Raw genomic sequence first — 72089 nt, forward strand, 5'->3', positions numbered from 1 at the left:
AAGTAAAGATGGCATTAAAGCACCGTCATTTCTTCATTAATTGTTCAAGTTAAAGAAACGCCACATAACCATCACTTTTCCCCTATAGGTTATAAGTAGTGATGAGAAAATGTGCTCTGATCACGTGTTATCGGAATGTCTTGGCCGTGCTCGGATAATACGTTTTATTCACCGTGGCTGTTAGACAGTTGCAACACATGCAGGGATTGTCCAACAAACAGGCAGTCCCCGCATGTGCTGCTGTCCAACAAACAGGCAGTACCAGCATGTGCTGCTGTCCAACAAGCAGGCAGTCCCCGCATGTGCTGCTGTGCAACAAGCAGGCAGTCCCCGCATGTGCTGCTGTCCAACAAACAGGCAGTCCCCGCATGTGCTGCTGTCCAACAAACAGGCAGTACCAGCATGTGCTGCTGTCCAACAAGCAGGCAGTACCAGCATGTGCTGCTGTCCAACAAGCAGGCAGTCCCCGCATGTGCTGCTGTCCAACAAGCAGGCAGTCCCCGCATGTGCTGCTGTCCAACAAACAGGCAGTCCCCGCATGTGCTGCTGTCCAACAAGCAGGCAGTCCCCGCATGTGCTGCTGTCCAACAAACAGGCAGTCCCCGCATGTGCTGCTGTCCAACAAACAGGCAGTCCCCGCATGTGCTGCTGTCCAACAAGCAGGCAGTCCCCGCATGTGCTGCTGTCCAACAAACAGGCAGTCCCCGCATGTGCTGCTGTCCAACAAACAGGCAGTCCCCGCATGTGCTGCTGTCCAACAAACAGGCAGTCCCCGCATGTGCTGCTGTCCAACAAACAGGCAGTCCCCGCATGTGCTGCTGTCCAACAAACAGGCAGTCCCCGCATGTGCTGCTGTCCAACAAACAGGCAGTCCCCGCATGTGCTGCTGTCCAACAAACAGGCAGTCCCCGCATGTGCTGCTGTCCAACAAACAGGCAGTCCCCGCATGTGCTGCTGTCCAACAAACAGGCAGTCCCCGCATGTGCTGCTGTCCAACAAACAGGCAGTCCCCGCATGTGCTGCTGTCCAACAAACAGGCAGTCCCCGCATGTGCTGCTGTCCAACAAACAGGCAGTCCCCACATGTGCTGCTGTCCAACAAACAGGCAGTCTTCGCATGTGCTGCTGTCCAACAAACAGGCAGTACCAGCATGTGCTGCTGTCCAACAGGCAGTCCCCACATGTGCTGCTGTCCAACAAACAGGCAGTCCCCGAATGTGCTGCTGTCCATCAAACAGGCAGTCCCCGCATGTGCTGCTGTCCAACAAGCAGGCAGTCCCCGCAAGTGCTGCTGTCCAACAAATAGGCAGTACCAGCATGTGCTGCTGTCCAACAAACAGGCAGTCCCCGCATGTGCTGCTGTCCAACAAACAGGCAGTCCCCGCATGTGCTGCTGTCTAACAAACAGGCAGTACCAGCATGTGCTGCTGTCCAACAAACAGGCAGTCCCCGCATGTGCTGCTGTCTAACAAACAGGCAGTCCCCGCATGTTCTGCTGTCTAACTAACAGGTAGTACCAGCATGTGCTACTGTCTAAGACAGGAACATATTATCTGAGCACGCCGAAGACTCTTGGACAACACGTTATCAGAGCATGTTCACTCATCACTAATTATAAGCCTAAGGACACATTAGTTTTTAGCTTTCCGCATGTTTTCATCTTTTGGAGGATACACTCTCTGCTGCCATTTTGCTTTCATTGCTGTTAGGTTGGAGAAGCCTGTAAGGAGCAGCTCTGCATGTAATGCTGCACATATAACGTCAGACCACTAGTGATCACTGGTGGTAGAGGTCAATGGGTGACAACTGAAGACACAAAGCAAGTGGATGAATAGGTTTTGTTTTTGAAGAACTGAACAAGAGAACTAAACTTATGTGGTTACTTATGGTGTCAGAAAGAACAGATGTACCGACATTTAGAAGTGGTAACCTGTACTTACCAGTCTGGGAATGGACAGCGCAATGACAAAGGCTGGCACAGACCACATAAAATATGGGAGCAATATTGAGCGGAGACAGAAAAATGTACAAACTTAAATACGCCCAATTTGACATGCAAGTGATAATGGAGAATACATGAAAGCTTTCCCATATTTAACCCAACAAATACAGAAAGGGAATGCAACAGTACAGCGCAAACAGCTATTGGCCCACTTGGCACACAGTCATCTCTTCAGAGATCCTGACCGTGAAAGGAAAGATCGGCTTGATCATTTTTTGGAGCATTACACATCAATGTGTGTAACCTTGTCTTTAAGGAAACAAGGACTACCGTTCTAGATCAGTACTTCCCATGTTAGTCCTGAGAAGTGTTTTTTTTTTTTTTTTTAGAAGGACTTTGATAACTTTGCCAGGGTCAGTCCACCATATAATGCAGGTTTGTCCAAAGTTCAACTAATGTACATAGTCGACTTTAGTCTAAACCACGACGCGGTCATCAGTGGAGAGCAAGCAGATAGACATTGCCTTTTCGGCCAAGCTCATTACTCAATGAGACGCTGCCTACTCTATTTCAGTCGGCAGAGTTTTCCTGCTCCGTAATCAGCCATAAGGAAATGAACAAATAGATTTTTGGACATACGGTACTTTTCGTTTTAGACCTCTTAGTGGTCATTAATCAAGATACTGTGAAAACAGTAACTATAACCAAAGTAAGACAAAATTATTTGGTGAGAAGTAAAATCCTTTCACTGTCAGGGGATCCTGCGATGAGTTAATGATTGTGAAAGACTCAACAGCCATTGTATAGGATACACGGCAAAAGAACAATGTCTACGTATAAAACTGTAAAATCAGTACTCAAAATATTCTGCCAGCCGACATACCTTCAGAGGCAATTGCAGTGTTAGTGCTTGATGCTTAATAAACTCTTAATATATTTTATCTATATATAAAAAGAAATCTTTTGAGCAGTTGTTCTTTGGCATTAACCTCATAGCTTGTAAACTAAAAAAATATGCCATTGCCAGATGTTATTCCTATACCTTTGTATACTAAAGAAGCCAAACGGGATTGCAGTGCATTTAGGTTCTTAAGGGCTACGTCTGTAGAAAGTTAAAATCAGATGATGGGTGATGTCATGATAGAGATTGTATGACTAAGTATCTGATGGTCAACATCAATAAAGTGCTCTTCTTTGTAACCTCTGCCGCTTGTGCTAGATACGGACAGAGGAGCTTGGGATCAGGTAGGTCAATCCCAAAATGTCCCATGAGGGCAGTTTGCTCCGCAGTCAGTGTGGATGATGTGTCCATCGAGCAGTGAAGCTTAAGGATTTTGTGGATCAGTAGCAGCCTTCTTTCCAACTATCATCTTTCATGGTGCCATATGTTTTAGGAGCTGGCAACGATCTGCATAGAAAACAAAAAAAAAAAAGAAGTGATTGTATGTAGCAGGTTGTATAATGTTGAAGGACAGGTAAATGTGTTTCATCACATACCCAGCTAGAAAAACCAAACAATAACTAGCAGATGATCCGCCAGTCTACACGTTTCCACTTCCAGTAGACAAGGTCACGTGCCTGCTGCAGTGAAGTTTCATCTGTGCCAAAAGAGAACTAAGAGACTGTCTCTTTCAGCTCAGACATTGGTTGCAGTCATGTGATGTCCTACCAGAAAACAAATGAGGAGACCGGCAGGGGTCACAGGAAGTGGTGTGGAGGAATGGTGGGGTCACGTTGACAAGAACCTTTTTTTGTCCTTTAAAGTCCTAAAGGTAAGCTCCGCTTTTAGTCATTTTCTTCTGAAGTGAGGAAAGTAATAACTACGATTAAAAGCAATGAAGTATATTAGATAGAACAACATTGGTATTTTCTCGGCTTTACAAGTACAGGTGTCATTCCAAGTGCTGGGAATGATGGAGGCCACATGAGCGCACCTCACATCCATGTCAGAAGCAGGGACAGCACATCAATGAGATCGGACACCAAAGCTTAATCTTACTGTCGTACTGATGGCCATCTTGGAGAAAGCCTGTCAGGCTCTTTGTAAGTCAATGTGCATGTTGGATCTGGCACAGGGTAGTGTCCATTATCAATGGGAAGCCACAACGTAGATGTAAAGAGTCTAAAGCAGGGGTGTCAATCTGCATTCCTCGAGGGCTGCAAACAGGTCATGTTTTCAGGATTTCCTTAGCATTGCACAAGGTGCTGGAATCATTCTCTGCAGGTGATTAAATTATCACTTGTGCAACGCAAGGAAATCCTGAAAACATGACCTGTTTGCAGCCCTCGAGGAATGCAGTTTGACACCCCTGGTCTAAAGGCTGTATACACAGACCAATTTAGTCCGAACCAGCAGATATCATTGGGATGATCCCATCTCCCACAACAGAGGTGGTCAGGAACTCCCCTTTCACATTAGATTGTGAAATGGTTTGACAAACTACTCTGATGTGTATGAGGTCCTTAAGAAAAAAAAAACAAACAAAACATCGCCTCTACAGTCGTCGCCAAAAGTTTAAGACTAAACGTAAATTTTTGGTTTCACGAAGATTGTTGTTTCAGTATTTTTTTTAGATCTCTGTTAGTCAGAGGTTTCTATGGTTGCTAAAGTACAATGATCAGCATTTAATACACTTCTAAACTTATACTGACAAATGCACCAAGTTCATGCAAAAACTTAATATTTACAGTGTTGACCCTTATTCAGCATGCCAGGTCAAGTCTTGAGAAATATCAGCTTCTGGGCCAAATCCTGTCTGATGACAACCCAGTCTTGTCCAATTCATGTTTGGCGTTTATCATGTTTTTTTTGCGTTTTTATTTGTCCACAGGTTCTCAATGGGATTGTGATCTAGGAAGTTTCCTGGCGATTTACCTAAAATGTCAATGTTCTGTCCACCAAGCTACTTGTTTATTGATTTTGCCTTGTGACGTAATGCTCTACCATGCTGGAGACCATATTGTTCATCATCAAATTGCTCCGTGGTAATGGAGAGAAGTTGCTCTTGGAGGATGTTTAGATATTCTTTATTCATGGCAGTGTTCTTAGTCAAAATTGTGAGTGAGTCCACTACCTTGGGTGGAAAAACCATCATACATGACTGGTTTAAGATTGCTTTATTGTTGGCATGACACAAATGGTAGCACTCACCTTTTCTTCTCTGGAAAATTATTCTTGCAGATGTGCCAAACAGTCTGAAGGTGGCTTCATCAGAGATAGGAACTTTACCCCAGCCCAATCCCTGTAATTCCTGCAGAAGGTCAGTCTGCCCTTGATGTTTTTCTTGGATAGAAGTGGCTTCTTTCCTGCCCTTCAAACCAGGACAGCCTCCAAAAGTCTTTGCCTCTCTGTGTACAGATGTATGGACAATTGCCTGCTGCGATTCCTGAGAAATCTCTGCACTGGTGTTGAAATGATCCCGTGGTTGAATCCTATTTAAAAAAACAAAAATAGCCCTGGCACATGCTGGACTTTCTATAAGGAAGTCTTCAGGATGCTCAAGAAATGGAACTTCTCTCTATTACGTTCTTGATCATCCGATAAATGGAAGATTCCAGGGCAATCTTACAACTTGCAATGTCCTTGCTTGTAAAGCCCCTCTGATGCAAAGCAATGATGGCTGCTTGTGTTTCCTTGGAGAGAAGCATGGTTAACAGAAGTAGACAACGATTTCAAGCATAAGCCTTGTTTTCATAAAACCTTTCTGCTCTTATAATTACATGAGCATCACACAGTGATATCCTTGTCCTTGTTAACACTTTCTCCTGAGCTAACAAGATCACAGAAATGATGTCAGCAGGTAATTTTGAGGCAGAATTGAATTGACTTGTCACTTTTTCCCAAACATCTGCAATTCGTCTCATCACTTATAATCTAGAGTAAATGCAAAATTGCCACTATAAAAACTAAAATGAGCAAACTTCATGAAAAATAAAATTTGTGCCCGTCTCAAAACTTTTAGCCACGACTGTAGATTTAACAAAAAGTGTCATTATTTTATTTAATCAATAATGTAACAGAGTATATTTACAATAGAATAAGAAGCAGTATGACCATAAAATGTCTTTTTCCTTTACATCACTCCAGACAGCACCATGGAGGTCGTCCTTCCTTGACCTATAGCGGGACAGGATCAGGGAGCGGGTAAAAGGTCCCTCCACCTCCAGTGTTTTTCCTGTCCCTACAGGGGACGGTTGTATGAGAGGTTGCTCCTAGAGTGAAGATAGCCTGTGGAGTAGATAATCTCCCTCTGTGATGGGAAGAAACCTACTTTCCTCTAGCTATAAAGTATGGTTCCTCCCACCATGGCAGTCTGGGTGTTTAAATATCACTGAGAAGATTGCCTTTTAAGATATATATAGATAAATAAGTTGACACATATATAATGTCTGGACTAATGACTGTATAGAGGCAGAAGGATGGATGGAAATGGTCTAAGCGTGCTCTTACAAATGCGTATGCAAGACCCTTAATGGCTCCATCTCTTGATACTTTATACTTTACTAGATGGCAGCCCGATTCTAAAGAATCGGGAGTCTAGAATCCATATATACTTTATTTATTCAAATGTAAGAATAATACAATTAATAAATAATAGTAAGAAAGAACAAAAATAATAGGCAGTATATGGAGAAAACACCAAACAAAAGTTCAAAATTGGTGTGAAAATGTCACTGAACCACTTCACAACTAAATATATATAGTTTTGGTAAATGGTATTATCATTTTTTTGACGAAATTCGGCAGGAGCTTGAAGAGCAACGTCACTGGGCCCGCCTCCACGCAGTAGAAACTTGCTGTGAGGTAAAAATTCAAAAATCACACCAAAATGGCGGGCGGAGTGTGTCACAGTACGGCACGTTTCTGATTGGTCGCTCGCAGCAGGCGGCAACCAATCAGACACTGGACACTGTTGACGTCACTTATCTCCGGACATTAGCTCCGGACATTAGCTCCGGACATTAGCTCCGGACATTAGCTCCGGACATTAGCTCCGGACATTAGCTCCGGACATTAGCTCCGGACAAAGCCACGGAAGCTGGCACAAATTGCAGGAAGTAGTATTCTAGGCAATTAATCTCCGGACATTAGCTCCGGACATTAGCTCCGGACATTAGCTCCGGACAAAGCCACGGAAGTTGGCACAAATTGCAGGAAGTAGTATTCTAGGCAATTATATATTAGATGTCACTGCCAGTACCCAGCATTCCTAGCACATGTATATCACTACCTGGCCTGATAGTTGATCTTTCCCCTGAGCATGAGCTCGCTGCTTAGAGGGGCGAGAAAACTGAGTGCAGCGTACTCCAATGTCTGCGCAGCTGTGGGAGACATCGTTTTCTTTCTCTAGAAGTCTTTATTCTACCTGCTCGACGCGCTCCTCCAAGTATGAGAACACGATATTTAGAGCGGGGAGACACTAAGGCAGAGGGAAGCGCTGTGGAGAGGTCTGCGAGACACACACTGATAAAGTAAAGGTCTCCCCCATCCGTGCTGATATTAGTCATTACACACTATGTCTGCCGGAAACAGTGAGCTCTTCAGCAGAATCATAGCAGGAAGCATGGTGCAGTAAGGCCTCAGCGCACGTCCTGTGCCTGTGCATGCGCCATAGCGGTGTGTAGTGCAGAGTAATGATCAATTAGAAGCCCTGCCATCCACAACATGGCAGCTACTTTTAGTAAATTTTAGCCATATAATATATAAGGTTTAGATATATACATATAAGGTTTTGTATAGTACTTACTTAGATAAAAAAAATAACTTATGTGCGTTTATCTATAGTATGTAATTTTCGGGGATAAGACCTCTATAAGGAGAAGAAAACAATAATACTAAAGCAGAACACATAGTACCACTAATCATCAAATTGGGAACAACACTTAGACAAACAGTCTTGACCTGCCCAATATATTAGGGACACTGCATAGTGCAATAAGAACCCACAAAAGAAAACTGGAGCAGTAAACCGATAAAAGTATCACAATTTATTACTTCAAAATACATAAAATATTGAAAGAAAATGATGTACAATACAAAATAATATTGTGGTACTGTATTAGCCAGAAAAATCGATGTAAATACTTATGTCTCAAAAAAATGAGAAAAGTATTCAACCTTTATTGGCTATCCAGAGAAATGATATTTGCAAGCTTTCAGGGCTCAGAAGGCCCCTTCATCAGGCTGATATTACACAAGTGAATTACTGAGAAGAGATGGCAACATTTAAATCGGAATTACACAAGGAAATGAGGCGATGCTGGCTAGAGATAGGTCAAGGAAATCAAATTAAATGGTTATATATGCAGATGAGGTGGAAGTGCTCTATTAGAGATCTGGAGACCTTCTTGTGGAGGTGTCAACGGTGTCCATGTAATGAGTCATGAATCCAGGTGTCAAATTGAGTCCTATTCTTATATTTATAGATTTGAGCTCCCAGATTTTTCTCTGTCACTATTAGGCTGTGTTCACACGTTGCGGTTTTTTCGCGGTTTTTCCCGATAAAAGCGCTATAAAACCGCAAAAAAAACGCATACAATAAGCATCCCATCATTTAGAATGAATTCCGCATGTTTTGTGCACATGATGCGTTTTTTTCCGCAAAAAAAACGCATACCGCACAAAATCCGGACATGCTCTATCTTTTTGCGTTTTTTTTTTGCGGATTCCCAACCCAAAATGCATTGGGAAGTGTCCGGAAAAAACCGCGGCAAAAACGCGTCAAAACCGCGTCAAAACCGCGTCAAAAAAGCATGCGGTTTTCTTGCGGATTTCATGCAGAAAATGTCCGGAATTCTCAGGAATTTTCTGCATGAATTCCTGAACGTGTGCACATAGCCTTAAAATGACCTTTCAATATTAGGACTTTTAGATCTGCCACACTGTGTCCAGGTCTAGAGAAGCGTATTCCTACAGGCGTGTCCAGCTCATTATTTTATCGTATGTCTATGCAGATTCATCCTTGTTTGTAGTTTTTGTTTTGTTTCCCCGATGTATGTCCCTGCATTGCACCTTGTGCATTGTATCATATTATGGACTCTTTTTCATGGATATCCTCCAATGTGGTATACATGATACAATGTACAAGGTGCAATGCAGGGACATACTGTACATCGGGGAAACAAAACAAAAACTACAAACAAGGATGAATCTGCATAGACACACGATAAAATAATGAGCTGGACACGCCTGTAGGAATACACCAAATTGTGATACTTTTATCGGACTATTGCTCCAGTTTTCTTTTGCTGGTTCTTATGTCTCTATAAGGAGAAGGTGTATTAGTAGAGCAGAAGTTCTTTATATACCTACCTTCGGACAGGTTGTGCAAGTTTGCTGCGAGGCACTGGTATACTTCCACCTGATGGTGTGCTAGGTCTGGGCAAACCACTCTTTATTGGGGTGCTAGCTCGAGCCACCGGACTTGCAGAGCCAGACTGTGGGCTGGACGGTGGGCCCGATGCAGGCGGATACTGGGCAGCAGCTTCTTGTGTGAGGCCAGGGTTTGATAAAGCCTTTATTGGCTGCCGTAGAGCTAAAGGAGATGGCGCTGCAGGTGAACGGAACTTGCACGGGACTTGAGGGAGAAATGAAATAGAAAAAAAAGTTGTGAGTTAATAAAATGCTCAAGAATGTTATGATCATGGTAAGAAAACCTAGTCATTCCCATCCAGGGCAGCGGGTGGATCAGCATGTCAATCCATGGCAGCAAGTGGGGAGAAGCCACCTGTCTTAACTAGTCTCCAGCCAAGCTCACGAGGGCGTTGGAAAATATTCCGGGCTGCAACTGTGCAGCTTCTGATTCATGCTTTCTGTGGTTTGAAGACAAATTAAAGGGAATCTGTCAGCAGGTTTTGGCTATTAAATCAGAGAGCAGCATAATATAGTACAGGAGACCCCAATTCCAGGGATGTGCCACTTATTAGGCTGTGTGTTGTCATATCAAGTGTTTTCTCAGCAGGAGATGAACACTGCTGGACTACAGCTCACGCGACCAGCAGTCAAGCTGATCTACGCAACCCCGCCCACAGCACTGATTGGCAGCTTGCTCTCACAGCACAGTGTACACAGGAAGCTGCCAATCAGGGGTGTGGGCGGGGCTATACACGGAGCAGAAGTCTTAGCTCTGCTTCATCTACAGCCGACAAAACCGGGATTCTCTGAAAACTATACCAAGCAGCCAAGTGAGTGATTTATCAGTGGAATCAGGCTCTCTTGCCCTATGTTATGCTGCTCTCATAATTTATAGCAAAAACTAGCAGACAGATTCCCCTTAAGCAGGTGAAGGGCAGAAGAAGTGGCTCATAAAGACGCACATTTCTCTGAGAAGATCAATTACCAAAGTTCCACAGATCTATTTCCTGGATTTATGCAAAGTTTGCTGAAATGACAGTGCCCATATAAAGTGATCCTGACATTAAGATCGACACAACGATTTATTGGGAATTAATGGCTTAGGGTCTGCTCATAACAGAAGCCACAATAAAGGCAAGAAAAAAAAATCCATGATGGACTGAAGGTACCGTCACACTAAGCGACGCTGCAGCGATACCGACAACGATCCGGATCGCTGCAGCGTCGCTGTTTGGTCGCTGGAGAGCTGTCACACAGACAGCTCTCCAGCGACCAACGATCCCGAGGTCCCCGGTAACCAGGGTAAACATCGGGTTACTAAGCGCAGGGCCACGCTTAGTAACCCGATGTTTACCCTGGTTACCATCGTTAAAGTAAAAAAAACGAACGCTACATACTTACCTACCGCTGTCTGTCCTCGGCGCTCTGCTTCTCTGGTCTGGCTGTGAGCGCCGGGCAGCCGGAAAGCAGAGCAGTGACGTCACCGCTCTGCTTTCCGGCCGCTGTGCTCACAGCCAGACCAGAGAAGCAGAGCGCCGAGGACAGACAGCGGTAGGTAAGTATGTAGCGGTTGTTTTTTTTACTTTAACGATGGTAACCAGGGTAAACATCGGGTTACTAAGCGTGGCCCTGCGCTTAGTTACCCGATGTTTACCCTGGTTACCAGCGAAGACATCGCTGAATCGGTGTCACACATGCCGATTCAGCGATGTCTGCGGGGAGTCCAGCGACGAAACAAAGTTCTGGACTTTCTTCCCCGACCAGCGACAGAACAGCAGGGGCCTGATCGCTGCTCCCTGTCACACTGGACGATATCGCTAACGAGGACGCTGCAACGTCACGGATCGCTAGCGATATCGTCTAGTGTGACGGTACCTTGACTTCTGCATGGACAGAGCCTCTGATCAAACACAACCTTGTAATTGCTTACATTGTACTCCACATAACATTTAATTTAATTAAGTCAATAAAGGTACCGTCACACTAGACGATATCGCTAGCGATCCGTGACGTTGCAGCGTCCTGGCTAGCGATATCATCCAGTGTGACAGGCAGCAGCGATCAGGCCCCTGCTGTGATGTCGCTGGTCGGGGAAGAAAGGCCAGAACTTTATTTCGTCGCTGGCTCTCCCGCTGACATCGCTGAATCGGCGTTTGTGACACCGATTCAGCGATGTCTTCGCTGGTAACCAGGGTAAACATCGGGTTACTAAGCGCGGCCCTGCGCTTAGTAACCCGATGTTTACCCTGGTTACCGGCATCGTTGGTCGCTGGAGAGCGGTTTGTGTGACAGCTCTCCAGCGACCAAACAGCGACGCTGCAGCGATCCGGATCGTTGTCGGTATCGCTGCAGCGTCGCTTAAAACTACAAACTCCATGCAAATGTTGTCCATGGTGGGAATGAACCCAGGACCCATAGTGCTAACCACTGAGCCACCGTGCTGTCCTTGTAAGTATCTCACATTTTGAAGTGTTTATTAACTCGGCCACTAGATGAATTGCATAACTAGTAAATTCAGAATAAACCATGAGAATTTAGTTATTTGAGCTCAACTGATCATAGAAAGCGCAAAATCCCTAGTGGCTGACCAGCAATGTTACCGTATATCTGCCGTGAGTTTATGTCCAACAACAGAAGAACTGCATTGAAAAAACTTGAATACGCACATGGGGACAATATCAAAAGTCTCAAAGATCAATAAATTCAAAAGCATGATCCTGTGACTACACTAATAAATGGGCGCCCATCATGGTGAGCCCCGGCCCTCATGCTCCTCCATCTGGCCAGGCTACAATACAGAGGTGTAGAAGTAGAAAAAGGGACCGCGGTGGATAAACTACAAATAGCCATTGAAGAGCCGGGCTTGGGGCCTACAGATCATTTTCGGTGTCTGTACGATAGGTCATTTTTGCTACTTTGCGCCATGAACTTGCAGGCGGGAGAAGCCCTAGATAATAGTTTTAGGCCATCTAAATTGCGGTACTAAGTGGTGGCTGAACATTACCTCCTTTAGGGGCTACAATGCCCCGTTTGGCTTTCTGGGATGTACGTGGCATACTTAACTGCCTTTTTGGTGCTGTTGAAACACAATGAAATATTCAATTAATCTAGAAAACAATCTGAAAGACTTTGTGAAAATGTTCTAAAACGTGAGTGACTAAATGCAACAAAGGTGCAAATATAGAACAAAAAGGGTTATAGTTCAGGAGGTGGGTGAAAAAGCGGGGAGAAAGGCTGTGCACAGAAGCGTGGTCGAGACGGGGAGCCAAGATTAAATACAGTTGTATGTTATACTTATCTTAGACTTAGAAAATATACCAAAGGCTAACATTACCATGGAGCATAAAGAGGACCAGGTCAGAAGTTTTGCATGGATTTTATTATCGCGGGCTCACTGGATGGTTGCATGCTTTTCTTTTTAAATCCGCCACATAGCTCCAGAAATATGGGCCTTTCTATTTGGCGCCATTTTTCTGGTGAGGCCTCATCTGCGTGCTCAAAAGGTCAGCTGGATGAGAGATGGGCCAGAATATGGCACAGAATGTGGTTAGTCACCCTCAGCACATTTTACATAGTATAATATACTAAGTATGTACACCTGGTCTACAACCAGAGACCTTCTCCATTATGTGATCACAATGGTGTTTCTCCATAGGGGTGGAGCCGCATATTCATTACTTTAATGAGCGGTACGATGTGACCGTTGAACATAGGAAGAAGCTGCTGGCACAATCGCATCGGAGAAGCAGGGACTGCGCCGGGAGGGTGGGTATAACGGGGGAGGGGAGCCATGCGATATTCACCTGTCCCCGTTCCACCACCGCGCTGTGTCTTCCGCGTACTCTGGCTGTGACGTTCAGGCCAGAGGGCGCGATGACGAGTTTAGTGCGTGCCCTCGGCCTAAACAGTCACTGCAGAGGACCCGGAAGACAGAGTGGCGCACGGCGGTGGAACAGGGACAGGTGAATATCGCAAGTGCCGGTGTCCCCGCCTGCTCAGGACAAGAGGTGAGTATGTCTTTTTTTTTTTAATCGCAGCAGCAGCATATGTGGCAAATGTTTCTATGGAGCATATTATGGGGCCATAATCAACCTTTGTGCAGCATTCTACGGGGCATCTTATGGGGCCCATCATAAACTTTATGGAGCATTATATGGGGCTCCTGATTCAATATGGATATTCAAAAACACTTAACCTACTGATGTCTCAATTTTACTTTATTGGTATCTTTTTATTTTTGAAATTTACCGGTAGCTGCTGCATTTCCCACCCTAGGCTTACACTCGAGTCATTAAGTTTTCCCTGTTTTTTGTGGCAAAATTAGGGGTCTTGGCTTATACTCGGATCGGCTTAGGCCGGCCTCACACTTAGCGTGTTTTACAGACGTAAGAGAGGTGCAGAAAATACGGATTCCATACGGTACAATGCTTCTCTATGCCCCAGCTCCTATCAGCCGTATTTTACTGATCCGTATTATACGGTCTTCTACGGTCGTAGAAAAACGCAGCATGCTGCGTTTGTCACCGTATTGCGCAAAAAATACGCCAATGAAAGTCTATGGGGGCCAGAAAAATACGGATTACACACGGACCAACAGTGTGACTTGCGAGAAATACGCAGCGTTGTTCTATAGAAAAGCCGGTAATTAGAATAGCTAAAATTAATGTCTATACATAATTGTCTAAGGGTCACTTCCGTCTGTCTGTCTGTTCTTCTGTAACGGTTATTCGTTCGTTGATTGGTCTAGGCAGCTGCCTGTCATGGCTGCCACGACCAATCAGCGACGCGCACAGTCCGGAAGAAAATGGCCGCTCCTTACTCCCCGCACTCACTGCCCGGCGCCCGCATACTCCCCTCCGGTCTGCCCTCACACAGGGTTAATGGTAGCGGTAACGGACCGCAGGGAAATGCAGTCCGTTACCGCTGCTATTAACCCTGTGTGACCGCGTTTTTTTTACTATTGACGCAGCCTATGCAGCGTCAATAGTAAAAACATTGAATGTTAAAAATAATAATAATAATAAAAAAAAATTATTATATACTCACCTACGCCGCCTTTCCCGCTTCTCACGATGCAACCGGCACGCTCCGGTCGCACGGATGGTCTGGCAGTAGGACCTGTCATGACGTCACGGTCATGTGACCGTGACGTCATCACAAGTCCTGTGCGCCTGCGCGAAAAGGACCTGCCGTGACGTCACGGTCATGTGACCGCGACAGTCACGTGACCGCGACGTCAGCACACCCTCGGACCGGAAGATGCCGCCTGCACCCTACAGAGGCAACAGTGCTATAACGTGCCTGCGGAAGGTGAGTGAGTATGTGTTTATTTTTTTTAACCTGTGTCATACGTGGCTGGGCAATACACTACGTGGCTGGGCAATATACTACGTAAACACACATATTCTAGAATGCCCGGTGCGTTAGAATCGGGCAACCATCTAGTGTATGTGTGTATGCATATATGTATATATGTGTATATATGTATATATGTGTATATACATATACGTATGTATATGTATGTATGTATGTATGTGTATATATATATATATATATATATATATATATATATATATATATATATATATATATATATATATATATATATATATATATATATACATACACATACGCACACACACACACATCTCCATCATCCCGTAATCACAGCCAATTCATTGTCATGTGTTTTATAAATTATTACAGTTTGTAAAAAAGTGCTTTAGTGCTTTCAATGTGCAAATATCATTAAATAAACCATTACATTTAGCTAATAACTGTCACTCATTTGCGTTTACCTCTGGAGGGACATTGCGTTTATGGAGGATCCAGCATGTTACCGGCGTTCTAAATCACCTACTACGCATGTCACTGTGTTTCTGCTTACATCATAATCACATGACGGATTAGGGGCCAATCAAGAATCAGTAAATCGTATCTGAGGTCCGACGCATGCGCAGTAGCGCTTGCGTTCGCCATTTTGAATGTGGCATTATTAAGGCACTTCTTATCACCATTATGGTTGTGGCATCTATGATCCGGCGCATGCACAGTAGCGCCTATAGTCGCCATTTTAATCGTGGCATCCTATGAACGTATTTTCCAAAACGCCATTTTAGTTGTGGCACCTATCATCAGGCGCATGCGCAGTAGCGTACATAATCGCCATTCAAATAGTGGCATCCTGTCTGGGCTTTTTCTGAACGCCATTCAATTGTGGCATATCTTCTAAAGTGCTGACCAGGGCCATCCATACTAATGCCTCTTATGACATACAGCACCTGTAGTAAAATATCATTTTAAACAATATGGTCTGACTTATGTTACACCACATTCACTGGGCAGAATGCCCCTTCCTCGCCCTATGGACAAATATTGCTGTGCCTAATCCTGCCTTGACACACCAGATGTGGCCTTTATTCAGACCCTCATCCAGTAGTCAGTGTCTAGAGGGTGCACCTAACCTTTCCAGGCAAGGTGCCTCCACTCATGATCCCTGCGTAGCAGTAGCACATTAGTCCCGGCTGATGTGAAAATATATATGGCTTATATTAGAAAAGTCAACCTATGAATAACAAACAAATAGCCCTTTCTAGCCACCATACGAAACATTTCCAAATCACTGGCGAAAATTATGAGAAATACTAGAAAAATGTGTTTAGATGATTTATTCATTGGCCTCCAATCCTATTCATGTGAGAAATTTTTAAATTCATTATAATTCAATCAAATTTACTAGAATTATAAATTTCCATTAATTTTCTTTGAAAAAAATCTCTCACATCACAAGAAAAAATCCTTTTATAGAAAAAATTCTTTTTCACTCCAACACTGTAAGTCACTCCAGAGATAGCCTTCAAAATATCTAACAGTAGAAGCACCTGTACAAAAATAAAGGATAAAATTAGGAACGTACTTACAAAAATCAAGTATTCTCAAATATAAAATATTACCAAGTCATCAACTACACAATTTCAGTACAGGTACAGTATACTTATAAAACTGTATGTAATTTAGAATCTACATTGAGGCCCTTTGGCCTGAGTGTGTTCAGTTTACAAATCCACATCAATTCTCTTTTTCTGAGGACAAGCTCCCTGTCACCACCCCTCCTATCCAAAGGTACCCTATCAATTATCTTGAATTTTAGATCTTTTTCCAAATGATTACATTTAACAAAATGTTTAGGGACAGGGAGATGTGTCCTCTTCTTCCTAATGGAATGCCGATGTTGATTCATTCTCACCTTAAACTCACACGTCGTTTCACCAACGTACCATAGATTACACGGACACATCAAAAGGTAAACCACATAATCTGAACTGCAGGTCAGGAAATGTTTAATTCCATGTACCTTCCCCGTTACTGGATGTTCAGATGTTGCACCCTTTACCATATGAGTGCAATTCACACAGTTTAGGCACGGGGAAACATCCATTCTTGCTGGAGCCTGTTAAAAACAATTGTCTATTTTTCCTTCTTGGGCCAACATCAAACTTAACCAAATAATCCTTGTTGTTCTTATTTCTTCTATATGAATACAGTGGCGGTAACCCAAGCTCCACTATACCGGGCAAACATTTTCCCAACATCCCCCAGTGTTTACTTATGACATTAGCCACATCTTTGCTCTCCTCACCATACATGGTAACAAATGGGACACGTCTAGGTTTTATCTCACGTTTACCTTTTACATCTTTCTGTATAAGTTCCACCCTACTCTCCTGTAATAATTTATTTTTTGTTGTGTCCAATAAACTCCTAGGGTACCCTCTATCTAGGAATTTTTTCACTAATGAGTCCACCACTGTGTCCACTTCATCTTTCTTGACTATACGTCTAACTCTAAGTAATTGACTTAGTGGAATGGACTTCACCATAGACCGTGGATGTTGGCTATCATATAGCAACAAATAATTTGTAAAAAATACGGACAGAAACAATGTGGTACTGAGATGCCCCTCCTTTAAACTAACGAACACATCCAAAAATTGGATGTCCGTTTTTGACATCACCAGTGTGAATTTGATTGCGTTATCAATAGTGTTGAGCGATACCGTCCGATACTTGAAAGTATCGGTATCGGATAGTATCGGCCGATACCCGAAAAGTATCGGATATCGCCGATACCGATATCCGATACCAATTCAAGTCAATGGGACACCAAGTATCGGAAGGTATTCTGATGGTTCCCAGGGTCTGAAGGAGAGGAAACTCTCCTTCAGGCCCTGGGCTCCATATTAATGTGTAAAATAAAGAATTAAAATAAAAAATATTGATATATTCACCTCTCCGGCGGCCCCTGGACATCACCGCGGGTAACCGTCAGGCTTCTTTGTTTAAAATGAGCGCGTTTAGGACCTGAGGAATGACGTCGCGGCTTCTGATTGGTCGCGTGCCGCCTATGTGACCGCGACGCGACCAATCAGAAGCCGCGACATCATTCCTCAGGTCCTAAATTCCTAGAATGAGGAGTTTAGTGCCTGAGAATGACGTTGCGGCTTCTGATTGGTCGCGTCGCGGTCACATGGGCGGCACGCGACCAATCAGAAGCCACGACGTCATTCCTCAGGTCCTAAACGCGCTCATTTTAAACAAAGAAGCCTGCCGGTTACCCGCGGTGATGTCCAGGGGCCGCCGGAGAGGTGAATATATCAATATTTTTTATTTTAATTCTTTATTTTACACCTCACTATGGATCCGATACCGATACCACAAAAGTATCGGATCTCGGTATCGGAATTCCGATACCGCAAGTATCGGCCAATAGCCGATACTTGCGGTATCGGAATGCTCAACACTAGTTATCAATGGTATTCAAAAATTGATGAAATTCCTCCAACTCACTCTGAGAACCTGTCCAAAGGAGGAAGACATCATCTATGTATCTCCACCACGCCAAAACATATCGGAAGTGGTGGGACACATAGATGAGGTCTTCCTCCAGGACCTCCATGACCAAATTAGCATATGCGGGGGCCATATTGGCCCCCATGGCTGTTCCACGCTTTTGCGTATAAAACGCGTCACCGAACAAAAAGTTGTTCCTTTTCAAAATAATCTCTAACATTTTTAAGAGGAAGGTTTTCCCTTCAAATGTGCACTTCATTGGATCCAATTTCTTCCACACTGCTCTTAAACCCCGTTTATGATCTATAGATGTGTACAATGACACTACATCGAAGGATGCAAGTATAACATCCCCCTCCAATCGCAGTAACTCTAATTTTCTTTAAAAAAAAAAAAACGGTTGTATCTCTAATGTAAAGGTACCGTCACACTAAGCGACGCTGCAGCGATACCGACAACGATCCGGATCGCTGCAGCGTCGCTGTTTGGTCGCTGGAGAGCTGTCACACAGACCGCTCTCCAGCGACCAACGATCCCGAGGTCCCCGGTAACCAGGGTAAACATCGGGTTACTAAGCGCAGGGCCGCGCTTAGTAACCCGATGTTTACCCTGGTTACCATCCTAAAAGTAAAAAAACAACCGCTGCATACTTACCTACCGCTGTCTGTCCTCGGCGCTCTGCTTCTCTGGTCTGGCTGTGAGCGCCGGGCAGCCGGAAAGCAGAGCGGTGACGTCACCGCTCTGCTTTCCGGCCGCTGTGCTCACAGCCAGACCAGAGAAGCAGAGCGCCGGGGACAGACAGCGGTAGGTAAGTATGTAGCGGTTTTTTTTTTTACTTTAACGATGGTAACCAGGGTAAACATCGGGTTACTAAGCGCGGCCCTGCGCTTAGTAACCCGATGTTTACCCTGGTTACCAGCGAAGACATCGCTGAATCGGTGTCACACACGCCGATTTAGCGATGTCTACGGGGAGTCCAGCGACGAAACAAAGTTCTGGACTTTCTTCCCCGACCAGCGACAGCACAGCAGGGGCCTGATCGCTGCTGCCTGTCACACTGGACGATATCGCTAGCGAGGACGCTGCAACGTCACAGATCGCTAGCGATATCGTCTAGTGTGACGGGGCCTTAAGATTTACATTCCCTGACCATAGGGTTGAATATCGTATCTAAGAAGATACCCATCTTGTTAAATATTGACCCCACCCCCGAAACTATAGGTCGTCCCGGGGGATTGACCAGGGTCTTATGTATCTTTGGGATTATATACAGCATCGGAGTGCGTGGGCTTTCTTCAAATAGGAATTCATAAAGACCCTGATTAATCACAAAGGCATCCAATGCTTCTTTTAAACAGGCCTTAATTTCTGTTAATAACAAAATTCGGATCACCATCCATTTTACAGTACACATTCTCATCACTAAGCTGTCTCATTATCTCAGTAATGTACACTGCCTTGTCCATGACGACGAACGCTCCCCCTTTATCTGCGGGTTTCACTATAATTTCGTCGTCATGGACAAGTTCCTGCAATGCTTCAAACTCTTCCTTGAGGATATTTGGATGCGCATACCCCATATCCATATTGTTTCTCAGTTGTTCAATGTCAAGTCTTACCGCTTTTTCAAAGGCCTCAATCACAGCTGAGCTCGTTGGTGGTATAAATTTGCTATTTTTTCTTAATTGTACCCCATTAAGGTCAAATTCACTTATTTTCACTTTTTTGTTATTATCCCTATCATTAAACCATTCTCTTAATTTAATCTGTCTGAAAAAACATTCAAGGTCTAATTGCAGCTGTATTGCCCAACTCACCTGGGCACTATTCTTCTACCACCAGCTACGTCGTCTTAGAAGGATCACTGGTCTCTCTTTATTCTGAACCCAGATTACAAACCCAAACTAAAGAAGCAGAAACAAGGCAATCTATGTCCTTGCACATAAACCAGCGACAGATGTAGCTGTCATATGTCTGTACGGCAGCTGTCTCTCCGAAGATAAAGGGGTTCTGCCCGCATGAATACAGTGGACGGCCACAAATGAACGTGCTCTATGGCAGGCGCTCATTATGGACAGAAGTATAGGGCAGTCTGTATGAGGTCAGGACCCGGGCACTAATATGGTAAATCACATCTGTAAATCAGAACAAACAGGACAAAAGACAAGAATAAGGCGACAAAAGTGTGTGACACAAGGCTCCTGCAGCGGTAACAGCAGCCAGCTCCAGCATATTGTGAGATCAGTGCATGCAGGGACCGTGCACGGGACTCATCCACCCACTACTGCCGCAGCTTCATGCACCATATACCCGCCATGTAATGCACACAGGACATGCATGGGGGGGATGGGGTTCACCACTGCTGACAATTACCACCTACCCACTAAATAGGTCAGAAATGTTTGATTGCTATACATTGCTTTCATCACCTATTTTGTGCAAAGGTGTTAAATTGTGATTGTAGAGAAATCCTCTTTAAGGGCAATTTATTAGTAGTTATTGGCTTTACATTAATGTTTGCATTCTGCGTATAGTCATAAATTAATGGTAATCCAATATTAGAAAAAAGGGCTTGTTTTTTGTCTCCAATAACAGCGCCACACTTGTTTATACGTAGAGTCTGGTATTGCAGCTCAGACATTCACTTAAAAGGGGTTGTCTGGAACTTTTGAATTTATGGCCTCCCTTTAGGATAGGTCATCAATACTAGATCGGTGTGTGGGGGGTAACAACAGACACCCCCACCCCGATCAGATGTTCCCGCTAGCAGCTAGACATGCTCGGTTGCAGCGCAGAACAGCACAGCTCTGTCAATTGTATCGTGTCCGCAGCGGGGTAATGCGGATCCACCACCATTCATTTGAATAGGGACAGATGTGCAGTACCTGGCAGCGGCCACTACACCGATGATGGAGCTGTGCTCTGCAGCTCCGCAATGGAGTTCATCCGGCACCAGGAACAGCAGGGGTGCACGTGTCGCCCCTCCACCCATCTGGTATTGATGACCTATCCTAGGGATAGGTGGCCAATATGAAAGCACCGGACAAGCCCTTTGAATGAGGATTTTTCTCTAATCTCTGACAACCCCTGTAGCAGAACAGACATCTCATGCAGGCGAGAGGTTCGGAACTTACTGGAAGTACTCTGTACTCGAGGCGCTCCACCATTTGGCACTTGTAAGTTTGACTCATAGCTTCTGCTATTTTTTACAGCCTCCGCTGCCTGATTGCCCGTTACCCTGGAGAGATTTGGAAGACTCCGTCTCAGCTTCTCTACATGGAGACATGCAGATGAGAAGACAGTTAGTGGTCGACCACGGACACAGGTCCAGAATAAGGGAAGCGTCGCTGGAGAACAGTCACAATACCAGAGAAACAATGGTCAGGTCTAAATGTGCTCTGTTCTTCTGGCTGCCAATCATTTTTTTCCAAAAGATCCTTGACTGATACAAGAAAACATATGAACTGGTTCATAACCCCTCTATGATGAATCCCCCGCATGGACGTACAGAGCGTCTAGTAGCTTTCAGATTTTACAATAAGCGCTACATGGAGAAAAGTACTGGGACACGCGTCCTAATCACTGCATTCAGCTGTTTCATTCAGTCCCGTTGCCCCCGATGTATAACATCCGGCTCCTCGCTGTGTAGCCTGCGGCTACTGACCTCTGTAATAGAACGGCTCGTCCTATAGAGCTCACGGATACGGCGCGGTCCTGTAATGGGACGTCACCGGTGTAACAGGTCACTTACCAAGATCTCTTCCCTCCTAAATATTGATGAACTGCAGCAACTCCGTTACAAAGCAGCGGCCACGTAAAATTACAAAGCGGGGGTCTCCGAGTGCGATATAGGCGCATAGTGTATAAAAGTCACCAATGCCCAACTCAATTGCCCCAATTCATCAATGTTTCTCCTCTATTTCGGATAATTTGCTCCTTTTTATAGGTCTTAGTATTTGAGCCGTATTTTTCATATGCTTTGCACCACTTCCCAATTTGTTAGTCTTTATTTTTCACCGACTGCTTTGCTTACCAGATATTCTAGACAGGGGTAAGATTTCTGGAGTTTTCAATTTGATGCATAATTCTGGTCACTTAAGAGTTTGTGACTTTTGGTATTAAAAAGTTGGAAAAACTGGTGAAGTACAAAATTTATCGCCAAATCCATGACATTTCGAAGAACTTGGCATAAATGCCAGCGAATATCACAATAAAAAAAAAAGAAAAGTGACTTCTGTAAATGGCAATTGATGAATCGAGATCAATAAATGTCCCAACCTTCTCAGGCTTTAACATCAGTATAAAACTGTACACCACGAGCTTCGTGCGTGTGTTTCCAGCTGCATGCAAGCCTTACATCACCAAGCACAATGCCAAGCATCAGGTAGAGTGGTGTAAAGTCGCCACCACTGGACCCTGGAAACGTGTTCACACTTATCTACCCAGCATTTAATCAACAAGTCTGATGGACAACCTGCTTGATTAAATTGTGCCAACTGTAAAGTTGGGTGGTGGAGGGATAACGACATCTGACGCCACCAATGCTCTTCTGGATGAATGGGCAAAAATACCCAAGAGAGTGGGAGCTGTTATATCTGCAAACTGGGGACCAACTCCATAGTAATGTCTATGGACTTAGAAAGGGGTGACCAAGGCTCCTGAAGGTGTAATGTGGATATGCCCCAATACTTTAGTTCCTATAGTGTATATCTGACATGAAAAGACAAATGTAAGTGAGAACAAAGGATAAATCACATTTACTAGGAGTCTACATTTCGCTATTTCACTTTGTATGACCGGGAATACTGATGAGAACCTCCATCAATCAACACGCTAATCTGCTCATGGCTTGTCTATGACAAGAAGAGAACAGAACTCAGAAAGTTACTGAGCCATAGGAAAGGTGGGAGAGGGGAGGCGTTTCCAGGGGAGACGCTGCCGGCACGGAGATCCTGCGGCTCCAGATCACCACATCTGTCATCTGGTAATGAAGAATGACATCGGCCATTGAAGCATCACTCCTCCATACAAGCCTTTTATACATTATCTACACAGCTCTAAGACCCAACCATTACTTTATTAATCTGCGATCAAGGTAGTAAAAGAGGGAGCCAACTAAGAATAAAAGGTATACACTGCACTCGGGATCGGGTGAGGAGATGCCATAGGTCATGTTCACACTCCACATTTTTTCTGTGAAAAACACAGCACTTTACTGTGAATCAGATTTGATATCTCATGCACATGTTACTTATTTTTTCCTTGCAGATTTTTGAAGCAGTTTCATATCTGCAGCATGTTAATTCTTTCAGTGTTTTTGCTGCATTTTCATCCACTGTAATGAATGGCAAAAACACCTAAAAAATGTGCAACTGTGCAGCTTTTTCCCTGCCAAGAGATACAGAAATGTCTGCAACAAATACTTAACGTGTGCACGTAACCTTAATGTTCAGTAGCAATATCCAACATCCATCCAGTTTACCTAAAGCATCAACAGTCAAAGGAGAAGACCTAGTTTTGTCACCACTTTGCCAAACTGCACGTCCATATTGCATGGTGGGTGGACTGGCAGCGGGACACTTGATCTGAAGGAGAAGGCTCCTAGGCTGATGATTTGAGTCAGGAGACCAGTCCGGAAACCGCAACATGTACACGAACCAAGAAATGTGGACGTCCAGAGAGATAGAGATATAGATAGAGATATAGATAGATAGAGATATAGATAGATAGATATATAGATAGATAGAGATATAGATAGATAGAGATATAGATAGATAGAGATATAGAGAGATATATCTATCTATATATATCTAGATATATATATATATATATATATATATATATATATATAGATATCTCTATCTATATATCTCTATCTATCTATCTATCTATCTATCTATATATATATATATATATATATATATAGATATATATTTACACACACAATAGTTCTGTTTAAATTTCTCTCCAAGACAACTTCAAAAAATGGGTCATCTAGCCACTGAACTGCCAATCACATACGTCGATAAACTGTTCAAAGGGGCCATGGCGCTAACATTGCAGCCTTTCATTATACTGTACTGTGCAAAAGTTAGAAGAAATAAACACGCTTCCAAAAATAGAAGTGTTAATTTGCATTTTGTTAATTGATGTACACAACCTAGGAGAAAGAAAAAGAGAAATTAAATCAAATCAATATTTGGTGTGACCAGCCTTTGCCTGCAAACAGCCTCAGTTCTTCTAGGCACACTTGTACTTGCACAGTGTTCTAAGGGACTCGGCAGGTTGTTCCAAACATCTTCGAGAACCAACCACAGATTTTCTATGGATGTGGAAATGGTCTTGTTCTTTATGACATTGGCTCTATGCTTTGGGCTGTTATCCTACTGCTAAATAAATTCAGAGCTAATCCTATACCTTCCTGATGGTATGGCATGATAGATCATTATCTGCCTGCAGATCAGCATTGAGGACACTCAAGAATGTTGAGGACAGAAGACGTAACTGTCAGCCAAGGAAAGTTAGTGCAGCAGATGAAAGATACATTATCCTCATTTCCTTTCGAAATCAGAAATCGAGCAGTGCCATCAGCTCAGAACTGGCCTCAACCAGAGAGACCCAGCTATAGCCACCTACTGTTAGAAGTCTGGCCAGAAGTGGTCTTTCTGGAGGAATTGCAAACAAGAGTCATACATGGAAACATGGCTAAGTCACAACTATGCATGAAAATATAGGAACCGGGAAAATATCACCAGCTGCTCTTAACGAATGAGCCAAAATATTAAATATTTGGCTGTAACATCAGGCAGTTTGTTCGACGAATGGCTGGAGAGCGTTACAATAATGACCGTCTGTAGGTCACAGTGAGGCATAGTGGAGGGTCCTTGCAAGTTTGGGGCTACATGTCGGCAAGGCGAGTGGGGATTTGGTAAGGTCTAATGGTGTCCTCAAAGCTAAGAAATACATGGAGATACTTACTCATCATGCAATACCACCTGGGAGGTTTTTGATTGGCTCCAAATCTATTCTGCAAAAGATAAAGGACCCCAACTATACAGCCAATGTGATTATTCTTTCAAAGTGTCTCTATATATTGGAGCACTCCTCAATTACGAACCCCTAGACATTCTTTAAGAGGACAGATGGTACGATGGTGGCCTTCGTATGGGGCTCATCGAGGCCCAAAATTAGCATTGGAACCCTACAGAGGTCTATATGCCACACCGCCAATGTCATTAAGAACCATCTTCAGTGTAGAGAAGAACAAGGAGTTCTGGAAGTGATGATACGGCCCCCGCAGAGCCCTGATCTCAACATCAAGTCTGTATGGGGTTACATGAAAAGGCATATACAAGTGTACACCTACAGAGTTCTCCAAGATGTTTGGAACAACTTCCCTGCTGAGCTCCTTCAAAAACTGGGTACAAGTGTACCTAGAGGAATTGATGCTTTGGCAGCCACACCAAATATTGCTGGGCTGCACATTTCACTTTTGCTCAGTCACTTTGCATTTTGTGAACTGATAAAAATACATTTATTAACACTTATTTTTTAAAGAATTCTTACTTTGTAGCATTTTTTTAAAACCTGCCTAAAACTTTTGCACAGTACTGTATGTACCGGCTTGCAGGCTGGTTCATACTTACCTGCTCTATACTTTTCTTAGCGGTTAATGGAACAATGGAGCGGATCCTTGCACCACCCTGATAATATGGTGCTGGCAAGTTGCCTAGAGTCAGACCCGCACCGATCCAAAGATAGGGGACCATTTTTAGAAGGCTGGATACTTCCTTTCATGTAATGTAAAATAGCTTCCAAAACCTCAGTGTTGAAAAACTCATATGGCGCATACACAGAACCAATCCCACTGGTCGCTCACCTTCATTTTTTACCACGTTTGTTTGCATGTCAGTGGCATGTCCCTGAAGCGAGAGGCGAGGCTGCTGGAGACGGCTGAGCATAGGCTGGGGCGACGAGCCTCTGTACTCCATGCTGCGGGCTGGAGACCGGGAGCGGGGAGAATTTCTGGGCGAATGTCTAGGAGAAGGCCGAGGAGAGTGACGTGGAGAAGGAGAGAACCTGCTCACAGACAGATGTGCAGAGTGGCTGACGGCATCCTCCTCGTCTTCTAAACTGTGAGCGTCCAGCTCCTGGTCACTATATGTCCCCCTCCTCATGGAGTGACACGACGAGCCGGAGCTGCGCCGGGAAGCCGAAGCTGCATATTCCTGCCGCAGACCTAAGAGAACAATGGACAATCAGAGATTTCTGATAAAAAACATAAAATGACCAGGAATAGAGAGAAAGGAGGTGGACATTATGGAAAGCAACGGGCATGAATGACCACGGCTCCTGGCACACTGCACTGAGAAGACACCGTCCACATTGGCTTCATCGGGATCACACACTCATCTAATGCAGATCCCAGTGCTGAAAGGTAAAGGGGGCACACGAAGCCCCCCACTGCACCTCAGCCAGCATTCACTGTCCACCCGCCTCATCAGAGGACTCTCCTCCCTTTAGTGAAAATGCTATAAAACGTGAAATCAGTCTTTTACATATGAAGAGAAACTCTGTCTCTTCTCAGGACCTGTACGGTGTAGATGTAAAATGTGGCTGCGATATTTCGTGCCCATCACCTTTCTTATACTCACTTTCCTCTTGCATCCGGGCGAGTATCTGGACATCGGTGACATCATTCAGCTTGTACCCGGACCCCACAGAGTCCTCGTCCATCTCCGACGTACTGAGCTCGCTGTCTACAGAGGACTGGGGGCTGACCGGGGGAGGGACTCGCTCTGAGGAGTTTTTATAGTACCCTAAAAAAGAACAGACAATTACTGAGGAGGTATGTCCGACACACATACCACAGCTCTGCTCACATCAGGTTTTCAGCCTCCATTTACGGTGTATTCGGGGAAAAGCTTCTGACACACTCTGTACCACCGACAACAGGCGGCACTATACATACGGACAGGCCGGCCTGTACAGCGGGGGCTTTCCCCTGCATACACGTCAAGTATAGGTGGGAAGCATCGGCTTGGTAAGTAAAACACAGGTGTGGAAGTGTCTGGTAATGCTGCATTCACGGAAATCGGAGCGCAATATCAGAAATTCATGTATTAAGTCAGGTTTTAATTATAATTTTTAAGACTCCTACTTTCAGTTAGGTGCATGAACAATAGCAGCAATACACTCACTGACACCCTTTGTTAATTATACAAAAAAAAATCTGAGCATGCTCTAATTTGGGCAAAAGTCACTGTGAAGAGAGAGGGAGGAGGCGAGCTGTGACCTGTGGTTAATGATGGATTTTGTCTCATCTGCTGTATACACAGGTGCTAACTATCATTGCTATTCTGCTGTGATGAGACAACTGAAAAGCCCTCATTACAGCACAGAAATGCTAGAATAAGGGATATATATATATATATATATATATATATATATATATATATATATATATATATATATATATATATATATATATATATATATATATATATATATATATATATATATATATATATATATATATCTCCATGCAGACAATGACGGGTATAAGGAGCCATGCAGACAAGGATAGGAATAAGGAGCCATGCAGACAAGGACGGGAATAAGGAGCCATGCAGACAAGGACGGGAATAAGGAGCCATGCGGACAAGGACGGGAATAAGGAGCCATGCAGACAAGGATAGGAATAAGGAGCCATGCAGACAAGGACGGGAATAAGGAGCCATGCAGACAAGGACGGGAATAAGGAGCCATGCAGACAAGGATAGGAATAAGGAGCCATGCAGACAAGGAAGAGAATAAGGAGCCATGCAGACAAGGATAGGAATCCCCAATCCCCACAGTTTTAAGCGTGCCCTAAAAACTCATTTGTTCAGACTGGCCTACCGCCTCAATGCATTAACCTAACTATCCCTGTGTGGCCTATTTATAATAAAAAAATAAAAAAAAAAGGTTCCTCGCATCATGTTCTCATACACTTTATGCAGTATTAGCCCTCTGTGTCTGTACTGCTACATACTTAGGCAGGTAACTGGTTCATGCAGCTTTACATGAACACCTGAGCCTTACACTATAGCTGGTCCGAATAACTAAAGCAATTGTTACCATCCTCCTCTCGTGTCTCCCCTTTTCCCCATAGTTTGTAAGCTTGCGAGCAGGGCCCTCACTCCTCCTGGTATCTGTTTTGAACTGTATTTCTGTTATGCTGTAATGTCTATTGTCTGTACAAGTCCCCTCTATAATTTGTAAAGCGCTGCGGAATATGTTGGCGCTATATAAATAAAAATTATTATTATTATTATTTTTAATAAGGAGCCATGCAGACAAGGAAGAGAATAAGGAGCCATGCAGACAAGGAAGAGAATAAGGAGCCATGCAGACAAGAATGGGAATAAGGAGCCATGCAGACAAGGATGGGAATAAGGAGCCATGCAGACAAGGATGGGAATAAGGAGCCATGCAGACAAGGATGGGAATAAGGAGCCATGCAGACAAGGATGGGAATAAGGAGCCATGCAGACAAGGATGGGAATAAGGAGCCATGCAGACAAGGATGGGAATAAGGAGCCATGCAGACAAGGATGGGAATAAGGAGCCATGCAGACAAGGATAGGAATAAGGAGCCATGCAGACAAGGATGGGAATAAGGAGCCATGCAGACAAGGAAGAGAATAAGGAGCCATGCAGACAAGAATGGGAATAAGGAGCCATGCAGACAAGGATGGGAATAAGGAGCCATGCAGACAAGAATGGGAATAAGGAGCCATGCAGACAAGGATAGGAATAAGGAGCCATGCAGACAAGGAAGAGAATAAGGAGCCATGCAGACAAGAATGGGAATAAGGAGCCATGCAGACAAGGATGGGAATAAGGAGCCATGCAGACAAGGATGGGAATAAGGAGCCATGCAGACAAGGATGGGAATAAGGAGCCATGCAGACAAGGATGGGAATAAGGAGCCATGCAGACAAGGAAGAGAATAAGGAGCCAAGCAGTCAAGGATGGGGATAAGGAGCCATGCAGACAAGGATGGGAATAAGGAGCCATACAGACAAGGACGGGAATAAGGAGCCATACAGACAAGAATGGGAATAAGGAGCCATGCAGACAAGGATGGGAATAAGGAGCCATGCAGACAAGGATGGGAATAACGAGCCATGCAGACAAGGATAGGAATAAGGAGCCATGCAGACAAGGATGGGAATAAGGAGCCATGCAGACAAGAATGGGAATAAGGAGCCATGCAGACAAGGATGGGAATAAGGAGCCATGCAGACAAGGAAGAGAATAAGGAGCCATGCAGTCAAGGATGGGGATAAGGAGCCATGCAGACAAGGATGGGAATAAGGAGCCATACAGACAAGGATGATGGGAATAAGGAGCCATGCAGACAAGGATAGAAGGATAGGGATGAGAAACCATGCAGACAACAACAGGAATAAGGAGCCATGCAGACGAGGATGGGGATAAGGAGCCATGCAGACAACAACAGGAATAAGGAGCCATGCAGACGAGGATGGGGATAAGGAGCCATGCAGACAAGGATAGAAGGATAGGGATGAGAAACCATGCAGACAACAACAGGAATAAGGAGCCATGCAGACAACAACAGGAATAAGGAGCCATGCAGACAAGGATGGGGATAAGGAGCCATGCAGACAAGGATGGGGATAAGGAGCCATGCAGACAAGGATGGGAACGAGGGGATAATGCATACCCGGCTTCTACTTGAGTCATTAAGTTCTCCCAGTTTTTTGTAACAAAATTAGGTCTCTCGGCTCCTACTCGGGTCAACTTATACATTATATAATCATAAAAATCTGATTTCAGCACTGCATGATTTTCTGATGACATTCCTTTTGAGAGCACAAGTAGTTATTATGTCTTGTGGAGCCAGCTGTCCCTAATTCTAGAGATCCTACCAGCAGAAAGGTTCAGCACTAATCCTGTACATTAGGTGGGTACTTGAGGGCTCGTGCCCCACCAGACTGGCCCCCAGCAGTGCTGTGTGTGAATGAGATCCAAGATATTCTTGAGTTCTGGGAACTTAGGACTATAATAGAAATGATTATGTGATTATTAGCATACGAGTCAGGCAGCGAGTTCTGATAAATCTATCGACAATGTGAAGTTACACCTTGTTCTTTAATTTTCTTGTGTCATTAGGCATGTAAGACACACAACCCAGGTTATATATATCATTTGTGGCACTTGACTTTGAATATAGGAAAAGTAGCCGGTAATACATTATATCTGGGTGCGTGCCAGGCCCGGCCCTGCTTTGTAGCATAAGTAACATGATAGTCATAAGCTTGTGCCCGGCCAAAAATATTCTCCTGTTTGGAAAATAATGCGTCTCTCAGGAAACAAAAGAGGCAGCGAGTCATAACACGGTACAGGGGTGTAATTACTGCAGACAGGGAGAGAAAACATGGCCAACATATACGCTCCGCAGAAGTACACCAATTAACAAGCCGGACTCGTACTGTGCAGGAAACCTCTGCAGGAAGTCGTCTGCACCCATTACTCACCACCCTGACAGGACCACAACCTGCACAAACCAGTGTGCCAAGCCATCCACACTGGTGACCATCAAAGGTCTAAGATCCATATAATAATGTATGGAATCTGGATTGTGAAATGTGGGAGAGCAGGAAAGTGCAGGAGCATGCAATGAACTGAATTCCTGCAGCTCCCAAGTATACTTTATCTTTTTTACATCCGCCATATGGTGCAAGAGATATGGGCCTTCTTACTGAGTGCGAATATTGATGGTCTTTACCAAAGGGGCGTGGCTTGTATGGTAATAATGCAGAGCAGCCTAAAGACGTCCCCTCCCCCCAGGAACCCCAAGGGCTATGTCCCCTGGTAAAGACCATATAACGCTGCCTCCCCTGCTGTATGCTCGTGGACCAGTGCGCGCCCCCTTCATTTGCAAGAATGATGGTGGCCACAGAGGTAGATTGAATACACAATAATTTTACAAGATATGTACACCCCTTCCCTTGGTCCATTGTGGTCCCAACAGGGCGATCATTAGAGCCTGTGCACAAGTGTTTAATACAGATGGGTTAGTGGGAGCCACATTCAGTAGAGTCCCCGAAAGCCCCGTCCTGTCCGACCTCCTGTACACTGCAGACCGCTGTACATGTCTCACCTGTGCTACTCGGCAGAACCAGCTGCCTCACGACCGGCGGTCTCCCGAGGGTGGAGGAGGGCGAGCTGAGCCCGCTGTTATATGGGCTCCCACTAGGATTCACGTTGTAAGGGTTGGCGTAGCCGGGGGAGCTGTAGGGAATGCTGTACATACTCTGTCTCTTGCTGGCTGCAAAAGAAAATAATCAACAGAGAATCAGGCACACGGACGTATATACCTACGATTCCTACAAGGCCAGTGTTAGGCTGTAATAGTATCATACCCACCATACTCACCTGGACGCCTATCGCTCATACTGACCACCCTGGGGCGCAGCAGACACGCATCGTACGAGAGGGAAGCCGTCATTACAATCATGCTGCCCGAACCACAGGCAGCAGATGATAGCAGGCAGGGACTTCAGAGCAGCAAATTAACACAAAACAAACATACTCTGAAAAGTTAGTACTTGTATGGGCCGAGTAGTCAGAGATGGGCCCCTGCCCTGCTCCAGTAGACATTGGAAGGGATCAGAGTAAGGAGAAACCATGAGGACCCACCCTGGACTACTCAGCCCAGACAAATCATCACTGGCGGCTTTTCAGAGTGTGTTCACACTGACGCACCTCAGCATTTCAGAGTAGGTCACGTCTGGCTACTATTGTGTTTAATTATTGATAGGATATTGGTTCCCCTTAATCTGGCTTCACGACAAATAATAAATGTGACCTGCCAGATTCCCCAGGACCCCCAAACTATTTGCTGATGCCTTTATATACTTCCTAACAAGCCTCCTTTTGTTCATTATACAGTTTTGAATTTGCCTAAAATCTATTCTATAAGAGTGGTCATGACATGCTGTTTAGTGGGTGACTGTGGGGAGGATGTTTTCCCTGTAGGTGTAATGGACACGGTCTGTAAGGGTGGTATTACTGTCAGTGCAATGCAAATATCTGCCAATGTGCAGGTAGAGTGTCTCTCCGGCACAGCGCACGTTCCCTGGGTGGCGGGGAAGACAAAGGACTCGGCCCGCCATTAGCACTGGCTCATTATAAATATCATGGCCGCCTGCGTCCTACGTCACCGCCGGCTCCCTGAGCATCCACTGAACGCTGATGAAGTCATGGTGCGGACACTCTGCGTCACTGCACAAGGCCAGGGAGACACAGATAGTGGTGATGCCACTCTTGCCAATCACATCACTTACACCCACAAGGGTAAAAAATGCCCCCACAACTAGATACCCACTAATTAGCACATCACCCCTGCAGCTATAAAATAGATTTTATTCAGATTAAGAAAAAACTGAGCTACAGAAAAGGGCTTGTTAGGAAAATATAAAGGGCAATAAATACATGGTGCCGGTAGGGGGGGACAAATGGGGAAGCGAACAATGTCCCGTTAAATGTTAGGAATATTCATCAAGCCAAATTAAAGGGAAACCAGTCATCAAATTCATGCTGCCCAAACAGAAAGAAACCCAGAAAAATAATAATAAAATATATATATATATATATATATATATATATATATATATATATATACATACATACATACATACATACATACATACATACATACATACATATATATATATATGTGTATATATATATATATATATATATATATAGTATTCTAGAATATGCATGTCCACGTAGTATATTGCCCAGCCACGTAGTATATTGCCCAGCCACGTAGTATATTGCCCAGCCACGTAGTATATTGCCCAGCCACGTAGTATATTGCCCAGCCACGTAGTATATTGCCCAGCCACGTAGTATATTGCCCAGCCACGTAGTATATTGCACAGCCACGTAGTATACAGCACAGAGGCACGTAGGATATTGCACAGTGACATACTATATTACCGAGCCACGTATGTCACAGGTTCAAAAAATAAAAAATAAACATACTCACTAACGATCCGAGGGCCCCTTGTAGATGAACATACTCACCATTGTCGTTGCTGCTCCTCAGCGTACTGTCTCTCCGCTTCCTGGGATCCAACGGCGCTGTGCAGATGAGCGCGCGGCTGCCGCCTTCTTGCATTCCCAGGATGCTTTGCGGGCGGCGGGCGCCAGCAGCTCAGCGGACAACGGAGGGTGAGTATAGCAGTTTTTTTGTTTTTGTACTATTTTTAACCCCTTAATGACCGCCAATACGTCTTTTAACTGACATGAGATTTAAGAGCATAGCCTCCCCATACAGGTGACAATCCAGCAGCTGTCTGCTGTACACTATAGCTGACAACTTGCTGTATCAGCCACGATCAGTGTTGGCACCGTCCATATTTGTTTAACCCCTTAGATGCTGCTGTCAATAGTGACTACATCATTATATATGGTTAACAGAGTGTGGGGGCTTCCTCTTTATCCCAATTGGTGCCCTCAGATCATGATTTTGTGGTCCTGATATTTGCGATGGCAACTGATGACCAAATAGCGGCTTTAGAGTCTGTCGGCTGTTGTAACCTGTTCAGAAGTTACCGACATTTAGGTGGTAAAAATACACATTTTCATTTCTGTCATGCCACTTTGCATTAATTCCTGTAAAGCACCTGAAGGGTTAATAAACTACCTGACAGCAGTTTTCAATATGTCAGGGGGTGCTGTTTTTAAAATGGTATCATGTTTGGGGGTTTCCCAATATATGAGACTTCTAAAGTCAATTCAAACATGGATAGGTCCCTAAAAAAATAAATGTTGTAAATTTCCTGGAAAAAATGAAAAATTGCTGCTACATTTTTAAACCTCCTAAAATGCTAACAAAATAAAAGAACATTTTACAAATGATGCTGATGTAAAGCCGACATGTGGGAAATGTTATTTATTAATGGTTTGCTGTGGTGTGACCATCTGGATTAAAGGGATAATCATTCAAACTTTGAAAATTGCTAATTTTTTAACATTTTTCTCAAATTTTTTATATTTTTTATAAATAAACACAAAATATATTGACCTAAATTTACCATTATCATAAAGTATAATGTGTCACGAAAAAACAATCTCAAAATCACTGGGATTTGTTGAAGCGTTGCAGAGTTATTACCACAAAGTGACACTGGTCAGATTTCAAAAATTTGCCTCCGTCACTAAGGGGTTAACATTACTTTCTTTTACTATTGATGCCGCATAGGCAGCATCAATAGTAAAAGGTTGGGGACACACACGGTTAATAGCGGCGGTAACGGAATGCGTTACCGCCGGCATTAACCCTGTGTTGGCGGTGACCGGAGGGGAGTATGGAGCAGGCAGGGAGCGGAGCGCCAGGGACACAGTGCGGGGAGCGGAGTGCCGGGGACACTGACTGCGGGGAGTATGGAGCGGCCATTTTCTTCCGGACTGTGCCAGTCGCTGATTGGTCGTGGCTGTTTTGCGGCGACCAATCAGTGACTTGGATTTCCATGATAGACAGAGGCCAGGACATATACACACACACACACACACACACACATACATACATACATACATACAGAGAGAGAGAGAATATCATGGTGTTCCAGAAAAGAAAGCAGAAACCCACCGGCCATCCTACCTTTATGATAGACAACCGTCCACTTACAGAAACCAACAGGTACACCTACCTGGGCCTAGAACTCAGCCAGTCAGGGAGCTTCAAGCAAGCCATAGAGTTACTAATAGACAAGGCATCCAAAGCCTTTTATGCCATCAGAAGACGTCTGTACCACTTCAAAGCACCAGTAACCATATGGCTAAAATTTTTTGACTCCATCATTGCCCCAATCCTTCTATACGGTAGTGAGGTCTGGGGCCCAGCCTCATACCCAAACTGGTCAAAGTGGGACGCTGGGCCGACAGAAATATTCCACCTAGAGTTCTGCAAGCATCTTCTCCAAGTCCATCGGAGCACATCAAATAGCGCCTGCCGAGCAGAGCTGGGCAGATTCCCACTACACATCGCAATAAAGAAGAAGGCACTGTCATTCAAGGTTCATCTACAAAGTAGCAGTCCCAGCTCCTACCATCACAAAGCCTTCCTACACCAGGAAGCCTCAGGAAGCCTCCCAAGAAAAAGTACCCAAAGCCAGTCTGACCAAGCCATCAACCTCCATGACATGACAAAAGGTGAAATCCAGAAAATGGTACACAAAGTCAAAGAGGAATATCTCAGCATCTGGAGGAATGACATAAACAAATACAAGAAACTGACAATATACCAGAATCTACAGAGGGAGTACAAACTGGCCCCATATCTAGAGAAACTAGAAAACCCCAAAGATCGACAGATCCTGAGCCGGTACAGACTGAGCGCCCACAGCCTACTCATCGAATCCGGGCGGCACCGACAGAACTACAAGCCCCGAGAGAGCAGACTCTGCCAGCAGTGCCCCCAGGAGGCCATGGAGGATGAGGCCCACTTCCTGCTGAGGTGCCCCAAATACTCCACAGTGAGGGACACTCACTTCAAGAGACTGTCTGATCTCCTCCCAGACTTCACCTCCAAGGAGGAGGAAGAGAAACTGCCGATAGTACTGGGGGAAGAGGAAAGTGCAGTGGCTGTAGCAGCGGAATATGTCAGTGCCTGCCACAGACTAAGAGGAGCCTGATATGTCATGGACTCCCGTACCCTAACACTGGACATATCCCAATCCCCCCGACCGACTGAATCGCCGATTCAGCGATGTCAGCGGGTGATCCAGCGACGAAATAAAGTCCGGATCATTCCCCAGCGACCAACGATGTCTCAGCAGGGGCCTGATCATTGGTCGCTGTCACGCATAACGATTTTGTTAACGATATCGTTGCTACGTCACAAAAAGCAACGATATCGTTATGTGTGATGGTACCTTTAGGCTGCCGTCACACTTGCAGTATTTGGTCAGTATTTTACATCAGTATTTGTAAGCCAAAACCAGGAGTGGGTGATAAATACAGAAGTGGTGCATATGTTTCTGTTATACTTTTCCACTAATTGCTCCACTCCTGGTTTTGCCTTACAAATACTGAGGTAAAATACTGACCAAATACTGATAGTGTGACCACAGCCTTATTTGTAAGCCCAAACCAGCAGTGGGCGATAAATACAGAAGTGGTGACGTGTTTCTATTATACTTTTCCTCTGATTACACTCCTGATTATGGCGTACAGATACTGATGTAAAATACAGACCAAATACTGATAGTGAACGTGGCCTTAGAGGAAAAACAAGCAGAATTCTCTGATAATGTATATTACAAAGTTTCATATATTCAACATGATTTTTGCAAAGTTTGATGAAAGCACAATTCACTTATAATCAGGCACATACTGTATTTTGGCTGCCTATGTGCCAGCATCCAAAAAATGTACCTCAGTCATGGACTGGAACATATTTCAGCTATTAATTAGAATAAATCTGTGGGGGCCACATCCTTTCTTGTAGGCTTAGACTTCTTTTCAAAGAGTAGCTGGGGCTAGTGCGAAAACAAAAGTCGACAGATTTTTTTGCACAACTGTGTTTTGTGCAAATATTTAGCATTTTTTATCTGATGAATTGGCCCCTTAAAGTTTACTCACAAATGCAACCATTTTTTCCAGAATAATTTTCGATCCTTTTTAATGTCATTCTATAGCAAGCTTCACTATAAAATACAAAGGAATGACTATTGTGGGATTTGGCTGAAGAGCCGCACGCACAAAATGTTCAACGTGCCCCAGATTGTCTGGAAGACAATTTGTAAAACAGATGGCAGATTCTCAGAAACACACAACTACTGAAATGAAGAAATGCAGACAATAAGAACCTGTTTTTACAGTTCAGTCTGTGATGAAGCCATTTATACACTAGAGAGGAACATAGCAAGACGAGAGTGCATGTGTCTAGAAGCACCATTCAACCCTTCAGCTTTTCACACGTCTCCTCAAAAGACGGTTTAGACTATCAGGCTATCTTAGATCGCTGCAAATTTTCACTGAGAGCTGAAAAAGTAAAAAAAGCTGACGACTGCCAAAGAAACAGGACACTCAGCCACAGACAGCAAAATGCTGTACATGTATTACAGGTAGACGTACTACCGTCTACACGAGTCTACACATGAAGGACGTCCATTATTGAGAATTATTGGGTACAAGTTTGCATGACTAAAGCTTCATGCACCTGTCCGAGTTTCCCAGCCTGTATACAGACCACAAATTCTGACCCGGGCCTGAAATAAATTGTACTATAAATATGGGGTGACCAGTCTGGAAATAGCAGTGCATAAGGATGGTCAAACTCCAACATAAAAATGCCACCCAAGAGAAAAATACTTTCTGTGGCCGCCAGTTCTCCAGTTGGCTTTACTCTAGTCTAAGTAGTCAGTATGAAAATTTTGGTCCCAGAAAATAACTTGTAACTGCACATTAAAATATATACCGCATAGTGGGACTATTCTCCTGTGGGCATGGAACTCACCTGACATGGTTTGGTCGAGCCTGTGGATGAGGGACTTTTTTGCACTTTCCACATCAGGTGTTGGACTATCAAAAACTTGTCGACACCAGACTAGCGGACTCACCGATTTCTGTGAGGATAGCCTTTTCTTTGGCGAAGTATACAACCTGTACAAGAAACCAAGAATATGATCAATATTAAAAGACATGTTCGGTACTTCAGAGTATAGGGCAGAATTTAGTCGTCCATCTTTCACCATTAGTGTACGGACTGCAATGTCTGACTGCGAGGTTCCTGACCTGAAAAGGACAGCTGCATATATGCCTCTGAGGCGGTCAAGGTCAGGAGACCTGTGGCCGGTCGGTGCATCGATGTCCAAACATTGACGAGAGTCACATATACTTGGACCCAATGTATACAAAATAGTTCAAAAGATTGTCAGAGGTAAACCATTAGACAACCCTTTATATTTCCGGTCTAGCCAACAAGGACTATTACAGTGCTGATGTGACTCTTAGACCCCTAATTTGTCTTGTCCCTTATCCTATAAGGGACTTCTAAACAAAGGGGTATTGCCATCTTGTAAAGTGATGGACCATGGATATGTTATGCCGCCACTTTCCCCAGACCCGGACAATGAAGGGGACGCGGTTGGGGTTTAGTGCAGCATTCTCTACTGAAATGTCTCACACAGAGGCGACCCGGCTACGAGCTATGTGGGGACCTGGACCCCATTCCTGTGAGGGTGGTGGACTGCAGCTCTCAGCAGAGTCGGGAGCACTGATGGGCAAGCTTAGAGGGGAGTGTGGTGCTTAACCAGAGGTGTACTCCATTCTTAGGAGAAGGGGAAAGCCCTACAGATCAAACCCTCACTGACCGTAAAGTAATGGCATATCATAGTGAGGCTCATCCATTTACATGAACGGGATACCCCTTTAATAGTGAGGTTCCTTGTTCAGGACCCTCATATTAACCAGAGAGAAGAATAGATACAAAAATAAAATAATCTGACAGGTCCAGCCTATTCACAGGCAGTATGCCTTTATTTCTCCTGCAGGTGCAACGCCAGGTTCCTACACAGGTTACATCTAATCCCTGAGGATCCTGATGACTAAATTATCAGTAACGACCACTGAAAACAAAAATTGTCTCCTGACCTAGAGCATTAAAGAAATAGAGATTCACATGACATTCAACGTTTAAGTTCCCGTCTTGATTAGATCTTTTCAGAATGTCCGGATGTCTTTATGGATAGAATGTCTGTGTGCCATTGATCCAATCCTGCACTGAGCGGCAGACTGTACACAATATCCAAGTCATTACTACCAGGGTGCGCCTGCGACCAGAGGGGAAATATGTGGTCACCACCCAAACACAAGCTGCATTACTTTGTTCTAGTTTCACCTTCTACCTTGTGATCAGGATTTATGAGATCCACACATATATATTCCAATGGCCGCTGAGTGGCATTAGCGAGGATTTATAGGACATAGGAGGTGTTGGGAGAAGACATCCACTCATTTTAGAATAGCCCCTGTAATATGAGCAGAGGGGGCAGCAATCCGCGGCCTGACACCTGCGACAGGACAGCTGTAGACTTTCCCGTACAGAAGCAATGAGCGGTCAGATAGCCAATGCAATGATTAAGCTTCTAATGCGACTTCTGTAGGGAAAGGCAGCACTGTCCGATCTCATCTTTCTCAGAATCTGGACTCATGTGAGATCACAGCCTGAAGGCTTCTGCTAACAAACTCCACAGAACGCATTACAACCAGCCCCCCGCTGCCCCCTCTCCTCTTCAGAGCGAGTTACTCAGGATTACACTCCCACAGCGACCATTCACATTACAGAATAATTCCAAATAAGCCGAGCATTGCGCACAGCAGCTTTATTGTCTGCGATATAGGAACACAGCATCTGTGCAGAAGCTAGAAGTATCAGAGGGGCCTATGTTCTATGACTGATATACCAATCATAGAATGGTAGAGTTGGAAGGGACCTCCTGGGTCATCGTGTCCAACCCCTGCTCAAAGCAGGATTCACTAAACCATCTCAGACAGATGTCTGTCCAGCCTCTGTTTAAAGACTTCCATTGACGGAGAACTCACCACTTCTCGTGGTGAGCCACAATGTTTCACCACTTGTTTTAGAGGATTGTTCCCATCTTCATACATGCATATTTTCAGATAAATATTGTAAAAAACAAGCACTTTAGCAAATTACTGCTTATGAAAATTTGCAGCCGTTGTTAAGATATTAGCACATTTACAGTCAGTAGCCTAGGAGACCGACCACCACTGCTGCTGTCTAGATGGAAGCACTGCACTAAAGCTGGCTGAGATTAAAGCTAGGTTCACATTACATTATGTGAACCCGTTTAACGGACTACGTTACACCGCAGCATAACGCGGTGTAACGTAGTCCGTTAACGCCGCCATTGTTTGTAATGGCGAACGCATCGCTAGGGCACGCCCACATTGGGCGTGCACTAGCGATGTGCCGTCATTTGAGTGACAGACCACGAACGCCGCTTGCAGCGTTCGCGGTCCGTTCCTCGCTAGCGCAGATTGGTGATCTGCGCTAGAGGGATCGGCAAACGCGATCCCTTTTGGGGCATTGCGTTAGCGCAGTCCGTAGCGCTATGCGCTAAATGGACTGCCCTAACGCAATGTGAACCTAGCCTAAGAGATAACAGCACGATCCAGCGACCCTCAACATTTCAAAACAGTGCTTTGAAGCTCAATAGAAAAGTTTGTGAACACTGAACATATTCTGCTGTCTAAAAGGGTGGTCGGTCTCCAAGGCAACAAGCTGAAAACAAAGTAAGGGTTAAAAGCTGTCCACTGCTCAGACAACCCCTTCTAAAATCAATAGGTTTCCCCCAGTAAAAAAAACAAACAAAAAACTCCCCTACAGTGCTGGTGTGGTTCCAGCAGGGGCTCTCCCAGGGCTGGCATCACATTGTCCCTCCTTTGGACAGTATGGAAAACTGCTTCTATTTACAAGCACTATCCAGGAATAGCCATTTCTGAAGATGGGAATAAGCCTTAAAGGTAAAGTGCAGATGAAGTGTGTTAATTTGTAGGTTTGTCAGGTCCATAGACTATGACCTAGCACAGAGGAGAGCAATGAACAAGCACGCTGGCAACACCTTCCCAAATCCATCAATGAGTCTTATTATCATTAATAATTTTATTTCTATAGCACCAACATATTCTGCAGCACTTTACATTTTAAAGGGGACTTGCACAGACAATAGACATTAAGCAGAAGAACAATAAACACATAGATCAAAACAGATACCTAGAGGAATGAGGGCCCTGCTCGCAAGCTTACAATCTATGAGGAAAAGGGGAGACACGAGAGGTGGATGGTAACAATCGCCTTCATTGCTCGGACCAGCCAGAGTGTAGAAAATCGGGTGTACTTGTAATCCTGAAGGAACCAGTTATCAGCCAGAATATATTCAGTACAGACACAGAGGGCTATTAAATGCATAAGGAGAACATGATGTGAGGAACCTGGTTATGATAAAGATTTTGAATGGGCCTCACAGGGATAGTTAGATTATAATATGTTGAGGCGGTAGGCCAGTCTGAAGAGATGTGTTTTTAGTGCACGCTTAAAACTGTGGGGATTGGGGATTAGTCATATTAACCTGGGTAGTGCATTCCAAAAAAATTGGGGCAGTACGTGAGAAGTCTTGGAGACGGGAGTGGGAGGTCTTGGGTGCCCATGACCGTGTGGCCTCCGGTTGCATTCTCGGACCATGTCTGGCAGTCACTAACCATTTCAGCCCAAAGGAGCTGCTGATCTGGCCCAGTGACCTAGCCAGCACAACATGGCCCTTGCCAGAGTCACTCACCTGGCATCTCTGTATGTATTGCCTATATTGAGGCGTGAGAATCCCAAGAGACAAATATATTAGAAACGCTCATCACTTGAAGGAAAAGCTAAACTTGCCTCCACTGCCCGTTGTCACCTGCAATCCATCTCAATAACTGATAGCAATCAGTAGAAGAGGCAGACAAGAACAAGAAGTCACCGTCAAGTTCGATAACTATTCCCACTTTCCATGTCATCACATCAGCCATCATAGAGGTGCAAGTTGCTTCAAACGACGGCGACCTTTCAAAAATGTCCCAACTCCCTGATATACATTCATCAGGAATAAATGTTCACGATACTAGCTCCTTCTGTCCACCAAGATTGCTGCTGAGGAAGAGCAGCGCTAAGCCCTTATATAAGGCTGCCTGGGCAACCCAGTAAAACCAGTGGTCTGCCCACGAGGGGTGACCCCGTCACTGGAAACTAAGCTGCACGGAAGTGTGTGATCTGACCCAACTGATATGTAGTGAAGGGGGCTAACAAAGTGAAGAAACCCCCTAAATTCATGAGGAAGTTCAGGATTAACTGCACTCCCTAGCAAGGGTATACAGTGGATTGCGAAAGTATTCACCCTCTTGGCTTTTTGCCGATTTTGTTACATTACAACCAGTGTTTAAATATTTTTGTAATCCAATTTGTGTGTCATGTATCAACACTAAATAGTCCAAGGTGGTGAAGTTAAAAAAATATAGGCATAAAATACATTTGTGTGATTACATAACTAAACAATGGCATGGCCATATGTAGTAGTCAGTCCTTTAGATATGAAGCCTCAATTGTCTGTTGCAAGCAATTGCCTTCAGAAGTCACATAGTTGGTGAAGTCAAGTTCACCTGAGTGTAATCTAAGGTTCACCTGGTCTGTCAGTATACACACTTTACCTTTTCTGAAAGGCCACAGAGGCTGCAACACCACTAAGCAAGAGGCTCCACTGACCAAACCACACCATGAAGACCAAGCAGATCTCCAGACAAGTCAGGGACAAAGTTGTGAGACGTTCAAGTCATGTTTGTATTAAAAAAAAAAAAAAAATTATATCCCAATCTTTGATCATCCCCGGAGCACCATCAAGTCCATTGTCATCAAGTGGAAAGAACATGTCATCATAACAAACCTGCCGAGAGACGGCCGCCCACCAAAACTCAATACTTTTGCAAAACACTAACTAGGGTGAGACCACACAGTGCAGCTGGAGCTTCGCCCGCCTATGGGGGCCAATGGCTGCATTATTTTGTGTCATGCCCATGAGGCCAATGCTCGGCGTCGCTGGGCAGAGGTTCGGCCATGCAGCCAGCCTCACCATGTGGTCTTCTCTGTTGGGCACCTGTTATTTACCCCAATGAAAATCAGTCTTCTTTAAGGAAAAATAAAAAATAAAATGGCTGCCAATAAGTTGAGGACAGGCTACAGTGCAGTCTTTTTTTACATTAAAAATAGATTATATTTTTAATTACAGGCGAGATAATATCATCTCTATGCTGACGACACACAGATCTACATCTCTGGACCAGATTATCACCTCCCTGTCACCTCCCTACTGACCAAATCCCACAATGTCTGTCCACTATTTCATCCTCCTTTTACGCTAGATTTCTAAAACTTAATATGGACAAAACAGAATTCATCATCTTTCCCCCCATATCACTCGACCTCCCCCCTACAGACCTATCCATTAAAGTAAATGGCTGCTCACTCTCCCCAGTCCCACAAGCTCGCTGCCTCGGGGTAATCCTTGACCCTGATCTCTCCTTCAAACCACATATCCAAGCCCTTTCCACTTCCTGCCGACTAATTTAAAAATATTTCCCGGATTCGCACATTCCTCAACCAGCAAACTGTAAAAACACTAATGCATGCCGTCATCATCTCCCACCTTGACTACTGCAACCTCCTGCTCTGTGGCCTCCCCTCTAGCACTCTGACGCCCCTCCAATCTATTCTAAACTCTACTGCCCGACTAATCCACCTGTCCCCCTGCTATATTCCCCGGCCTCTCCCCTCTGTCAATCCCTTCACTGGCTCCCCATTACCCAGAGACTGCAGTACAAAACCCTAACCATGACGTACAAAGCCATCCACAACCTGTCTCCTCCATACATCTGTGACCTCGTCTCCCGGTACTTACCTACATGCAACCTCCGATCCTCACAAGATCTCCTTCTCTACTCCCCTCTTCCCACAATCGTATAAAAGATTTCGCTCGCGTATCACCCCTACTCTGGAACCCTCTACCCCAACATATCAGACTCTCACCTACCATCGAAACCTTCAAAAAGAACCTGAAGACCTAACTCTTCCGGCAAGCCTACAACCTGCAGTAACCACCGATCGACCAAACCACTGCACAACCATCTCTATCCTCACCTACTGTATCCTCACCCATCCCTTGTAGATTGTGAGCCCTCGCGGGCAGGGTCCTCTCTCCTCCTGTACGAGTTATGACTTGTATTGTTTCAGATTATTGTACTTTTTTTTATGTATACCCCTCCTCACATGTAAAGCGCCATGGAATAAATGGCGCTATAATAATAATAATGGAGTCCTCATAGCTTACCAGCAGCAGAATACAACACTACACGGCCTGGGAAGATAGTGTGTGCACACAAGCTCAGGAGCGTAGATCCCAATTACATGGGAATAAACTAGCACTGGAAGTGAGCAGACACCATGCAGCTCCCATCATTGCTTACTGATGTAAATGACGGCAGCTCTATTCTTGGGAAAGGGAACAGTTGGCAATCCTTGGGACCAAAGTGGATTTGTCACTCAAAAAGCAACCCATGATGCACCTGTGTACACCGAGAGGGGATTTATCACCATGTAAACGTGCACCAACACTTCTCAAATATTTCATTTTACCCAACACTAACCATACTGATGACAGACAGGTCTATGGAATAAAATAAAAATACAAAAATAATTAAAAGGAAGTTTCCTTCAGATATTTTTAATCATCTGAAGAGCCTTAAAGTGGATCTCTCAGTAGGATCACCTCTCAAAAACAGTCATTATGGGCATGTAGGTGATAGGAAGCTAAGTAATATAATACGGTGATATCTGCGATCCGATGTTCTATTCCAGACAGATACAAGAGATATATATATATATATATATATATATATATATATATATATATATATATATATATATATATATATATATATATATATATAGATATATATAGATATATATAGATATATAGATATAGATATATATATATATTTTTGTCCAAGGGGCACTTCCGTGTGTCTGTGTGTCACCATCACTGCCGGTGTACAGGAGAAAGGAGCGGGATAGTGTACAGAGTCTGACCAGGAGGGAACGTGGAGGCATCTGGACAGTGCGTGTACCATCCCGGGTGAACGAGGGAGGCGGGGAGGAAGCCGGGGACCGGGAGAGGGCAAAGAGTGGAGGGTAGAAGGGGCTGCGAGGACGCCGGCCTGTGACTACCTATTGTGTGCGGGCACCCGGAGTCCTGCGTGTGCGGACAGCCGGGGTGCCGGGGAGAAGGAGCAGAGGCGCCCGAGTGAAAAGCAGGGGCGCCGGGAACAGGGAGCAGAGCTGCGGCTATGCCAAGCATGTGCAAACCTCCAACATCCTGCGCCCAGAATCCCCGACATCCTGCGCCGATAGGCGCAGTCCTCTTGCAAATTTCCGCGGGATTTGAGCCACGCTTCGCTTATATCAGCGATATTAGTGCGGGATTTAACCACCACTCACAGCGCAACATACATACACACAGTACATACATATTCTAGAATACCCGATGCGTTTGAATCGGGCCACCATCTAGTAATATATAAACGAGATCTATGGGCGGGACACAGATCTCCCTGAGAATCTGCCTCCACAGATTATTTTACTTGAAAGGGGGAGTCACCAGTGTGAGACATGTAGATCAGCAGAGCAGACTGTCAGTCATTACATGTCTCACACCAGTAACGCCTCCTTTCACTTACAATAATCTCTGGAGGCAGATTCTCAGCAAGATCTATGTCCGGCCCATAGATCTTAATAGCTTGTTTACATTTAAGAAAAACATAGATTTCTGTGCAATAAGACATTGGATCACAGATATCCAGGTATCATTTTATTCAGCTTCCTATAATCTACATGCCCATATACACAGTTTAGGAGGGGTGATCCCAGTGACAGATTCCCTGTAACATAGGACCTGGGAAGAACCCCCAGTAGATTTACATATAACTTCTAGCTTCGGCTGTCACATACTTTACATCACACATTTTGCGCCTTGATCATTCCTGTCCATCAATGCCGACAGTGCTTAGTTTTCTTAGCTGTTCAAAGGAGTACATGACCACCGGAGCATGTATGGGGGGGCCTAAGAAACCAGTGAACACCCAGTAGGGCAGGCAGCGTAGCATGGGTGCTGCAAAAAAAATCATGCACACACTGAAGATGTTGGAGAACATGTGCTCCACAGACGTAAAAGACCCAAGACGCAGATGCCCTCTCCAACTGAAGACATGGACTGGAAGAGGACGTACGGCAATGTCAGCATAGTAACAGCTTCAGTCTTTGGAGGCACTTTTGGTAAATACTTTGTACTAGAAAGTGGCTTGAAATGTGGATATCATTTACAACTTCACTTGATTAGTTCTGGAAAACCCCTTCAGGGCATCTCACAACACGGCCACAATCATCACAACAATACTAACATTTGAACAATAGGATGTTATCATAATCCTTTTATAAAGGGCGAACATAGTCTGCGCGCTGTACGATATGTCAAAGAAAAGTCCACATTAGTCCATTTAGGGGGAAGAATCTCACAACTGAGCTTTATTGTACAGCGGCACCGAACATGAAAAATACTGTAAAAACCGCCACCCCCAGAATAACTGCATCCGCCAGGAATGTACGGACTGGGGCGAGCAGGACGCTTCACATTCAGCAGACACCTATAAATGGAAAAGCCTGCTCATGTGTGCTGACGACAGAGGATTGCAGTATCTTCATCCTGCTGGCCGGCTGTGAGCAGACCGAGGCCGCAGTCACACATTATGTCCCTGGTACAGACACAGATCTCTTTGTAGGGGGTCGCACACAGAGGCGGCAGTGACACAAGTGCCTTTCAGTTATACAGCATCGCGCTAACTGGACCGGCCAATATGACTGAAAGCCGCACGGAGCCATCACTAACCATTGCCAGAATAGCAGGTATCATTCTGATCAGTGTGCTAACATTTTTTGCCATATTATTAGGTTTTCTTTGATAGCATGTAAATGCCCTGCCTTACTCATTTCTTTTCATAAACCTAAACAATAAATGTAACATTTATTGTAAATTTGATGAGTGTCCTTTTGCTTCCATGTCTGGCCATAGGTGAGGTGACAACACATGACGCCACTATACTGGGAAATAGACCATATTGTGGAGGACCACCAATAATCCAGGCCTGGAGACCCCTCACAGTGATAAGACTAGGGCGGATGGCGTATGTACAGCTACAATGAAAAGTCTTTACAATAACTCATAAATAACAGATCAAAAATGCTGATGGACGTGACTCAGGCCCTGATGTAATCTCATCCAGTAAGTATTATATTAATGGACCGAGAGTATCATTTACAGCATCTCAACCCCACCAACGAGTCACCGGGGGGCACGGCTACATCACCATGATATTACACAGCACAATACAACAGAGGCCAGATGATTCCTCACATAGGACCCATGAGGGAACCCAGACGCTGGGCAGAAGGGGCGCAGAGGGGGCGCGCTATACATGGTGGGTGGGAAGGCAGGCCATAATGGCTGCAGGCTGGTTATCAAGTGAAGTAATAGTGGTGGACACAGATGCAAAGATACAAAAGGGAAAGTTATCACTTCCTCAACTTCACAGTATGGGCAAATCTAAAAGACTGGGAATGACCAGAAAAAAAAACATGTGAAAATTAATTTAGAAATTGCATGACGTAAAATTATATGATCAGGGTGACCAGATTTAAAGGAGTATATCCATCTCCAACATCCGATCACAATATGTAGTAGGTGTAATACTCATGATATTAGCTACTATGTAGTATAGTTATTCTGATTCGTTATGTTGCTTACCCCATGTGCAGGGCATTGCCTTAGATTAGTTATACAATATAGATACTAGAATTATAGAATGTTATAGCTGGATGGGGCCTCCAGGGTCATCGTGTCCCACCACCTGCTCAATGCCGGATTCATTAAACCATCTCAGACAGTTGTCTGTCCAGCCTCTATTTGAAGACTTCTATTGAAGGAGAACTCACCACCTCTCGTGGCAGCCTGTTCCACTCATTGATCACTCTCACTGTCAAAAAGTTTTCTAATATCTAATCTGAATCTTCTCCCTTTCAGTTTCAGTCCATTACTTTTCATATTTCCATGTACAATGAGAATAAAGCTGATCCCTCTACACTGTGACAGCCCTTCAGATATTTGTAGACAGCTATTAAAGGGAAGGTGCCACCAGTTTTCTTGTATTTTGTTTTTTTGTGAAATGAAGCCTTAAATAGTAATTAAAATGTATTAATGCAATGTTTGCACTGTTTGCAAACATTTCTATATGAAAAATATTATATATTTTTCTACAAATATACATATTTACCACTAGGGGGAGCATTTTCCGTTTTAGACCTCAAGCAGCTATAGTAAGATTTAGCAGCTTTACTGTTAGCAGCAAAATTGGGGCAGTAACTGCTGACATCACCATTTCCCTCCCCTTTTGGGTGGTCTAATATCCCTGGGGCAGAATGAAGAGCAGCATCACAGGGCAGCACCATTTTGTGTGTGACTGCCCTGTGACCTGCTATCACCAGCAGTTACTGTATCAGAGGTACAGCTTGTTTAAAGAGGAGCAGAACACAGTGGGCTCAGCAGCATTTATTGTGAATAACATTCTTGCCATCCCCCTTCCCCCACCTTAATCCCTGTCCTGTCAGCTGCCCTGCTCTCTCTCTCCAGGTGTCACCTCCCTCTTTGCAGGCTGTGAGTGCAGCTTACCGGAGATCACAGGGACTGTGTGTGAGGGGGAGGCAGAGACAGCAGGAGAAGCACACAGGGCAGCCTGTGAGGAGCAGAGGATGTGTGCCCACTGTGCCCAGGACGTGCCTGCTTGGAGTACAGAGGAGCAGTAAGCGCTTCTTCTGTCCTGCGATACAGAGTAAGTGGAGCTCGGCAGATGGCACAGGGCTATAACAAAATGGCGGCTAGTCACATCTACAGCAGTGAGTTGTGCAGCCCACAGAGGCATGCCCAGCTCACTGCTAATGCTGCTGCAATGTTACAGATAGGAGATAATAGACCTGCGCTGACCCTATGTCCATGGGCTGCCGTAATCTGACACGGATAGTGTCCTGCTACTGCTGCAAAACCAAGATGTCAGCCCCCAGTGCATTCTTTAAACTCATAACACATGAAATCTGTTTCACATGCATTTCAAACTTGCTTATAGCAGCATGTTATGCTACATTACAGTGATTTATTAATGATCTACAAACGCGGTACCTTCCCTTTAAGTCTCCTCTTAGCCTTCTTTGCAAACTAAACATTCCCAGATCCATGGTTGCAACCGCTAACAACTATCACTATATGAATGGTCATAACCATGGAACCATGGATACCTAAGCTACTGCAATGCCCTGAACAAGGGGTAAGCGAAATAGTTAGAGGAACTATACATTTCTAATTGGAGATATTTGCTATTACCGTAATTATTATTACAGCTACTACATATTGGAGTAGGACCTTGGAGATAGGAAAGCTCCTGTAAAGAATTGTCCTGGGGCAAAAAGAATAATATACTCCATAGGGTCAGTCCCCATCACACTGCGAGGGTGTACGACTGACAGCCTTCCTATGTCAATGACCTGCCTTAGGAAACAGTCCTGAAAAATAAAAGCTCCTGTAAAGAATTGTCCTGGGGCAAAAAGAATAATATACCCCATAGGGTCAGTCCCCATCACACTGCGAGGGTGTACGACTGACAGCCTTCCTATGTCAATGACCTGCCTTAGGAAACAGTCCTGAAAAATAAAAGCTCCTGTAAAGAATTGTCCTGGGGCAAAAAGAATAATATACCCCATAGGGTCAGTCCCCATCACACTGCGAGGGTGTACGACTGACAGCCTTCCTATGTCAATGACCTGCCTTAGGAAACAGTCCTGAAAAATAAAAAGGAGACTTAAATAATGCAGTAGAGCATTTGAGCCATGGAGATTTCCCCCAGATCAGTCAGATCCAAATATGAGTGTCGCCCTCAGCTTCCACCCACATAAGAATGAACCGGACAATACGTTCTCTGCACTGCTGTGCCCTCAATCTGGGTGATGGGGCCAAAACACTACTAATTCTGTTTGCTTCCCTTTACACTTGTGGATTTACCAGCGTTCCAATAGTGAGAAGAGTAGGCATAAGATTACACAACACAAGTGGAATTTACACCAAGTATAGCCGAGCAGAAAAACGGAAAAAGGAAACCCGGGGCATAAACGGTACATCTGATCAGAACATGTGGGTAATAATGGTCTGCTGACCTCACAAGTGCAATCCACTTAGCTGTAATCATGTGTGTCCGTAATAAGGATGTGAATATTGTCCCTTATATATCAGCTGCATAGAAATCGCCACCCACAATGAACGGGAACATCGGTAACAGACCGAGCACAACCCCTAGCACCGATACCTCATCCATGATGAACCCACAAATACTTTTTAAACATTTTTATTAAACTCCAGTACCTACAAAATATATACATAATTATATATATAAAATCAATATCTGCACAACTGCCTTCACCCAGTTATGTGCCCTCAGCACCAAGATCAGTGCCCCCTACGGCTCCGATACATGTCCAGCATTGCACAACGTCCAGCTTTAGTACATACTACCATATATTTCCCAGACGCACCTTTCCACTGTACAAGACCCCGCTGTCGAGAGAGATGTGCTAGGACCCGCACATATCCATTTATGGCTGGATCAGTGAAAGTCACACCAATTGTGGTCAAATCAAGGTTGAAATGCAAATGTATCCAATCCGCAGAAGTAAAAAAAAAAAAATTGCAAGTGACCTTGCACCAACTGCAAAATTTCCAATTGCATCAGCAGCAGAGACTTGGCACTGCAGGGACAGAATGACGGCATCACCCGACAGTCTGCAATCAATAGTGATCGCAGCCCAACAGACACAAAGATCAGAAGGGCCCAAAGAAACCACACTGTCCTCTGGGCGCCATAACAGTGCGGTATTAATACAGCCACCGCTATATCCAGTATGAAAGATATGGCAATATACCCTCATGGCAGCTATAAAACCCCAGCACAACAGGAATCCAAACTATAAGGGGACAAGCAATAGGTTTTATTTAGTGGGGTTTAAGATTTGCTACATAGAAAGCCAATTACCCGAGGTGGAATGGGTTTCCGCACTCAAGCTGCCTGGCCACCCGCACTCCCTGATAATGTCCTATTAGGCGCAAGTTAAGAGGCTTTATATAATGAGCTCAGGCCGTGAACTTTGCAGATTACATTTTCCCTTTTGGTAGAATGACTCTTCAAAAGCCTAATGGACAGCAGCACTAATATAGTATATATATATAGAGTATCCACCCAAGTGTGAGAAACCTCAGGAGCCTACGTGACAACGCTGGACGGAGCTTAGTCTGAAGTCTACAAGAGGGAAAACCTGCTGTGATGGCAGATACTCACATAAAGTATAATACCATAATGATAGGGAGGTTACTAATAAAAGAAACTGCAGCAGAGGTATGAACCACATTCTGGAAGTTCTATATACATGGTTCACGTTGCTTTGGAGATCCTTAGTCTCCTGTATCTTGCTGGTCCTGAAAGCCCCATCTACATGGTCCTCGGTGCTGTGGTGATCCCTGGTGTCCTGTATATTGCTGGTCCTGAAAGCCCCATCTACATGGTCCTCGGTGCTGTGGTGATCCCTGGTGTCCTGTATATTGCTGGTCCTGAAAGCCCTATCTACATGGTCCTCGGGGCTGTGGTGATCCCTGGTGTCCTGTATCTTGCTGGTTCTGAAAACACTATCTACATGGTCCTCGGTGCTGTGGTGATCCCTGGTGTCCTGTATATTGCTGGTCCTGAAAGCCCTATCTACATGGTCCTCGGTGCTGTGGTGATCCCTGGTGTCCTGTATCTTGCTGGTGCTGAAAGCCCCATCTACATGATTCTTGGTGCTGTGGTGATCCATGGTGTCCTGTAGTCTGCTCAATGCTTAAAGTCCTAACCACAAGGTCCTCCCTGAGACCCCTGGTGGTCTGTGGCCTATGCAATTAGGGGTATCCGTTGTCTTTCCCACAAGGGAGCATCTCTGTGCTTATGACCAGATCATACACAAGCAATCTGCTAGAAGACAGCTATCGAGTTCCCAATCAGAGGGTCCATGTACATAAGACTTTGGGATAAATCCAAAAATACCTATGGCCCCATTAGATCCAGGAGATTAAAATGGCTCTTAGGACAACCCCTTCCTATACCACCTCTCAGAGCCAGAGGGGACAATAAGTGTAGGTCTGGTAGACACAACCTGGGTGTTTGTAAGGCCAACTGATCCCCTGGGAGTTAGAGAACTGAAATCTCAGCAATTAGCTGATTACTTGGCCATGACAACTTCATGAGAAGATCCCTTTAATTCTTCTCTTTTCCCTAGTAACCAACACACCTTTGGATTCTAGGGAAAAGCAACACACGCAAGTTGCTATCAAACTCCCACATCCAATGTAAAGACCACTGGTGACGTCACATCACTCAGTTGGCCACGTTGAGGTTACGATGGATGGAGTGCTGACAGTAGATGGACCAGTAGATGTTAAGATTTCTTTTGCATTAGTTGCATTTTGTCAGTGACTTTAGTCCGGGCTAATGATTGTGTGATACGGTCACTAACAGAAGTAAATTAGGTCTTCCCAGTCAGTCCCAGTGTGACGACAGCGAAGTGCAGCCCCATTAAAGCAGATCATCCATCACAAAATACCAGATCACAACCACCATAACTGGAGACGACCGGCCAGATTATAGGACAGGAAAGGACGCGACTTCCCCATTATTAGTGAGGGGCCTGAGATCACAGTCATGGTCGACTCTGCACTTCAACTTGAGATGTCCAAATAAGCAGGTGACATAACTGGAGGCTTTACAAGCCGGTCACACCACTCCAAGCGGCAATTATACTTTGATTTAGTGGCCGGGTAATAAAACTTTCAGAACAGTAATCCACCCAAGAAGTTTTATGACTGCGGCTGATCTCTAGAGGCAGCAGGTAGTGACTCCATGAACTCCTCTGCCACGCTAGTCCCATCACAGGTGGTCTAGGACCTTGTGCCCCCTCTACATATACGTATATTACACAGCGGGCATATCTGGAGATCAGATCACTGACAGGTTAGGTACATCAGAGACCATGACCACAATGATGGATGGTGAGGAGGTCTGATAACTGTTCTCCTGGACTGTCCCACAATTAATAGCCACCTGTCCCCCCAACGGTGAGAACAGGGGCCCTGCATACAGGCGCTCTGCTGTCTTGTATAGGGCTGATGGAAGTGCGCTGGTTCCTGCCCCCCAATGGTGAGAACAGGGGCCCTGCATACAGGCGCTCTGCTGTCTTGTATAGGGCTGATGGAAGTGCGCTGGTTCCTGCCCCCCAATGGTAAGAACAGGGGCTCTGCATAGAGGCGCTCTGCTGTCTTGTATAGGGCTGATGGAGGTGCGCTGGTTCCTGCCCCCCAATGGTGAGAACAGGGGCTCTGCATACAGGCGCTCTGCTGTCTTGTATAGGGCTGATGGAAGTGCGCTGGTTCCTGCCCCCCAATGGTGAGAACAGGGGCTCTGCATACAGGCGCTCTGCTGTCTTGTATAGGGCTGATGGAGGTGCGCTGGTTCCTGCCCCCCAATGGTAAGAACAGGGGCTCTGCATACAGGCGCTCTGCTGTCTTGTATAGGGCTGATGGAGGTGCGCTGGTTCCTGCCCCCCAATGGTAAGAACAGGGGCCCTGCATACAGGCGCTGGTTCCTGCCCACACCTTGCTGAGACGTCCACAGGCTGCATGAAATTGGCCATTTGCGGAGCAATGACAAATAAAGGTGCAGAGCGTGGGCCCTTGTGCGCGCACAATAATCACTTTTGCTCTGTGCACACGCTGTGGTGAGCTCAGGGAAGACTGACACTTTAGACTATGTTCACACTGAGATGCTTGAGTTAAAGAAATTATGAGTTTTTCAAGCAGAAACCACTTCTAGTGACAGTTTTTGGAGCAGGTGGCTTTCAGTCATTTGACTGGACAGATTCTACCAGGATCAGCGCCAGGGAACAGACATGCACTTTTCCCCCAGATGTTTTTTCATAACCTCCTAGGCTATGTGCACACATTGTGGAATGGGGTGCAGAATTTTCTGCACAAAATCCGCATCTCCTGGCAGAAACCGCAGGTGCAGATTTGCCGCGGATTTTGTGGGGTTTTTATGCGGAATTGATGCGGATTTTCTGCAGTTTTTACCCCTGCGGATTTCTATAATGGAGGGGTGCAGAAACGCTGCAGATCTGCACAAAAGAAGTAACATGCACTTCTTTTAAATACGCAGCGTTTCAGCACAGATTTTTCCGCACCATCTGCACAGCTTTTTTTTTTCACATTGATGTACATTGTACTGTAAATCACAGTGCGGATCTGCAGTGTTTCTGAGCAGAAAAATCCACTGCGGATCCGCACTAAATCCGCATTGTGTGCACATAGTCTTACAGGGAAAAAATAACACTAAAGAAACTCCATGTCAACAAGCAAAGTGGACTTCCCACAGAAAGAAACCGGAAGAGCCTATGAGGACCCAGTGTGGGCAGAGATGGTCCAGATACACCCAGCGGGCTCTTAAAGGGATGCTCCATACTTTATAAGTTATCTATCCAGGGGACAGGCAGCACATTGTGATCAGTGGGTTCCCGACTGCTGGAGAGAGCGGTGCTCTGCAGCATCCACTGGCTGGACATTGGTCGTCCCATGTGCCCAGATACTGGTCGCCCCAAAAAGTCCCCTGGTTGTCACCCAGAGGGGGAGGCGCTGACAGGCCCAGTGGTAAGATACTGGTCGCCCCCGTAAGTCCCCTGGTTGTCACCCAGAAGGGGGAGGTCCTTACAGGCCCAGTGGTCAGATACTGGTCGCCCCCATAAGTCCCCTGTTGTCACCCAGAAGGGGGAGGTCCTTACAGGCCCAGTGGTCAGATACTGGTCGCCCCCATAAGACCCCTATTGTCACCCAGAAGGGGGAGGTCCTTACAGGCGCAGTGGTCAGATACTGGTCGCCCCCATAAGTCCCCTGTTGTCACCCAGAAGGGGGAGGTCCTTACAGTCCCAGTGCTCAGATACTGGTCGCCCCCATAAGTCCCCTGGTTGTCACCCAGAAGGGGGAGGTCCTTACAGGCCCAGTGCCCAGATACTGGTCGCCCCCATAAGTCCCCTGTTGTCACCCAGAAGGGGGAGGTCCTTACAGGCCCAGTGCCCAGATACTGGTCGCCCCCATAAGTCCCCTGGTTGTCACCCAGAATGGGGAGGTCCTTACAGGCCCAGTGCCCAGATACTGGTCGCCCCCATAAGTCCCCTGTTGTCACCCAGAAGGGGGAGGTCCTTACAGGCCCAGTGCTCAGATACTGGTCGCCCCCATAAGTCCCCTGGTTGTCACCCAGAAGGGGGAGGTCCTTACAGGCCCAGTGCCCAGATACTGGTCGCCCCCATAAGTCCCCTGTTGTCACCCAGAAGGGGGGGGGGGGTCCTTACAGGCCCAGTGGTCAGATGCTGGTCGCACGAACATGTCCCCTGTTGTCACCCAGAATGAGGAGGTCCTTACAGGCCCTGTGGGCAGATGCTGGTCGCCCCCATAAGTCCCCTGTTGTCACCCAGAAGGGGGGGGGGGTCCTTACAGGCCCAGTGGTCAGATACTGGTCTCTCTAACATGTCCCCTGTTGTCACCCAGAATGAGGAGGTCCTTACAGGCCCAGTGGTCAGATGCTGGTCGCACGAACATGTCCCCTGTTGTCACCCAGAATGAGGAGGTCCTTACAGGCCCTGTGGGCAGATGCTGGTCGCCCCCATAAGTCCCCTGTTGTCACCCAGAAGGGGGAGGTCCTTACAGGCCCAGTGGTCAGATACTGGTCGCCCCCATAAGTCCCCTGGTTGTCACCCAGAAGGGGGAGGTCCTTACAGGCCCAGTGCCCAGATACTGGTCGCCCCCATAAGTCCCCTGTTGTCACCCAGAAGGGGGAGGTCCTTACAGGCCCAGTGGTCAGATACTGGTCTCTCTAACATGTCCCCTGTTGTCACCCAGAATGAGGAGGTCCTTACGGGCCCTGTGGGCAGATGCTGGTCGCCCCCATAAGTCCCCTGTTGTCACCCAGAAGGGGGGGGGGGGGGTGTCCTTACAGGCCCAGTGGTCAGATGCTGGTCGCACGAACATGTCCCCTGTTGTCACCCAGAATGAGGAGGTCCTTACGGGCCCTGTGGGCAGATGCTGGTCGCCCCCATAAGTCCCCTGTTGTCACCCAGAAGGGGGGGGGGGGGGTGTCCTTACAGGCCCAGTGGTCAGATGCTGGTCGCACGAACATGTCCCCTGTTGTCACCCAGAATGGGGAGGTCCTTACAGGCCCAGTGCCCGGCACTCACCAGCTCTCCTCCTCCTCGAAGTCCACCATCCCGTCCAGCTCCTCCGGCCGCAGCGGCACCACCTGGTCCAGCAGGAGTCCGCTCTCCAGCTCCCTCCTCCTCTCCTCGGCCACCGCTTCCATGAACTCCTCCCAGGCGGCGCCGTCTGCTCGGCCTCCCACAGGCCCGGGACTCGCGCTGCGGCCGCCGGTGCCCAGCAGCATGGAGGCAGGGGTGAGGTGCTGGGAGGTCCGGGCAGCGGGGGGCAGTGCGGGGGTCCGGGGGGAGTTCGGAGCATTGGTGGAGCGGGAGCGCAGCTGCTCGTTCTGCTTCTCCAGCTTCTTCACCAACTCCTGCAGCTTCCGCACCTCCAAGTCCGCGTTCACGTTGGAGCTGACGTCCTCCATAGTTGCCGGTGTGGCCTCTCCGACACTCCGTACAGCCTCAGCCCCGGCTGGAGCTCATCGCTCGCTTACTTCCACCAACTGCCACCCTCTACCAGAGAACCACGCCCCGACGCGGCCGAGCCAGTGACAACTCCGCAACCAACCACGCCTGCCTGACGTCTGTTCCACCAATCAGCGCATTGCCAACAGACCTGTTGTACTTGCTGACGTCACCGCGTGTCCATGGAACGTGGCAATGCGTGCTGTCCACACCCTCAGATTTCCATTGGTTTTTCAGCCCCGGAAGTTGCCAAGTGGCCATATTTAAGACTGGCAAAGGAATGCGCTTATGTGATTGGACGGAATTCCACTACTTCTTCTGACGTAATGAGAACTAAACTAAAAGTTAGAAAAATTCCTGAGGACCGTCATGGTACATGAGAGGCAGAACTGCTCAGGCCGACCCCTGAGAAGCCTCACACGTGACGCCGGGTCACATGGCCGAGCGCAGACGTCTGCACATGGCCGGACCCTTTCTATAGCATCAAAATGTCAACACTGTGATCCAGAGTTCTGTAGGCAGAGAAGGAACAGGACCGTTAACTCCTTCCTGACTGGTAGATTTCCCATTTTTGCGTTTTTATTGAACTCCTGCCCACCGCGCCTCTTAGGCTTCTTTCACATTTCCGTCTTTTGCAGACCGTCGCAATGCGTCCGTTCTGTGGAAAAAACGCATCCTGCAAAGTTGCCCGCAGGATGGGTATTCCCCATAGACTTGTATTACCGACGCGTCGCGACGTATGGACACACGTTCCATACATCGTGCACTGGATGCGTCGGTATTTGGCGGAACGTCGTAGCGAAAAAACGTTCAAGGGAACGTTTTTTCGTACGTCCTCTCCTGCGTTTTTTACTGCGCATGCGCAGCCAGGGACTTTACATTGGACAGCGGATGCGTGGAAACACTCCGTCGGTAAGTCGCGCCGACGCTTGGCGACAGCCGAGTACCGACGGAAATGTGAAAGAAGACTTGGTTACAAGTGCAGGCTGATTTTTGGTGCGGGTTAATTCAGAGCCTCAACTTTGTCAATTTCTCTTGCGTTTTCTGTGCAGATTTTTCCCATTGACACCCATTAGATGCGGAAAATCCGCAGGTAAAACACACACATGCGCGTTTACTGTGTTTCCATGGTGGAAATGCATGAATAACTCACGTAATCAGCACCTATGTATAGCAATAAGGCTCAGTGACATCACAAGACCAGGAAGTTTCACAAAGAAAAAAAAACTGATAAAATGTTGGAAAAAAAATCCACACAAACGCAATGAAAAAACACAAGTAACATAATTTAAATAATAGGTGCAGAAATTCTGCAACATCAAGAGCAGCTCATGGTGGGAGCCTGGCCCTATGGAGCGGACTATAGAGACACCACATTACCAAATATGTTTATTTACATTTCTTTATTTTATTTATTTTTTTCATAACATTTAAATTTTTGTATTTATTTTTTTTGTCTAGAACCTACAGTATTGCAGGATATACAGTAAAAGAAACACCGAAAAATATCCCTAGAACAAGGGGTCATGAAGGAGAATAAATGATCAAAACCAAAAAAATGCCTTCACAAAAGGACCAGCAAATAAAAAGAGTATACTCTTTATTAAACAACACATAAAAAACACATAAAAAATATACAAGTACTAGGACAGTAACCACTAATGCAGGAAAGAACACAGTGGGACCCACATATAGATCAACCTCACAAAAAACAGTATAGCAGTGGCTGCAGTAAATTAACTCATAAACGATACATCCATATGCTTCAATAGTACATAAGTAGAAAGTACTACCTCTCTAACAAAATATAAGTAAACATGTATAGAGACAACAAATTGCAGGGTAATGCTGTAACATATAAGACATAAATATAAGGCAGCCCAACAGTACATATAGGCAATACTGCAGAAGTAAAGGTATAATTACCAGGAGGAGGAAGCGGGGGACCCACCACACCTGACGCGCGTTTCGCAATGAAATGCTTTGTCCAGGGGTCCTGTGTTTTTTGTCTCACCGCAAGTGCAAAACCACAAGTGCCGCACATGTCCGCAAGTAGCCATCACTACCTGTCCCTGCACCTTGCTAGCTCATCCCTCGCTGACCTAAAACTACACTTTAAGCTTTAGAAAAACAATTACCTGACATATTCTTATGATAATGAGATTGGGACGGGCAGTCTCCGGGTCTCCATTCTCTCTCTGTGCACACCCTCAGTCCCTGCCTCACTGCCTGTGCTGCACTGTGCACAGACATCCCTCCACCAGACCCGGTAATCACCGCTCGCAGTAGCATACTGGCAGAGGTGTATCTAGGGTTTCTGGCACCCGGGGCAAGACCTGAATATCTTTGAACATCTGTGGGATCATTTGAAGAGGGCTGTCCATGCTCGGCGACCATCAAACTTAACTGGAATTGTTTTGTAAAGAGGAATGGTCAAAATTACCTTCATCCGGGATCCAGGAACTCATTAAAAGCTACAGGAAGCGACTAGAGGCTGTTATTTTTGCAAAAGGAGGATCTACTAAATATTAATGTCACTTTTCTGGTGGGGTGCCCATACTTATGCACCTGTCAAATTTTGTTTGAATGCAGATTGCACATTTTCTGTTAGTACAATAAACCTCATTTCAAGGCAGAAACATTACTGCGTCCAACAGTTATTAGATATATGAAACTGAAATAGCTGTTGCAAAAAAAAACAATTTTTATAAAACATTAAACTTAAGATTAATAGGGGTGCCCAAACTTTTTCATATAACTGTACATGTGTATATATTACATACTGTATATACTCGAGTAAAAGCCGACCCGAGTATAAGACGAGGCACCAAATTTTGCCACGGAAAACTGGGTAAGCTTATTGACTTGAGTATAAGTCGGGTATACGCATATACTCGAGTATAAGCCGAGATTTTCAGCCCCAAAAAATGGGCTGAAAGTGCCCCTCTCGGTTTATACTCGAGTCATGGTCGGCAGGGGGGGTCGGCGGGTGAAGGGGAGCGACGACGGTCACATACTCACCTGCTCCTGGTGCCCCTGACGCAGTCCCTGCATATCCTATGGTCTCCGGCGCCGGCAGCTTCTTCCCCTGTTCAGCAGTCACGTGGTACCACTCATTAAAGTAATGAATATGGACTCCACTCCCATAGGAGTGGAGCCACATATTCATTACTGTAATGAGCGATACTATGTGACCGCTGAACAGTGGAAGAAGCTGCCGGCGCCGGAGACCATCTGTCCGGGAGAAGCTGCCAGGGACCGCACCGGGAGCAGGTGAGTATTTCATATTCACCTTTCCTCGTTCCACCACCACCCCGTTTTCCGCGTCTTCTGCAGTGACTGTTCAAGTCAGAGGGTGCGATGATGTATTAGTGTGCGCGCCGCCCTCTGCCTGAACAGTCACTGCGGAGAGACGGGATTCTGAGGAGCAGCAACGAGAGGTGAGTATGTCATTTTTTTTGTATTGCAGCAGCAGCATTATATGTGGCACATTGTTATATGGAGCATCTTTGGGGCGATAATGAACTGCATGGAGCAATATATGTGGCACAGCTTTATATGGAGCATCTATGGGGCCATAATGAACTGTATGGAGCATTATATGTGGCACAGCTTTATATGGAGCATCTATGGGGCCATAAAGAACTGTATGGAGCATCATACATGGCACATTGTTATATGGGGCATCTTTGGGGCGATAATGAACTGCATGGAGCAATATATGTGGCACAGCTTTATATGGAGCATCTATGGGGCCATAATGAACTGTATGGAGCATTATATGTGGCACAGCTTTATATGGAGCATCTATGGGGCCATAAAGAACTGTATGGAGCATCATACATGGCACATTGTTATATGGAGCATCTTATGGGGCCATAATGAACTGCAAGGAGCATTATATGTGGCACATTGTTATATGGAGCATCTTAGGGGGCCATAATGAACTGTATGGAGCATTATATGTGGCACATTGTTATATGGAGCATCTTATAGAGCCATAATCAGCATTTGTGCAGCATTATATGGGCCAAATATCCATATGGAGCATCTTATGGGGCCCATCATGAACTGTATGGAGCATTATATGGGGCTCCTGATTCAATATGGATATTCAAAAACACTTAGCCTACTGATGTCTCAATTAATTTTACTTTTAATGGTATCTATTTTTTTTTTTACATTTACCGGTAGCTGCTGCATTTTCCACCCACAGGGTGGCGCTCATAGCAATCTGGCATCAACAACCATAGAGGTATCAAGGAGACCTCTGGTTGTCATGCTGATCATGTGAAGGGGTCACTGATGCGTGCATTTCCGGCCGGATGGCCAGACGCTCTTGTTAAATGCTGCTGTCAGAGTTTGACAACGGTATTTAACTTGTTAATAGGCACAGGCGGATCTCGATTCCACCCGCGCTTATTGCAGGCACATGTCAGCTGTTCAAAACATTTTAAAAATATTTAGCAATTTTCACACTGACTATTTGGCCTAATATTAGTCTCCTACTTCCTCTTAGGCAGATGGACAGATTGACTCAGACCCTACGGAATTGTATGAAAGTATTTAAGGTTGTCCAGTGGAAACAATTAGGTGATGACTTATTGATCAGTGGGGATCCGGCCGCTGGGACCCTCAGTGATCGGCAGAAATAGGCATTTTTATCTCCTCTAGGATGGAGCACCAGTGTGCATGCTCCCCCGCATCTCCTTTAATTCCCTTTGGGCTGCCAAGTGCTGCACTCCGCTTTTCGGGAGCTTGATATAGAACGAATGGAGCGTGATCGGGCATCCAACCTGTCACTCCATTTTGTAATGGGGATAAAGGTTTCCCGTTCAGCCAATTGGTTGGATGCCCACTAGTGAGTAAGACTTTGCCCATCCGTGGATAGGTGATAACTGGTTTTCACTGGATAAGCCCTTTATTGAGCTTTCTCTCATCAAGGCACGTGTCATTGTGAAGGGCGTTGGAGAAGGCGAGCTGTGACATCACATAGTGAACCTCGCATTACTTTGTAATTTAGAGAACAAGAAATCTTGCAAAAATTGCAAGATTTCAAATAAAAAAAAGTAAATATAGAGAGCAGAACGGAAAATTGAAAAGTAAAAAAATACACTTAAAACAAAAAACAGATTTGAATAATAGTTACTTCTCTGATGACAATAATGTAGAAGGATCTGCAGTAAATAGGAGCGTGATCGGGTGCGTGCGGCCGGGGTCCATGGTAATACCTTGGATGGCGAGGATTTCCTATGTGTGCTGAGATGTTGCACAATGCAGCCGGCCTGTAATCCCACGAGCTCATTTACTTCTTACCTAATGAACCACGGCAGCTATTACCGGTAAGTCTCCGGGTACAGATCCTGCCATGTATTTACCGTGACTTGTAAATTAAAGATGCAGTTTGTTTGTTGTGTGGAATCGCTCTCATGGGAATCAAGTGACTGGAGCTTAGAAAAAACGATTTAGTTATTGTGTGCTGCGATTAGATCATGTACTTATTAGAGGACACAATGAATTCTAAGGCCTCCAATACTTTCCTTTTCAGATCTCCACTTGTACAGAAGTGACTAATACAGCCACCGACAAAGTACAGGGCAGTCATCCAATGTAGTGGTATGAGGAGTTACAGGGAATCTGTCACCAGGTTTTTGGTAACTCTTGTGATGGCAGCTTAATGTAGGGGCAGAGACCCTGATCTCAGCAATTTATCTCTTATTGGGATGCTTACTGCAGTTTTGATGTAATCACTTTTCTCTGCTGCAGATCTAGCAGTGCTCAAATGCTGAGCCCTGTATAACCCCGCCCCCACCAGTGATTGGCTGCTTTCTGTGTACACTCTGCATATGCAGAAAGCTGCCAATCAGTGGTGGAGCGGAGCTACACAGAGCTCATGAATACGGAGAACTACATGGCAGCAGCCTTACTAGTCCTCTAGTGATAATTTCCTCCCTAAAACACGGATTTTATCAAATCTACACTAAGCAGCCCAGTAAGTGACACATCTCTGGAATTAGGGTCTATGTCCCTACACCATGCTACTCTCAAATTAGGTAGAAAAAATCCAGTGACAGATTCCCTTTAAATGGAATGAATAATGAAACATCTGACGTAGGAAGAGATTAGTAGTGTGCTTCTTTGATCTGTAAGACAGGAGGCATACTTTTTGTGGAATTGGTGAAGGTTCTAAAGGTGGGTCTTGCATTTATCAGACATTTATGGAATATCTTATGGAAAATATTGGACTAATATTTAGGGTATGTGCACACGTTGCAGATTTCCTGCAGAACTGCAGCTTTTTTTTCTGCGCAGAAACGCTGCAGATCTGCAAGTGATTTACAGTACAATGTAAATCAGTGGCAAAAAAAAAATGCTGTGCTAATGGTGCTGAAAAATCTGCACCGAAAACGCAGCAGATTCAAAAAAGGACCATGTCAGTTCTTTGTGCAGATCTGCAGCGTTTCTGCACCAACTCCATAATAGAAATCTGCAGGGGTAAAAAAAGGAAGAAATCTGCACAAAAATCTGCAACATGTGCACATACCATTAATATTGTTTGGCACTTGGCTGCAAAGTCGGACTGGAATTCCAAGCGCCCACCAGTAAAATTGACTCCGAGGGCCCCCTTTTCAGCTACATGTAAATACTGCATTACCCTTTATGACAAACCTGTTATACATTAGGCTAGGTAGTTTGTTAAATGACTGATAAGATGCTGCCATTGTCTGTACATAGAGGATCAAGAACTGCTCATGTAGAAAGCTGGGGGGCCCACTCCTGCACAGGGGTCAACCCGGGAATTCACCTGTTCTCCTTTGGGCCAGTCCAAGCCTGCTTGGCTCCCAAAGTCCAAACTGCTCATAGCCATCTTCTAGAAAAAAAAGTCTACTTATTGCAGAGTTCAGATTGTAGTCTTGTAGATATTTGTAGACCAAATCTTATAGGATGTCTGTCACTTCGTCCACTTATACACCTCTACAGGGGACTACAGATCGCATACCTGCAGCACAGATTTCACCTGTTCAGATGTACAGAAAAAATGTGTTATTTCATGCACAAATGATGCTCCTTCGTGGACTGTTTAAGGGCCAAGAGCAAATGCTGCACACATTTCTCTCCTCTTAGCTTGCCTAGAGCAGTGTCAATCACAGGCCCTGCATGTCCGCACTAAGGCTAGGTTCAGATTGCGTTAGAGCAATCCGTTTAGCGCTAAGCGCTAGCGGGTTGCGCTAACGCAATGTGATTTTCGGGGTCGCGTTTAACGTCCCCGCTCTCGCAGATCCCTGATCTGCGAGAGCGGGGAACGGACCTCGGGCGCGCCGCGGACGCTGCAAGCAGCGTCCGCGGCGCGCTACAAAACACCGGCACATCGCTAGCGCGTGCCGAAAATGGCACGCGCTAGCGATGCGAGTTCCCATTGCCTTGAATGGGCGCGCTAACGGACGCGTTGCACGGCGTTAATTTCGCCGTCCGTTAAACGCGATCCCAAAACGCAATGGGAACCCAGCCTAACACTGCAGGAGGCCGGCGAGTGCATGTGTGAGCAGGATGCAGTGACGGACAAGAGACAGAGCAAGGGTTAACAATTTTAATTAACACAGAGATACTCCACACACGGAGGTAAACAGTTAAGGCTACTTTCACACTAGCGTCGTGCACTGCACGTCGCTATGCGTCGTTTTGTAGAAAAAACGCATCCTGCAAAAGTGCTTGCAGGATGCGTTTTTTCTCCATTGACTTGCATTAGCGTCGCATTGCGACGCTTTGCCACACGTCACAACCGTCGTGCGACGGTTGCGCCGTGTTGTGGCGGACCGTCGGCTGCAAAAAACGTTACATGTAACGTTTTTTTGCTGCCGACAGTCCGCCATTTCCGACCGCGCATGCGCGGCCGGAACTCCGCCCCCACCTCCCCGCACCTCACAATGGGGCAGCGGATGCGCTGGAAAAATGCATCCGCTGCCCCCGTTGTGCGGCGCATTCACTGCTAGCGTCGGAACGTCGGCCCGACGCACTGCGACGGGCCGAGTACGACGCTAATGTGAAAGTAGCCTAAATGGGGGAAAATAAGCAGTTGAGATGTAAAAGGATATACTGATTGAAGGAACAACGGATATAGTAACAGTAATAATAATAATATTTTTTATTTATATAGCTCCAACTTATTCCGCAGCACTTTACAATTAAGCGGGGACATGCAGGGCCGTATTTAGAGTTTCTGCTGCCCTAGGCACTTTTAGTGCTGCCTCCCCCATTGGTGAGTATGACACTATCCGCAGTGACTTTGGCAAGAATCGCTGATGTGAAAGTCGCCTTTTGCAGCAGATTGGGCAGTTTTTCTGCATCTGCCGCGTAACCAGAGGCGTAGCTAGAGCTTTTGCCGCCCGGGGCTGATCCCGAGTTTGGCGCCCCCTCCCCCCCCCAGCTCAATACAGACAAAGGTTACCAAAAATGGTTTTCCTGTTTTGTAGAACTTAAACTGGGCCTAATGGTGTCACCCCCACATGCCACACCTGTGACTTAATACCACCACACCATGACCAGGCCACATAGTGACCGAATAATACTACATACAAGGGACAAATACCACCGCACCATTTCCAGACCACATATTACCACCACAGTGACTGAATACTACAATACTGATTAGTAATAAAAAAAAAACACAATACTATCACCATAAGTGCCAGTATTCACAGGAGATCTGTACTTAGTATGCAGTGTCTGTGTAGAGGTAATACAGAGATCACTGGTGACATTATACACAGGACCTCTATATAGTATACAGTGTATAGTGTCAGTGTATAGGTAACACTGACTCACCAGTGACGTCTCTAGGTGAAGTCCTTCATGTTTCATCCAGCACAGACCGCCATCATTCCTTCCAGCCAGGACTCGTTTCTGCAGGAAATAACACAGTTATCTCGAGCTCCGCTTGCAGAACACATTACTTAATTTTTCACAACTTCTACATTACACCACATGAAGAAAAAAAGGTGATATAGTGTCACTCTGCACAGTAACAGGACCGCCCCCCCATTTAAAACAGTATACTCAAAAAATAAAATAAATACATCACTGCAGTAATAATATCCCTTAATTATCCCCTATGGTAATAATATTCCCCACCCTGGCCCCGTTTATCTCATTCCTGGCTCCAGCCATATGTTGTCGTATCCTGCCCTCATGAGTATCCATTCTACCCCATATGATCTCCCCATCCTGCCCCACCAGCCTCCATCGTATCCGTCCTGCCCCATGATCCAATCCTGCCCCGTATCTACATTCTGCCCATGCCTCAAGTCCTGCCCCCAGTGTGTCCAGCATATTACCCCCATGTTGTCCAGCAATCTGCCCCAGTGTGTCCAGCATATTACCCCCATGTTGTCCAGCAATCTGCCCCAGTGTGTCCAGCATATTACCCCCAGTGTGTCCAGCAATCTGCCCCAGTATGTCCAGCATATTACCCCCAGTGTGTCCAGCAATCTGCCCTCAGTGTGTCCAGCAATCTGCCCCAGTGTCCAGCCTTTCCCCAGTGTGTCCAGCAGTCTGCCCCAGTGTGTCCAGCATATTACCCCCAGTGTCCAGCATTGCCCCAGTGTGTCCAGTATATTACCCCCAGTGTGTCCAGCAATCTGCCCCAGTGTCCAGCATTGCCCCAGTGTGTCCAGAAGTCTGCCCCAGGGTCTCCAGCATTGCCTCAATGTGTCCAGAAATCTGCCCCAGGGTCTCCAGTATTGCCCCAGTGTGTCCAGCAATCTGCCCCAGGGTCTCCAGTATTGCCCCAGTGTGTCCAGCAATCTGCCCCATGGTCTCCTGTATTGCCCCAGTGTGTCCAGCATTCTGCCCCATGGTCTCCAGTATTGCCCCGGTGTGTCCAGCAATCTGCCCCATGGTCTCCAGTATTGCCCCAGTATGTCCAGAAATCTGCCCCAGGGTCTCCAGTATTGCCCCAGTGTGTCCAGCAATCTGCCCCAGGGTCTCCAGTATTGCCCCAGTGTGTCCAGCAATCTGCCCCATGGTCTCCTGTATTGCCCCAGTGTGTCCAGCATTCTGCCCCATGGTCTCCAGTATTGCCCCGGTGTGTCCAGCAATCTGCCCCATGGTCTCCAGTATTGCCCCAGTATGTCCAGAAGTCTGCCCCAGGGTCTCCAGCATTGCCTCAATGTGTCCTGAAATCTGCCCCATGGTCTCCAGTATTCAGTGTGTCCAGCATTCTGCCCCATAGTCTCCTGTACTGCCCCAGTGTGTCCAGCATTCTGCCCCATGGTCTCCAGTATTGCCCCAGTGTGTCCAGCAATCTGCCCCATGGTCTAATGTATTGCCCCAGTGTGTCCAGCATTCTGCCCCATGGTCTCCAGTATTGCCCCGGTGTGTCCAGCAATCTGCCCCATGGTCTCCAGTATTGCCCCAGTGTGTCCAGCAATCTGCCCCATGGTCTCCAGTATTGCCCCAGTGTGTCCAGCATTCTGCCCCATGGTCTCCAGTATTGCCCCAGTGTGTCCAGCATTCTGCCCCATGGTCTCCAGTATTGCCCCGGTGTGTCCAGCAATCTGCCCCATGGTCTCCAGTATTGCCCCAGTATGTCCAGAAATCTGCCCCAGGGTCTCCAGTATTGCCCCAGTGTGTCCAGCAATCTGCCCCAGGGTCTCCAGTATTGCCCCAGTGTGTCCAGAAATCTGCCCCATGGTCTCCTGTATTGCCCCAGTGTGTCCAGCATTCTGCCCCATGGTCTCCAGTATTGCCCCGGTGTGTCCAGCAATCTGCCCCATGGTCTCCAGTATTGCCCCAGTATGTCCAGAAGTCTGCCCCAGGGTCTCCAGCATTGCCTCAATGTGTCCTGAAATCTGCCCCATGGTCTCCAGTATTCAGTGTGTCCAGCATTCTGCCCCATAGTCTCCTGTACTGCCCCAGTGTGTCCAGCATTCTGCCCCATGGTCTCCAGTATTGCCCCAGTGTGTCCAGCAATCTGCCCCATGGTCTCCTGTATTGCCCCAGTGTGTCCAGCATTCTGCCCCATGGTCTCCAGTATTGCCCCGGTGTGTCCAGCAATCTGCCCCATGGTCTCCAGTATTGCCCCAGTGTGTCCAGCAATCTGCCCCATGGTCTCCAGTATTGCCCCAGTGTGTCCAGCATTCTGCCCCATGGTCTCCAGTATTGCCCCAGTGTGTCCAGCATTCTGCCCCATGGTCTCCAGTATTGCCCCAGTGTGTCCAGCATTCTGCCCCATGGTCTCCAGTATTGCCCCAGTGTGACCAGCAATCTGCCCCATAGTCTCCTGTATTGCCCCAGTGTCTCCTGTATTGCCCCAGTGTGTCCAGCAATCTGCCCCATGGTCTCCTGTATTGCCCCAGTGTGTCCAGCAATCTGCCCCATAGTCTCCTGTATTGCCCCAGTGTGTCCAGCAATCTGCCCCATGGTCTCCTGTATTGCCCCAGTGTGTCCAGCATTCTGCCCCATGGTCTCCAGTACTGCCCCAGTGTGTCCAGCAATCTGCCCCATGGTCTCCAGTATTGCCCCAGTGTGTCCAGCATTGCCCCAGCCCCAGACAGTCAGACATAAAGAAAAAAAAAAAAAAAGTAAAATCCTCACCTCTCCCGTTCCCAGCGCAGGTCCGGTGCAGTCAGCGTCTCTCCGGCTCTGCGACGCTCAGGACAGAGAGGCAGAGCGGCGCGCACAGTAGTGACGTCATCGCGCCCTCTGCTCTGAGACGTCGCAGAGTCAGAGGACGCTGCAGCTGCCGGCGCCGCAGGAACCAGGAGAGGTGAGTATAGAGCGGGGGGCGGGGGCGGGGGCGGGACCCGGGGGTGGGGGGAGCTGGCCCTGGTCGTGGCGGCGGACGGCGCCGCCCGAAGATTTAAAGGGGCGTCTTTTTTTTTTTTTTCCATCTTCTTCTCCTGCAGCGCCGGCCGCCCCCAGCATTGTGCCGCCCGGGGCGGACCGCCCCCCCCGCACCCCCCTTCCTACGCCACTGCGCGTAATGGATCCCTTACGGCAACACTGCGTTTGGTTTCATTCATTCCCTATGGGATTTGTGGTACTTGCTGTGATCTGGGAAATGCGGTACCATACCCCCAACTTTTGAAGAAGGGAAAAAGGTGTAAAGGTTGCAGCCACACCTCTGACCACACCCATTTCACAACTAATCACACCCATATCCAAGTCCCAACCACACTCATTCAGCACTGCTGATCACACTGTTTCATATACAATAATTAAAACCAAAAAAATATGGCCACGCAGTGCTCCATACTGTATAATGGCTACGCAGTGCTCCACATACTGTATAATGTCCCTACATGATGCTCCATACTGTATAATGACCTCACATGATGCTCACTACTGTATAATGACCACACATGATGCTCCATACTGTATAATGACCTCACATGATGCTCAATACTGTATAATGGCCACACATGATGCTCAATACTGTATAATGGCCCCACATGATGCTCAATACTGTATAATGACCTCACATGATGCTCAATACTGTATAATGACTGCACATGATGCTCAATACTGTATAATGACCTCACATGATGCTCAATACTGTATAATGACCGCACATGATGCTCCATACTGTATAATGGCCCCACATGATGCTCAATACTGTATAATGGCCACACATGATGCTCCATACTGTATAATGACCACACATGATGCTCAATACTGTATAATGACCACACATGATGCTCCATACTGTATAATGGCTGCACATGATGCTCAATACTGTATAATGACCGCACATGATGCTCCATACTGTATAATGACCCCACATGATGCTCCATACTGTATAGAGGCCACACATGATGATCCATACTGTATAATGACCGCACATGATGCTCCATACTGTATAATGGCCGCACATGATGCTCCATACTGTATAATGGCCACACATGATGCTCCATACTGTATAATGACCGCACATGATGCTCAATACTGTATAATGACCACACATGATGCTCCATACTGTATAATGGCCGCACATGATGCTCAATACTGTATAATGACCGCACATGATGCTCCATACTGTATAATGGCCACACATGATGCTCCATACTGTATAATGACCGCACATGATGCTCAATACTGTATAATGACCACACATGATGCTCCATACTGTATAATGGCCGCACATGATGCTCAATACTGTATAATGACCGCACATGATGCTGCATACTGTATAATGACCCCACATGGTGCTCCATACTGTATAATGGCCGCACATGATGCACCATACTGTATAATGACCGCACATGATGCTCCATACTGTATAATGACCGCACATGATGCTCAATACTGTATAATGACCACACATGATACTCCATACTGTATAATGGCCGCACATGATGCTCAATACTGTATAATGACCGCACATGATGCTCCATACTGTATAATGACCCCACATGATGCTCCATACTGTATAATGGCCATACATGATGATCCATACTGTATAATGACCGCACATGATGCTCCATACTGTATAATGGCCGCACATGATGCTCCATACTGTATAATGGCCACATATGATGCTCCATACTGTATAATGACCGCACATGATGCTCCATACTGTATAATGGCCCCACATGATGCTCAATACTGTATAATGACCGCACATGATGCTCCATACTGTATAATGACCCCACATGATGCTCCATATTGTATAATGGCCATGGCTCATATCCCCCTCCCCTCCTCCTGTATGCATGGCTCATAATTCCCCCCCCCTCCCTATGCATGGCTGATGGCTCATAATTCCCCCCCCCTATGCATGGCTGATGGCTCATAATTCCCCCCCCCCTCCCTCCCTATGCATGACTGATGGCTCACAATTCCCCCCTCCCCCCCTATGCATGGCTGATGGCTCATAATTCCCCCCCCCTCCCTCCCTATGCATGGCTGATGGCTCATAATTCCCCCCCCTCCCTCCCTATGCATGGCTGATGGCGCTCATAATTCCCCCCCTCCCTATGCATGGCTGATGGCGCTCATAATTCCCCCCCCTCCCTATGCATGGCTGATGGCGCTCATAATTCCCCCCCCCCTCCCTATGCATGGCTGATGGCGCTCATAATTCCCCCCCCCCTATGCATGGCTGATGGCGCTCATCATTCCCCCCCTCCCTCCCCTCCCTATGCATGGCTGATGGCGCTCATAATTCCCCCTCCCTATGCATGGCTGATGGCGCTCATAATTCCCCCCCCCCTCCCTATGCATGGCTGATGGCGCTCATAATTCCCCCCCCCTCCCTATGCATGGCTGATGGCGCTCATAATTCCCCCCCCCTCCCTATGCATGGCTGATGGCGATCATAATTCCCCCCCCCTCCCTAGGCATGGCTGATGGCGCTCATAATTCCCCCCCCCCCTCCCTATGCATGGCTGATGGCGCTCATAATTCCCCCCCCCTCCCTATGCATGGCTGATGGCGCTCATAATTCCCCCCCCCCCTCCCTATGCATGGCTGATGGCGCTCATAATTCCCCTCCCCTCCCTATGCATGGCTGATGGCGCTCATAATCCCCCCCCCCCTCCCTATGCATGGCTGATGGCGCTCATAATTCCCCCCCCCTCCCTATGCATGGCTGATGGCGCTCATAATTCCCCCCCCCCTCCCTATGCATGGCTGATGGCTCATAATTCCCCCCCCCTCCCTATGCATGGCTGATGGCTCATAATTCCCCCCCCTCCCTCCCTATGCATGGCTGATGGCTCACAATTCCCCCCTCCTCCCCTATGCATGGCTGATGGCTCATAATTCCCCCCCCTCCCTCCCTATGCATGGCTGATGGCTCATAATTCCCCCCCCCTCCCTCCCTATGCATGGCTGATGGCTCATAATTCCCCCCCTCCCTCCCTATGGATGGCTGATGGCTCATAATTCCCCCCCCCTATGCATGGCTGATGGCGCTCATAATTCCCCACCCCTCCCTATGCATGGCTGATGGCGCTCATAATTCCCCCTCCCTCCCTATGCATGGCTGATGGCGCTCATAATTCCCCCCCCCCTCCCTATGCATGGCTGATGGCGCTCATAATTCCCCCCCCTCCCTCCCCTCCCTATGCATGGCTGATGGCGCTCATAATTCCCCCCCCCTCCCTATGCATGGCTGATGGCGCTCATAATTCCCCCCCCTCCCTATGCATGGCTGATGGCGCTCATAATTTCCCCCCCTCCCTATGCATGGCTGATGGCGCTCATAATTCCCCCCCCTCCCTATGCATGGCTGATGGCGCTCATAATTCCCCCCCCTCCCTATGCATGGCTGATGGCGCTCATAATTCCCCCCCTCCCTATGCATGGCTGATGGCGCTCATAATTCCCCCCCCCACTCTCTATGCATGGCTGATCGCGCTCATAATTCCCCCCCCCTCCCTATGCATGGCTGATGGTGCTCATAATTCCCCCCCCTCCCTATGCATGGCTGAT

At 46.2% G+C, this 72089-nt stretch overlaps 1 protein-coding gene across 3 annotated transcripts; it reads right to left on the reverse strand.

Moving 5' to 3' along the window:
• Nucleotides 1-2328: 2328 nt before the first annotated feature.
• SLAIN2 (SLAIN motif family member 2) lies at nt 2329-56718 on the reverse strand. 3 transcript variants are annotated; one of them, XM_069744499.1, is made up of 8 exons: nt 56232-56704; nt 37689-37834; nt 31317-31484; nt 26800-26964; nt 26025-26384; nt 21280-21417; nt 9254-9518; nt 2329-3349 (listed from the first exon to the last, which is right to left on the reverse strand). In XM_069744499.1, the coding sequence occupies exons 1-8, from the start codon at nt 56615-56617 to the stop codon at nt 3283-3285; spliced, it is 1695 nt and encodes a 564-aa protein (XP_069600600.1). In that variant the 5' UTR covers nt 56618-56704; the 3' UTR covers nt 2329-3282. The 3 variants fall into 3 exon arrangements, with proteins under 3 accessions (XP_069600600.1, XP_069600601.1, XP_069600602.1); XM_069744500.1 differs by lacking the exon at nt 21280-21417 and having other exon boundaries at nt 56232-56703; XM_069744501.1 differs by lacking the exons at nt 2329-3349; nt 9254-9518 and adding an exon at nt 15949-16176 and having other exon boundaries at nt 56232-56718.
• Nucleotides 56719-72089: the final 15371 nt, after the last annotated feature.

Source organism: Ranitomeya imitator, chromosome 1 (assembly GCF_032444005.1).
Source record: "Ranitomeya imitator isolate aRanImi1 chromosome 1, aRanImi1.pri, whole genome shotgun sequence".
In the NCBI taxonomy this organism is placed as follows: domain Eukaryota; kingdom Metazoa; phylum Chordata; class Amphibia; order Anura; family Dendrobatidae; genus Ranitomeya; species Ranitomeya imitator.

Excerpts from the sequence above, each read along its gene's own strand:
- SLAIN2 (XM_069744499.1), bottom strand. The coding sequence starts at position 56,617 with ATGGAGGACGTCAGCTCCAACGTGAACGCGGACTTGGAGGTGCGGAAG. Across the intron at positions 26,385-26,799 it reads CGCCCGGATGCAAGAGGAAA|GTCTGCGGCAGGAATATGCA; the intron begins GTGAGTATAAGA and ends TTGTTCTCTTAG. Across the intron at positions 9,519-21,279 it reads TCGAGTACAGAGTACTTCCA|TCCCGTGCAAGTTCCGTTCA; the intron begins GTAAGTTCCGAA and ends TTCTCCCTCAAG.